The sequence below is a fragment of the Muntiacus reevesi genome, chromosome 3, assembly GCF_963930625.1.
Source record: "Muntiacus reevesi chromosome 3, mMunRee1.1, whole genome shotgun sequence".
In the NCBI taxonomy this organism is placed as follows: Eukaryota; Metazoa; Chordata; class Mammalia; order Artiodactyla; family Cervidae; genus Muntiacus; species Muntiacus reevesi.
In genome coordinates this window covers 94799916-94860863 of record NC_089251.1, presented here as the reverse complement: position 1 = coordinate 94860863, position 60948 = coordinate 94799916, and the positions used below count along the sequence as shown (strand labels likewise).

Below are 60948 nucleotides of genomic sequence, written 5' to 3'. Positions count from 1 at the left end.
AACCTGCATTGCTGCAGGCCCGTGCAGTCTGGCTTGGATGGCTGTGAGTCTGAGGCATTAGATTTTTTTTTTTTTTTTAATTTTTGGCCACAAGGCATGCAGGATCTTACTTTCCCAACCACGGACTGAGCTTGTCTTCCCCTGCAGTGGAAACCTGGAGTCACGTGGATTCTTTACCTTCTGAGCCACCAGGGAAGCCCCTTAACCACCAGACTGCCAGGGAGTTCCCTGAAGCATTAGTTTTTTAAAAGGACTATTCAAACAATTCTTGTGGCTTGAGGATCAAGGTTTCCCATAGAAAAAACTGAGGTTGTGTAAATTCCTCTTTATGGATCGTAAGATAAGCAGTTACCCTTCAACATGGCCAAAGGTGCATGGCGTGATTTCACTTCCTCTCTTGGGCGCTATTTACGTGGACTGCCCTGTCCTATTGAGTGACAAGGATCCCCAAGAGGCAGGTCAGCTGGACTCCTGTGTTTGGCTGACCACAGTCACAGTAAGGAGAGAATTCAGTGATCAACGTGCCTTCATCCTGGGATGCTGATGGTGTTTGCTGAGATTTACCTGCTGAGGTTTACCTGTGAACCCTCGGAACTGCTTTGGCTGGACCGCAAATTTATAGCATACTTTTTGATCTTACCATGTTAAAGTTATGGGACAGAAACAAGTATTCCCCCTTCAACTGGTCCTTGGAAAAAGATTAAACAGGGATAAAGTGTCACATTTACTCTTTGCCTAATAAGTTCTTTTGGTGGGTATTCCCAGCTCCCGGAGACCCAAGTTCGATTCTTGGGTTGGGAGGATCCCCTGGAGAAGGAAATGGCAACACTCCAACATTCTTGCCTGGGAAATCCCATGGACAGAGGAACCTGGCGGGCTACAGTCCATGGGGTCACAGAGTCAGACATGACTGAGCATGTCACACAGACAGCTTCCATAAGAACCTCATCATGAAGTTATACAAACACTAAGTTAATCCAGTAAGCTCACCTGTGTACCCCTGTATGCCTGGACCTCAGTTTGTTCTAAACTGGAGGGTGGATTTGACCATCTCTAAGTCTCCATCTTGCTCCAACATTGTGTTTTTCTCAGATTTTATTTACCCATCTGAGTTGAGACCCCCAAGAATTGCCTTCCTTGTTGTTGTCAGTCACTAAGTCATGTCCAACTCTTATGAGACCCCATGGACTGTAGCCTGTCAGACTCCTCTGTCCTTGGGACTTACCAAACAAGAATACTGGAGTGGGTTTCCATTTCCTTTTCCAGCAGAATCTTCCCAACCCAGGGATCAAACTCTCATCTCCCGCATTGTCAGGCAGATTCTTTACCACCGAGCCACCAGGGAAGCCCTACCTTCCTTGTCAGCAGAAGAATAAAACTAGGGTCAGTGGGAGCTTTTGACTCTGAAGCACTTGCTCTGGGTATGAAATTCCTAAGATTTCTCTACAAGGGTTTCTGTTTCTGCATTTTCACCTTTAAGAATATCAGTATCTGAATAAATCCGACAGAAAGTATCTGTTAGGATAGTAACAGGGATTTTTTAAAGACATTTGGAAATGTGTCCTTCCTTTCCATTCCATCAGCACCAGCCTGGGTCCAAGCTCATCCTCTCCCCGGGACTCCATCCTTTCTAGCTCCAGGGACTGCTCCTAAGGGGAGAGTGATTGCCATCTGTCTTGCACAGACATGAATTTCCGCCTCCAGGGTACAGATTACTCAGCCAAATTCCACAAACTCTGATAAATATTTGGAAAAAAACCACCTTCTTCCTTCACTAACATTTAAACATTACATAAGACTGGGGGCAGGGATTCTCCTACCCCCAGAAGGACTTCATGGGGGAAACAGCAACTCTGTCCCTGGTTAAAGTTCCAAAGTCCTCTTTTTCCTCTTGAACAGGACTGTGGCCGGGCAAAATACACATCCCTTTAAAAATCACCTCACAGCTGGAAGTATGCAAGTTTTAGCGAGTCACAAAAAATAGGGAAACTTACACAGAGTCCCCTTGGCCACTTCCCCATTTGAGTGATCACACACCCAGAGCTGCAGCTCTGACGGCGCTCTCAGTGAGAAGGGAAAAGGTGTGTTCACAGCCACCCAGTCAGGGGAGGGACGTGAGCCTGATTGGGAAATCCCTGGACAACGAGGATATAAATTCCTGCCCGACCGCTGAGCTTCCACTGAAGGTGAAAGGCCTGGCAGCCTTCCCAGAAGACAAGCTCCAGGTGAGCAATGCAGAGCTGCAGGTAAGGGGGGTGGGTTTGATCTGGGAGTCAGGGCATCTGGGCTCCATCATTTCTCCAGGGAACCTCAGAAAGCTTCCCTGATGTCTCTAGACTGCAGAGGCCTCCTCCAGGTGGCTCCCCTCTCTCTGTGACCTTCCCCACCCATGGGAAGGGGACCTGGACCTTTTGAGGTTTCAGTTTCTCTATCTGTCAAGAAAGGGGCTGGATCAGAGGGTTTCCAAGGACTTTCTATGATTGGAGGGAGTGAGTGAAAGTCGCTCAGCCCTGTCTGACTCTTTTGCAACCCCTTGGGCTGTAGCCTGCCAGGCTTCTCTGTCCATGGGATTCTCCAGGCAAGAATACTGGAGTGGGTAGCCATTCCCTTCTCCAGGAGCTCTTCCTGACCCAGGGATCGATCCTAGGTCTCCTGCATTGCAGGCAGATTCTTCACTGTCTCTGTGATTGGAGTGACAGGCAAAACTGCCATGCAATCAGGAAGGGGAGAGGAATGGCTGAGAGGGTCTGTCTCTGGCTCAGGGGAGGCTGTGCCTCTGGGACTTACAATGAGCTTAGAGGCTTTCCTCTTTGGAAGGATCACGGGATGCTTTCTTTTCTGAAGTATGAGTAACTTTTCTAACATCTGGGATCTTTGGGTTGGCTGAGCCCCAAACCTCCTGACCGCCTTGGAAGAGCAGCAGGCAGAGTGTGGTTAAGTGCCAGTCCCAGAGGCTGAAGGGCCCAGGTTCAAGTCTGGCTGTTCTTGTTATAACTGTGTGACATCATGTGTATGTTCCTCTGGTAACTGTCTTTTTTTTTTTCCTATTTATTTTTATTAGTTGGAGGCTAATTACTTTACAATATTGTAGTGGTTTTTGCCATACATTGACATGAATCAGCCATGGGGTAATTGTCTTTTATAAACCCTGTACTTGAGTGAATCAGGAGTACCATCAAAAGAGATGGTCCACCCAATGGCCAGCAGCTCCCAGTAATCCGCAGTCAAGAAACGTTAAGCTTACCTTTATCCCTTGCTTTATTCCTGTGATGTAACGATAAAACTGGGCATGATTTTCTAAAAAGTCATTTTTACCATCAATTATCATTAAGTAACCCACACGATTTATTTTTACCCTTCTGGCTCCTGCTTGTCCCCACCTGTAAATCGTAATGCTAGTGGTGAGGATGCGTGCATTCATGCTAGTTGCTTCAGTTGTGTCCGACTCTTTTGCAACTCTGAGGACTGTAGCCTGCCAGGCTTCCTCTGTCCATGGGATTCTCCAGGCAGGAATACTGGAGTGGGTTACCATTTCCTCCTTTAGGGGATCTTCCCAACCCAGGGATTAAACCTGCATCTCTAACATCTCCTGCATTGGCAGGTGGGTTCTTTACACTAGTGCCACCTGGGAAGCCCAGCAGAGTAAATGAATCCAACCCACATGGAGTTTTGGTGCAGTGCCAGGCACAGGGGGGCGCTATCTGAATGTTTTCTGTGTTAACTGTCCTCCTCAAATCCAAACTCCGCTTTGGAAGCCTGTCCTCTCCCTGGCTCCCAGCTCCCTTGGGAGCCCCTAGCCCCACTCTGCCTCTAATGCTGTGTGATCCCGGGTCAGGGCTTGTCATCCTTCTGAGTTTCTGGTAAACTGAGGCCATTGACTGACCTGCCCTTCGGAGTCTTGCTGTCTGCGGTGGGGTGATGGGGTGTCCCTCCACACCCCAGTTCTCCCTTCCCTGAGCACTGCCTTCCAAACAAGGCAGGGGTGGGGAGGGGGCTCCTCCCACACACATCATAGAAGGGGTATCTTCCTGCAAACCTCATGACAGCCTTGTCCATTTTAATTGTATTTCCCACTTTTAAACCTGTCTGGTTATCCTAATGGGCAGGGGGCTGTGAAGAAAGTCACTGCCCCATTTGTTCCCAGCTGGTCTGGGACCCCCCTTTCGCATGCTGCCAGCTGGCCTTCCCCCTCTCCCCCCAAAGTCTCTACTCCCGCCAGCCCCTCAAAGCCAGGCTGTTTGACAGTCAACACCTGCGTGGGCAGGAGTGCTCAGAGCTAGGATGGCAGAGGTGGCATCTAGTGATGGCACAGCTGAAGCAGTGCAAGCATGCAGTTCAGCTTCAGGTGGTCTTTTTAAGATTTACTATGTTTGTCTGTGCTGGATCTTGGTTGCCGCACGCAGGCTTTCTCTACCTGTGGTGGGTAGGGGCTACTTTTTGTTGCAGTATGAAGGCTTCTCGTTGCAGTGGCTTCTCGTTGTGGGGCACGGACTGTGCACACAGGCTTCAGCAGTTGCAACGTCCACGCTCTAGTGCACAGGCTCAGTGGTTTTGGCGCACGGGCTTAGTTGCTACACGGCATGTGCGATCTTCCCCGACCAGGGATTGAACCCTGTGTTGCAAGGCACATTCTTAGTCACTAGACTATCAAAGAAGCCCCAGGTGGTCTTTTTATGTGTCCAGCACCTGCTCTGTACATGGGGGATACTTGATCAGGACAGTGACTTTGACAAGAGGTTCTCAAACTTGAGCTTGCTTCAGCATCACCTGAAGGACGTTATTAAAATGATGGCGGAGCCCACTCAGGGCTTTGGATTCAGTAGGAGCAGGGGAGGGAGGGGGCTGAGCACCCGTGCTGCCCCTGAGTCAGCAGGTGGTGCTGGGGCGGCTGGTCTGGGGACCTGGAGAGCCACTTTCTTAGGAGGTTAAGAGATCTCATGCCCAGAGGCGAATCAGCTGGAACAAGTGAGTATATCAGTGGCTGAAACCAGACCTCCGTTTCCTCTCCATTTTGTTCCCCACTCATGAAGGCGTATTGCTTGAAGGAGGGAGAAAAAGGACAGCGAAAAGATGAAAGGGATACGGAAGTTTCCAGTTGATGGGGTCACAGGAAAAATAGTGATGAGGATGGTGTTGATCCTCTAGCGTCTCAGAATACCTGCTTCAGTGTTTTAGCTCTGGTTGAGCATTAAAATCACCTGGAGAGCTGTAAAAACTCTCTGTACCTGGGACCAACTACATCAGGAACTTTGAGGGGTGGGGTTCAGGCATCTTTGGTTTTTAAAGCATTCCAGGCAATTCTGATGTGTAGTCAAGGTTGATATCCACTGCTCTGTTCTACCTGGTGAGTTCCTCACTGCCACACTTTTATAAACTGTTTAGGGACTTCTTTTTCTTTAATATTTATTTATTTGACTGCATCAGGCCTTAGTTGTGGCATGTGAGCTCTTTAGCTGCAGCGTATGAACTCTTAGTTGTGACATGTTGGATCCCTGACCAGGGATCAAATCCAGACCCTCTGCACTGGGGGGCATGGAGTCTTACCCCCTGGCCCACTAGAGAAGTCCCAGAGGAGGTCTTCTTAATATGGGGTCCACTGAAGGGTCTTAGAATTCTGGGAGTCTGTGAACTGAGATGGGAAAAAATTACATTTCTTTTTTCAAAACCATCTAAGTCTCCCTTCAGCACCTGGGTTCTGAACCTGTTATGTATCTGATTGACTCTCATTAGATAAAAGGGCATTTGATTCACCAGAAGCATGAAGCGAGAGAAATCTGAGAATCTGTGTGGAACTCCATCGAAACATTTCTGGAGCATACTTGAGTTAAGAACCTCACATGAAACATAAATAATTTCCTAAACACAGGAGGTCTGTTATCATGGCACTTGATTGTGGGCCCAAAGAGCCCAGTTTACAACTGGGATATTATCTTGCTACGTGACTTGGACATATAACTATGTTTCTGGATGTTTCATTCATCTGATGAAATGGATGGATTAGAGAGCAGGGGTTCTTTTGTTATTTTAAAAATGTTTTTGGAAAGTACCCACTTCACTCGAATTTTTCATGACATGTCAAGAGGAAATTTAAGAGTGCTTGGGCTTAATTGGGGATTGCTAGCGTGAGTGTGTTCAGGGGCCAGGAAGCAAGTCAAGTCTGTGAGGTTGTGAATGACAGGGCCTGTGACCCACTGCAATGAGTCTGTCCCTTGGAAAGACATTTAATGTAAGACAGCGCCACCACTCTGACTGGAAGATACACACCCACATGTTGAACAGGCCTCTGACCCCCAGTCTGTGATTCCCAGTGTAGCTTTGACACCTGGTGACAATCAGATCACATCACCCTTAAGTTGAAGGGACGAGGACCAAATCCTGGGCCCACCACTTCTATTTGTATTTCCTTGGAGGTGTTATTTAACATCTGTAAGTCTCAATGTCTTTACCTCTAAAAGGAAAATAATAATATCTAGTTTGTAAAGTACTGAGAACATTAAAAGAAATCATACATGTCAAGACTTCGCCCAGTGCCTGGCACATGGTGGATGTTCAATAAAAAAAATGTTAGTTGTTATCACCATCCTCATTGTTAGATTATGAGGTACTGACCTCAAAATTTCAAAAACTACTCTGAGAGGGCTGGCATGATCAGAGGCACAGGGACTTAACATTATCTCTGCTCTTAATTCCTGTGGGTATCTGCCTACTTTATTTAAGGATAGAAAGAAGTGAAGTCGCTCAGTCGTGTCCGACTCTTTGTGACCCCATGGACTGTAGCCTCCAGGCAAGAGTACTGGAGTGGATTGCCATTTCCTTCTCCAGGGGATCTTATCAATTCAGGAAGCGAACCTGGGTCTCCCGTATTCCAGGCAGATGCTTTAACCTCTGAGCCACCACGGAAGCCCCTATTTAAGGGTAAGCCAGGCCTAAATATCAATGCTTCTCAAATCACATGAGAATCTTGGTAAAGCGCAGCCAATTCTGGTTCCCTAGGTCTGGGGTGGGGAGAGGTTTTGCATTTCTCATAAGTGATGCATGTCCATGATGCTGGTCCAGGGACCACACCTTGAGTAGGAAGGCTTTAGAATATTTGAGACAAAGTTTTCTTATCTGGGAGCAAGGAAGTTAACGTATGGCTTTGGATGTGCCCTAAATTTTCTAGAGCTAATAGTCATCAGAATGTTTTCTTAACTGTCTGTGGTTGGCAGAATTCTCAGACACCCCTCACTGATCATGCTTTGTGTAAGCCCCTCCCCTTGAATGAGAGTGGGTTATCCAAACATTATGGAACGGCTTTCCCACGATTAGGGGACCATATGCAGTGAAGGCGAGGGAATTTTGCAGGTGTATTTTAGGTCTACAGCCAGTTGACTTGAAATTAATCAAATGGAAGACCAGCCTGGCACAACCAGTTGGACTCTTTATTTATTTATTAGGATTTTATTTATTTATCATTTTTGGCTGTGCTGGGTTTTTGTTGCTGCAAATGGACGTTCTCTAGTTGCGGTGAGTGGGGGCCCTCTCCAGCTGAGGTGTGTGGGCTTCTGATTGCGGTGGCTCCTCCTGGTGCCGAGCATGGGCTCTATGGAGTGTGGGCTTAGGTAGCTGTGGTTCACGGATTTAGCTGCCCTGCAGCCTGTCGGTTCCTCCCAGACCAGGGATTGGACTCGTGTCCCCTGCACTGGTGGGTGAATTCTTGGCCACTGGACCACCTGGGAAGCCCTTAGTTCTTTAAAAGAAGATCTAGGGGTCAGAGTCCAGAGGTGAGAGAGATGTGAAGTAGAACTGAGATTGTCCTTTGGCCCTGAGGAAACAACTGTCCTGTTGAGGAGAGGGCCCCGGGGCAGGAAGCAGCAGCGGGCTCTAGTTGCTGAGAGTGGCCTGGTCTGACAGCCGGCAAGAAAGTGGGGACCCCAGCTGTACAGTTGCAAGGAACTGAATTCTGCCAACAGCCCCAGGCAAGTGGGCCGGGATCCCAAGCTTTGATATCAATCTGTGGGGCTTCCCTTGTGACTCAGCTGGTAAAGAATCCGCTTGTAATGTTGGAGACCTGGGTTTGATCCCTGGGTTGGGAAGATCCCCTGGAGAAGGGAAAGGTGACCCACTCCAGTATTCTGGCCTGAAGGATTCCATGGACTGTATAGTCCATGGGGTCGCAAAGAGTCGGGCATGGCTGAGCGGCTTTCATTTCACTCTGGGACCCTGGACAGAATCTATCTGAGCAGGCAGACCCACAGTGACGCTCAGCTCGTAATGGGGCCTGGTTTCACGGCAGTGAGTCTGTGGTCTTTTGCTCCAGGGCAATAGAAAGCAAATACAATGTCCTCATTCTTCTTTTGGATTGCTGTGCCTAAAGATAACTTTTGTAGACAACCAGTAGGCTTCATATTATCTCAACGCAAGTGCTGGGGTGGAAAATCGGTGTTTCTATTTGTTGTTGTTCAGTTGCCAAGTTGTGTCCAACTCTTTGCGTCCCAATGGACTGCAGCACACCAGGCTTCCCTGTCCTTCACTGTCTCCCTGAGTTTGCTCAAACTCATAGCCATTGAGTCAGTGATGCCATCCAAACATCTCATCCTCTGTCACCCCCTTCTCCTGCCCTCAATCTTTCCCAGCATCAGGGTCTTTTCCAATGAGTTGGCTCTTCACCTAGGTGGCCAAAGTATTGGAGCTTCAGCATCAGTCCTCCCAATGAATATTCAGGGTTTATTTACTTTAGGATTGACTGGTTTGATCTCCTTGCTGTCCAAAGGACTCTCAAGAGTCTTCTCTTGCACCACAACTTGAAAGCATCAATTCTTGGGCACTCAGCTCTTTTGATGGTCCAACTCTCACATCTTTACATGACCAAAGGGAAAACAGACAGGAACAAGGGGATGGACCCATGGATAGAAGTAAACCTCAGCCTCCTATCAGGGTGTCCTGGCTATCCTAGGGGGCCACCATCGAGCAGCAAGGGCTCAGGGTTCACAGTGGTAGAAGAGAGTGCTGGGGAGAGGGGCACCAGAAAGAAAACTCCTGGGGGTGACCCATGTCCTTCCCACTCCTTCTTATGATGACCAATTCTGTGATCATGCCTAACGTGAAGGGTACAGTGAAATGAAATTCCTTGTGCACCTCAAGGTAGCACTGGTCCAGATGTTGGGAACCCAAGTCTATCAACCCCTGTGTTGCCAGAGAGGAGGCAGGATTTCAGATAGCTCAGCTTCAGGATGCTCGGCTCACACCAGGGATGGATCTGGCTGCCCTGGCCGCCTGGGAGAAGCCAGAGGGAGCACGTGTGTGTAAAGGGAATGCCACCAAAATCTTGGCTTTCTCTGCCCGCCGAAGTGGGATAAAAAACCCAGAGAGTTTGGAGGAAATAGAAAGGCAGCTTCGATCCTCGGCCGGCAGAGGGGGAGAACACGGTAGGCTCTTGCCTCAAGAACTCTGCCCCCCTTCCATGAGGAATCTGGGGGCTTATATTAGATGAGGCCTCACAGTCAGGGCTAGGTGATGAGGAACGAAGGTGTAAGGATCCTGCATTCTTTCTCTTGCATTGTTTTAAAAACAGCATGGGCTGGCATCAGGTGGTCTGTTAGGGTGAGTCCGGCCGTCTGGTAGCCTGGTAGTTGGGTCTGTAGCCTTTTGAGTGTTGTCCTGGGCCTTCTTTCTGTTATGTAAAAAAGAGAAAAACTACAAGGGGGATCCGTGGGGAGAGGGCTGTGAAGGTGAGCGCCAGATACAGGATGATAGGTGCAAAATGTGAGTTGGGGGCAGGAGAGCAAACCTAGTTACAGACAACAGATTAGGAACAATTAGAGTAAAAACTCAGAGTGGCCAGGCCTGCTCTCTTTTCTCTTTATCTTCTTCGGTCTCAGGAAAGAAAAGAAAAACTCATTCCTCTTTTTTCCTTTTCCCTGCAACAGAAACTCTCCCTCTGGCCCCAGAGGAGAGCACAGAGTTTCTTGGTGGGACTTCCTGGGTTGGTGGAAAATCCATGTAGTTCTGGGCTGTCTTCAGGCTGATGACTGGGGATTCTTGTGCCAAGGACTTTCCCCACACCCAATAGACCAGAATCGTTTGCTTTTCCTAGCGTGATTGGTTTTTTTTGGCTTGATTTTCACCTGCTCTCTTGTCTGTGCTGGGCACAAGGCTGGAGAAAATTATGCCTTCTGTGACCCTTAGGGGACAAGCCATTCTGGGTGGGCATAGTTTCCAGTGAGTAAGAGATGATCTTTTGAAGCATAAAAAGAAAAATCTCCTCTGTTCTGACAGCTTAATAACTTGGGGAGGAAATATTTCTAAAATATATGTATGGTGGTAAATATTTGTACTCACTGCAAGCTGATGTCACAAAAATGAGCTTTTAATAACTTTTCTAATAAGAATCTCATTTGGCTCCTGAGGCTCCTGTCAACTTAAAAAATAGTCACAACCTAAAAGTTGAGAGCTATGTTTTATTTGATGGGAATTTTTTAGGACTTCAGGCCTGGGAGACAGCAACTCAAGTAACCCTAAGAGAATTACTCTGAGGAGGTGGTGGGGAGGAGTTAGGTTGTATAAGAGTTTGCAATGAAGGGTAGGTAGTCTGAACATCTAAAGTATTTTTGCGAATTATAGAAAACCAATCTCAAATTAAGGAATTTAGTGCCCACCTGTGTATGGGAAGATGCAAGAGTCTGGGCTCATTGAAATCATTCCTTTCATATGCATCTCAAAACACACACCCAGCATCCTGTGTTTTTTTCACATCCTGAGTTCTTCAGGGCTGACTGTAGAGAGTGACTGATCCCTGATGGTTGCCAGGGCATGAGGGTGTTCTTCTTTCTGAGTGCCCTGGAGGGCTGGGATCGCTGATGACTGTGACATCCTTGTTTACTGATATGGCAGGAAACCCTCCATTTCTCACTCCTATTAATGAGTAAAGGGGAATTTAAGCTGCCAGTTCATGTTATTCTGGTCTAGGTTGGCCCAACTCTGCCTCTCTGGGTTTTATTCAGTCTCTTTTGGGTATATGGCTCAGATGTCGTAGAATCTGCCTGCAGTACAGGAGACCCAGGTTCGATCTCTGGGTCGGAAAGATCCCCTGGAGAAGGAAATGGCAACCCCCTCCAGTATTCTTGCCCAGGAAACCCCATGGACAGAGGGGCCTGGTGGGCTGCAGTCCATGGGGCTGCAAGAAGTCAGACACGACTGAGCAACTAACGCTTTGGGTAGATGCTCAGTCTTAGAATTTCTGAACTTGCCACCTACTTCTCGCCAAGACCGGAGTCTGAGAACTGGGGAAGCTGTGTCCCCAGGATGTGATGGGGAGGGCAGCTGGTCCCCATCTGCTGGCCCGGGGGCTCCTCACTGGCTTCCATGAAGATGTTCCTGGGCCTGGCTGGTCACACAGTGTCCGCCTACATCTCCCGCTGAAGTTCGTGGCTGGGAAACCTGGGGTCTGGTCCTTCCTGGGAGTCAGAGCCAATGCACCGGCTGACATGGCCCCACTGTGCCCTTGGTGGCTCCATGGACTTCTGTGCCCCAGCCATGGGCTTGTTTTCCCCCTGGCTTAGACTGGCTAACTGTGCAGGGGATACCCGAAACATGTACCAACCAGCAGGGCAGGAGCACCGATCCGTCAGAGCGGGTGCTGCACTAGGCTTTGGACCATGAGGATCTCAGGGGAGCCTCCCTGGAAAGGCAGAGTGTGGAGAGCTCAGGGCTTAAGGACGTGGTTATTTCCTAACTGGTAAGGACATGTTTCTGGGTTTCCCAGGTGGCACTAGTGGTAAGAACCTGCCCGCCAATGCAGAAGACAGAAGAGTCATGGGTTCGATCCCTGAGTTGGGAAGATCCCTTGGAGGAGGGCATGGCAACCCACTCCAGTGTTCTTGCCAGTAGAGTCCTACAGACAGAGGAGCCTGGCAGGCTACAGTCCATGGGGTTGCGAAGAGTCAGACATGACTGAAGCAGGTTAGCACACATGTTCGCAAGGACATGTTTTCATAATCGGCCGTCCTGCTCGTTATGGACTGAGTGTCCCGCAGCCTCTAGGTCATCTTGTCCTTCATCACGGCAGCCCCATATCAGCTCAGATCTCAGCTTGCCCCAGTTTTCCACTGGAAGCACAGGGGGAGCTCTATTTCCTCTCCATCAGCAAAGAACTGAGACTCACAGGTAACTAACCCTGCCTCCCTCCACCTTAACATGCAATGTCTCCATCCTCCCTGGGTGCTGCCGTCGTGATCAGGGCTCCCTACTTTACCCTGGTGGGAATTCCTCGAGGGACCCCGTGGGAAAGCAGAGCTGTCCCTCTGCACTCAGATTTTGAGCCTGAAAGTAGGGGCAGAACCCATTTTCCCAACTTGGACACCCCCTATGTTATGTTCACTTCCTGCCCTCCTTACCAAGCAAGCCTTTGGTCTTCCCCTTTTTGGAGGGGCATAGTGGCTGAAGACTCAGAGGAAATGGGAAGGGAAATACACTGGAAGATAATTCGCTGTTATCCCCACCACATGCATAATGCACCTCCTAATCTTGAGAAAGAAGGTCCAGAGAAAATAGATTCATTTGTATCATTTCTTTTTAGATTCATCAATAAGGAGTCATATGAGATTTCTCCTTCTCTGCCTGACTTACCTCACTCAGTAAGACAATCTCTGGGTCCATCCATGTTGCTGCAAATGGCATTATATCATTCTTCTTAATGACTGAGAGCGAGATTTAAACTGTTCTTCATGATTCAGGGAAAATCATACAGACACCAGCTGTTTTGTGCTGGAACACCTGGACACTTTCAGGAAACATGGAGAGGTGGAGGGGGATGTTAGCATTCGCTCTCACGGGGCTCTGTTGTGCTGTTTGGTTCTTGCTCTCATCTTAGTAGTTTTTCTTCTCTGCTGTTGGGCAATCAGCTGCTGCATCTTTGTGGGTGTGTTTTCCTCTGTCAGCCCTCCCTCTTTTTCTGATTAGCTGCCTCTTCTCTAAATCTAGGCTATGACAAATCTAGATAGCATATTAAAAAGCAAAGACATTACTTTGCTGACAAAGGTCCATATAGTCAAAATTATGGTCTTTCCAGTAGTCATGTATGGATGTGAGAGTTGGATCATAAAGAAGGCTGAGCATAAAGAAGAACTGATGCTTTTGAAATGTGGTGCTGAAGAAGACTCTTGAGAGTCCCTTAGACTGCAAGGAGATCCAACCTGTCGATCCTAAAGGGAATCAACCCAGAGTATTCATTAGAAGGACTGATACTGAAGTTGAAGCTCCAATACTTTGGCTGCATGATGCAAAGAACCGCACTCATTGGAAAAGACCCTGATGCTGGGAAAGATTGAAGACAAAAGGAGAAGAGGGCAGCAGAGGATGAGATGGTTGGATGGCATCACCAATTCAGTGGATGTCAACTTGGGTGAACTCTGGGAGATGGTGAGGGTCAGGGAGGTCTGGCGTGCTGCAGTTCATGGGGGCGCAAAGAATTGGACACAGCTTAGCGAATGAACAACCTCTTCTCTACTTCTCTTTGAACCATCTAGTCACCTTTCCCTGACCCTCAAGGCTCTTGGAAGACACAGAAGGACTTCTGAGCTGCCCCCAGATTGGAATCTGGCCGTTGGGTGGAGCTTAGGGATAGGCAAGCCTGCATCCTGAAATGACAGATGTTTCTGATGATGAGTTCTTTCTGGAAGTGTCCGTCTTACAAGGTGCCAGCGTGGCCACCTGTGGAGGATGCTGTTTGGGAAGACTGTGTAGGTGGGCTGCTAAGTTTGGTGGCTCCTGGAACCCCCTCCAGCGCCAGGTGCTTCCACAGAGCTGAGATCCAGTCCCAGGGATGAGGACCGTGTAGATTCAGGTTTGCCTCCTGCTGCATCAGTCCATTAGCTCTCTGGCCTTGGGATACCTGCTCAGTGTACCTGAGTCTGTTTCCATTGTTAATGTTGACAGTGGGGATGACTCACTCTTACCAGACCCATGGGTTTTGCTCTGTGGAGTTGTTCAGAGTACCGAACCCCTTTTACACAAACCTTGGGCTGGGAGAATTTGAAGCCTGGTGGGTTTGTACTGTGGGTGCCAAGGGCCTCAGGGGCCCAGCTTCCATGTCTGTCCTGCTGGGTGACTACAGGTGACTATTCTGAGCTAGAGGAGGGCTTGTTGAGGGTTGGCCTGTGGGAGGGGCTGATGCGGGAGGAAGGAAGTGTCTTTGCTTGCTGGTCCAGAACCCCCAAGGGCCCTGAACGACTGCGGCTTGCTGGGAGTGAAACCCATGAGTGCAGTGTTTGAGTGGCAGGATGAGCTGGGCTCATTTGCTGAATCTCTTGGTTAATGGTTCCTGGGGCAGAAGTTGGTCAAAGTTCAAAAAGTTTGACAGGGGAAGAGTGATTTTATTTATTTTTTTATTTAACTTTTAAAATTTATTTTTGTTAAAAATTTTTTTATTGGAGTATAGTTGATTTATAATGCTGTGTTAGTTTCAGATGTACAGCACAGTGAATCAGTTATGTATGTACATATATTTGCTCCTTTTTGTTTTTTAGATTCTTTTCCCATATAGGTCATTACACAGTATTGAGTAGAGTTCCCTGCGCTGTACAGCAGGTCCTTGTTGGTTTTCTGTTTTATATGTAGTGGTGTGAATTTGTCAGTCCCAATTTCCAAACTTATCCCTCCACCCTTCTTTACCCCCTGGTGGCCATAAGTTTGTTTTCTCCAACTGTAACTCTCCTTCTGCTTTGTAGATAAATTCATTGGGAAAGGGTGATTTTAGAGCGAAAGGTACTTACTGGTAGACAGTAAAATAAAAGAGAGTGTGTAGCCCATGGTGGAGCTGAGTCTCAGCCTTACCGGGTTCTCCCCTTTGAGATTCCGCCCAATGTGGCCCAGCGGCTGGTTCTGCCAAAGATGGGTCTTCCTGTGCCCTGGCTTCCCGTTAGCGCATCTGTCCCCTTGACCCCATTAGGGTCAAGACTTGCCAGTGACGCAGCCACGCAGACCTGAAGCCATCCCACTGTCCTGCTCCGAATCCCTTCATTCCAGAAGGGAGGGAAATGCTAGCCTCTCTTTTCTACAGGACAAAAGTAGTGTGTGGACATCTCTCAAGGATTCTGCTCTGAACCAACACGTTTGTCTGCCTCAAACCTGTCTTTTATTTCTCTGTGTCTGAAGTTAGAGAATCTCAAATGCCTAACATTCTGTGCTTCCAAGAGACTTAGTTCCAAATACTTTTTATTTGGCTTCAACATTGAATTAATAATTGCTTTTCCAAGCTTAATTTTGATGTAAATATTTATTTCCCCATAGGTTTCAGGGGGTTTTGTGTCACATGCCTGAAACACCCTGTTTAGATTTTTAGGAATCTATTTTGCATACTGGATGTGACTCAGTGGGAGGTGTGAGGCTGGAGAGCTATTTGACTTCACTGATAGTCAAGATCTGTCACCTCATTTTTGTGTTTTGGATGACTGTACTTCCTGACTCATAGATGGAAGCCACTCATAGTGGCTTAAAACCTTCCGGGAACAAGGTAAAGGTAGAAATAAAGAAAAGTTTCATCTTCTAGATGAATTAAGAGAGATACTCAAATATACTAGAGAATAAAATGTTTGCTCCTTTTAAATGCCTGAAGATTTATCTCTGGAGCTGACGTTTGCTTATTTACTCTCAATAAACTTTCAGGTGTTCAGGGGAAATTGTGTGTATGTGTGTGTGTGTGTGTGTGTGGCCCAGGTGGGTCCAAACAGGGCTGAGGTTCCAGCCAGGGTGTTCAGGGGAAATTGTGTGTGTGTGTGTGTGTGGCCCAGGTGGGTTCAAACAGGGCTGGGGATCCAGCCAGGGTTTTGGGGCCCAGGCCCCACTTTTGAAAACTATGGGAAATTAATATTTACATCAAAATTAAGCTTGGAAATTTTTTCTAAATTAAAAGCTGAAGCAAAATGAAAAGTATTTGGATCTAAGTTTTTGAGCAGCACAGAGGTCATGAGCGGTCATGGGGGGCCCAGAAGGAGAGACAGACAGAAGACAAAGAGAGAAGATGAGAATAAACCAAAATTGGTGACTCTGGGTAAGATACATTGGGCCTCCCAGTGGCTCAGTGGTAAAGAACCACCCACCAACGCAGGAGACACAGGAGACACAGGTTCGATTCCTGGGTCAGGAAGATCCCCTGGAGAAGGCAGCGGCAACCCACTCCAGTATTCTTGCCTGGAGAAACCCATGGACGGATAAGCCTGGTGGGCTACAGTCTGTGGGCTTTCAAAGAGTCAGACAGGACTGAGCAACTAAACGATAATAACAAGGTAAGATACATACCAGTGTTATACTTTTTAGTACACATCATGTTCTGCAACTTGTTAGTCTGTTGGAATTGTTCAGAATTAAAGTAAAAGGTGAAGTGAACACCTGCACACGTGTAGGCTGCATGTCCATCCTTGAGCAGGAGTCAGGCCCAGGGTCACGGGTGGGGACAGTCACCTGGGCCTCAGGGGCCCGTGGTGGACGCTGCTCAGGCCTCCCCCTCCTTCCCGCCCCTTCCCCCGCCTGGGCACCCCTGGCTTAGGCTGAACCATCAGCAGTTTCCACCTTACTTCATTCATTTTCTTTTTTCAATTTTCCCCACATTTTTGGTCACTTTCTGAGCCTGGCCCTGCTTTGCCTCCTATTCCTCTCTACTTTTACACTGAGTTCAGCAAAACAGGTCATTTGACAGAAGAAAAAAAAAAATAAAGCTAGAATTGTAACTCAAATACTTGGAACAGAATGCCTTTATAATTTCTTTCTTCCAGTAAGAAGGTCATCTCAGATTCAAGCAGAAATGTCAAATTGCCTGTAATTTAAAGACACATTTAAAGAAAGTAGGACAGGAAAACAGCATTTTGCTGCAAAATGAATTCTTCTTCCTCGAGGCTGCCAAAAACTGATGTTTCCCACACCGCGGCAGCTCTGGTTCCAGCCTGCTTCTGAGGTTTAGATGATTGAAAATGATCACTGCTATGTGTTTGTGGCTTAATTGTCTGAAGCCACTTCCTGGAGAGGTCACAGGGCAGCTGCTGTTTTGCCAGAGTCCACAGAGAGGACTGGAGACAGCTGCCTTCGGCTGGGGGCCCAGGCGGGTCTGGGGGTCCAGGCCAGGGGTTGGGGAGCCTCGGTGGCGCTGGGGGCCCAGGAGGGGATCTGTGGCCCAGGTGGGGCTGGGGGTGCAGGCGGGGGTCTGGGGGTGGCACTAGGTGGATGGGCAGGGGCTGGTCTGGGAGGAGAGCAACAGTGTAGAATTTCGTTCCCCTGGAACAGGGTGTCCTTGTGTCAGCTCTGCTCCTCACCCCCACCAGATGTGGTTTTGAGAGGAGGGTTGTCTGTCTCACGTTCATCGCCTGAAAAGAAAGTGATGGCACTATATTTCTTGGATCCCCTCCCAGCTCCAAGGCTTCAGCAAGCAGCCACCCCAGAGTGGACGCAGCCTGACTGTTGGGGTCAGAGTGACTTTTAAATAGTTACAAACCTTCTCCCCATCAGAGGAGGCTAAGCCTGAGCCTTGGGGGTGCTTTCATCTGAGGAGAGTTGAGATGACTTCTTACAGTCAATGGGCAGAAACGTTTTAAGAGTCAGGTCTCAGATAGAAGAGCAGTGAGAATGTTAAGTGTGACAGATCCCTGTGGGGCTCCTTCCCTGAGCTCCTTGATATTAGGGGTTCAAGATAGGAGTGACAGGAAGCCTGAACAAAGAGGGCAGTCGGGGTCGGGGTGGGGGCAGCTCCATGAAGGCACCGAGGAGCAGACTCCTTCTGCACACGGTCTGCACGTGGCCCCATCCAGCCACTATATCCACACTGAGCTGGCAGCAAGGCTGACTTTGAAGCTGAGACTTTTAAGTTTTTCGGACACTTTTAAGTTGACGTCCGGGAGGAGCATACGTTTCCACTTATATTTCATTGGCCCAGATTTTATCATGTGGCTACTCCCTAGTTGCAAGAGAAGCTGGGAAATGTAGTCTTTGTGTGGGATGGGAGGTGCTCAGTTAAGAGTCAGGGGGCTTTCTGTTATTGGGGAAGCAGGCACCGGAGAAGGAAGTTAGCATCTGTCACAGAAACTTTGTTTCTGAAGACTAAGCGCTTTGGAATCACCTATGCTGGGTTTAAACATCAACCCCATGTACTAGCTGTGAGATATTGGCCAAGTTACTTCACCTCTTTAATCTCTTCTACTTTAGCGTCCATGGATTTGGCATGATGTTCACATCACAGGCGCAAAACAAAAGAATAAACACTCAGTATTTAGCACAGCAACTGTCTCCAGTCCCCTGGTCCCTGTGTCAATGTCTTTGACTTCATTCATTTATTCAGATGTGTGGTATTGATTGTTGTTGTTCAATCACGAAGTTGTATCTGACTCTTTGCCACCCCATGGACTGCAGCACACAAGGATCCCCTGTCCTTCACCATCTCCCGGAGTTTGCTCAAACTCATGTCCATTGAATCAATGATGCCATCCAACCATCTCATCCTGTCACCCTGTTCTCCTCATGCCCTCAATCTTTCCCAACATCAAGGTCTTTTCTAATGAGTCGGCTCTTCACATCAGGTGGCCAAACCATTGAAGCTTCAGTTTCAGCATCAGTTCTTTCAAAAAATATTTAGGGTTGCATTCCTTTAGGATTGACTGGTTTGATCTCCTTGCTGTCCAAGGGGATTCTCAAGAGTCTTCTCTAGCTCCACAGTTCAAAAGCATCAATTCTTCAGTGCTCAGCCTTCTTTATGGTCCAGCTCTCACGTCCATACATGACTACTGGTATTGATTGTATGTGTGTTTAACTCCTATTTCTTCCAGTCCTCACCAGAGATCTCATGAGTCTGGCTAGGACCAGTACACCTAGGATGTGATTAGCTGCGTGTGTTAGTCACTCAGCTGTGTCTGACTCTTTGTAACCCCTTCAGTGTAGCCTGCCAGGCTCCTCTCTCTATGGGATTTTCCAGGTAAGAATACTGGAGTGGGTTGCCATTTCCTTCTCCAGGGGATCTTCCTGACCCAGGGATCGAACCTGGGTCTCCCCCATTGCAGGCAGATTCCCTACCATCTGAACCACCAGGGAAGTCCCTGTCCAAAGAGGATAAAGCAACATGGTCAATGTTGGGGTGAGCTTTATGCTAAGTAAATGGCCTGGTGAACCTTGGGTGGGGTTAGAGGTGAAGTTACAGGAGTAGAAGCAGGAAGAGCTGAGGGTGAGACAGCCCAGAGTGGACACCCAGCTAAGGGGAAAGTTCAGGCCCTCCCTGTCACCACCTGTCACCAGTAGGGGTGCTCAGGACACAGCTCTGAGCCCCCATCTTCTGGTGGTTGCATGAGGTGGGGGAGGTTTCTAGAGTTCAAGGGTTACTTCCTCTGTCTGCCAACACTGCCCTGGCAAGTTAAGAGCCAGCTGGGTTTACTGCGAGCCGTTCTGAATGCCATCTGTGCCAGTAATGGGGAACAAGCCAAACTCCTTCAAGAATATGAAGGTGGGTGCTGGCAAGGATGTTTCTATCTGGATTCATTCATCACTCCCAGTTCCCTAGCAGACTTTCAGTTGGACACGTTCCCTGGTACTTTCTGGGAGTGGGCGCCGTGTAGTCCCTGAAAACTGAATAATGTGGAGCCTCTATCCTCGTGGGCTTCCCAGGCGGCCCCCTGGTAAAGAATCTGCCTGCCAGTGCAGGAGATGTGGGCTCGACCTTCCCCTGGGTTGGGAAGATCCCTTGAGGGAGGGCATGGCTACTCACTCCAGTTTTCTTGCCTGGAGAATCCCATGGACATAGGAGCCTGACGGGCTACAATCCAGAGGGTCGCAAAGAGTTGGACACTGAGCTGCTGAGTGTTATGTCCTCGTCTGTCCCACCCCTGGGATCCACAGGTGTGGTCCAAGGCCTGATGGCGCCCACTTCATTCCCTCCTGGGGTAACTCCTCCCTCTACAGGCGGGGGTGTTTACCTGCCCCACAGATGGCACGTCTGGCCACGTGTCTGGCTTTGGCCAAGGGAATGTGGGCCAACAAGAGTGAGCTAGCTCTGAGCAAGCAAGGCCTCGCGTGCTTTTGCCCACGTTGTTTATGTTTTGCCATCACATGAGAACATCACCTCCCAGAAAGTCACTGGTCCGAGGAGAGTGAGACATCCATGGAGCGGACTTGGGTCCCACCTGAAGCTCAGAGCCGAGCCTATCCCAGCCTAATCTAGGTCGGCCAACCTCGATCTCACCCACAGTCCTGTGAGCGAGAATGGAAGACTGGTGTTCTGTGGCATTGGTTTGGGGCTGCCTGCCTAGCAGCATTGTTGGGGCAGTGGCTAGTGATACAAGAGGCAACCATGATAGAGCGTGAGAGGGGCTGGGGCAGATGCAGATGGCCCGGGGGGGAAGTGTGGGGGTCACATGGGGGGGGTGCTGGGGGGCCGGAGGGAAGTACAGGGGGCATCTGATACTCCAGCTTTGGGGAGGTTGATGGGGAGGAACGCTTCGTGAATTTGTGTAAAATATTCAGTTTTTGGCCCTCATTTTGCTTTTTCCTCTGGGTTGCTCTAGACCACAGGTTATATAGAATTCCTCAGGTTATGTCAGAATTGTGTGTAAAATAAGAGTTAATCCATAGGGCCTATAGCAAAAGTTCTCCGACAAGTTAAATATGAGGGCCTTTTGACTTTGTGACTCATTCACTCATTCCCAACAGATAGGAATTAGGAAGCAGCTCTGAACAAAATGAATTAGCGTCCCGAGCACCTGCAGCTTACATGCAGGTGAGAAGAGACATAGTTGATGACAAATGTCAAGAGAGCAGGAGAGCTGGAAAGGAAAGATGGAGTGTTGGGGCAGAGGTGGGTGCAATTATACGGGAAGGCCAGGGAGGACCTCGTGAAGAGTGATGTTTGAGCCAAGACACTAGCAGTGGCCTTAGGTGAGGAAAGAACCTCTTGGGCCGAAGAGCAGGGAGTGCTAAGGCATGTTTCAGGAGACGGAGAGACTTAGGATACAAAACTCCTATTTCCAGCGAAAATTGCCAGAGAGGAAGAACAGATTCAAAAAATTTTGAGTTTTCTTGTTTAAAAAAAAAAATCTAGGCTAAAAGGTTTCTGTTGTCAGGTAAACGCTCCAGAAACCAGCCCAGGACCATCCTCATGGGGTCCTCCCTTTTGGTGTTGGTGGTGCCTGGTGACCGCCGCCCTGTCTGTCTCCTCCTCTAGGCCCAGCTGGGCAGGACTGGCAGTCTCCCCTCCCTGTGTCCTCCAGAAGCTTCTGGGAGCCATGTTCCTCTTGTCCGTATTGATAATGGGTGTGTTCACCTTCGCTGTGCAGTCTGAGGAGCGCATGGGTAAGTAGTGACTCTCAGCTGGAGGGGCTTGCCTGCAGCTTCTCTGGGGATGTTGTTGTTTAGTCATTAAGCTGACTCTTTGCAACCCCATAGACTGTAACCCACCAGGCTTCTCTGTCCATGGGATTTCCCAGACCAGAATACTGGAGTGGGTTGCCATTTCCTTCTCCAGGGGATCTTCTTGACCCAGGGATCAAACCCAGGTCTCCTGCATTGGCAGGCGTATTCTTTACCACTGAGCCACCTGGGGATAGGAGTTGCTTATCTAGGGAGATTTTGTTGTTATCGAGAAGCCAGGTGTGACCATCTGTGCTTTGGTAGGAGACAAGAGGTTTCTCTTGCCAGTCTCCTCTGGTGGATGAGTTTGCTGTGGGCGTCAGTCATTCCTGCCAAAGGAACAAACCAAAGAGACCATGCTTTTACACTTGATAAAAGGTGCTTTTGGATTTTTACCATACAATGTGTTGGAACTAAGCTGAACTCAATCAATATCGACCTTGAATGACCAGGTGTCATCAAGTCAAAAATAAGACCAAACTTGAGACTTCTGGTGGTCCAGTAAGGTTAAGACCTTGCCTTCCAATTCAAGGGCTGTGCGTTTGGTCCCTGGTCAGGGAGCTAAAATCCCACATGCCCCGCAGCCAAAAATCCAAAACATAAAGCAGAGACAGTATTGTAACAAATTCAGTAAAGACTTTAGAACTGGTCCACATTAAAAAAAAAAAAAATTCTTAAAAAAGACCAAAATTTTTTTGTTATCTTGTGAACCTAATTTAACTTTTCCCACAAAATGTGGATGGAACTTGTTAGCAGCCCTAATGGCATTATCTGGGAGCTTTGAGAGCGTTGTGAGCTCTCAGATTTGTTGGTGGGACCCCACATCGTCAGGGCACATGGTGTCCCCGGAGAGACCCCAAAACCTGACCGTGGATTTTCTGTCCTTCAGTGGCCGCAGGAAGCTGCCGATTTCATGGCAGGCACCCCAAAACAAGGTTCATGGTAGAAGGGGAGCCTTTGGTCATGAGGTGCCCCCAGGTGCTCCACTGGGAGTCCACCAGCGCCCATGTCAACGTGACGTGGCATAGAAATGACTCCGCTGTGGCGGTCCCAGGGGAAGAAGAGTCGCGCGTGTGGGTCCAAGACGGAGCTCTCTGGATCGTGCCAGCCTCCCAGGCAGACTCCGGCACCTACATCTGCACTGTCAGGTCAGCCCCTTGGGGACAAGAAGCGGGGAGGGGCGCTCTTCCACAGCGGATGCTTGCATGGCGTGTATAACAGCCTGGCCTTCCAAATGCAGCCCACAGGTGGGAACCTACTTTACGTCTGCCTCACTGTTCCCGCAATACCTCCTACCCAGGAGCCCGTCCCAGACATCCTCACGGCGCCCTGTCTCCCCTTGCTGGGGTCTTTAAGTGTCACCTCTTTGAAGAGGATGCCCCTGGTGACTTTGTCTAGAGCAGGATTCCTGTCCCTCTCTCTCCTGAACCTGAAGTTCTTTGTCTTCATCTGACACGCATGTACTGGTTTTATGTATTTAAGGATTCGTCTACTCCATTAGAACATACACTCCAGAGCATAGGAGCGTGGTTTATGTTGTTCGCTGCTGAATCCACAAGGACTTAGGGAGTACATGCAGAACCCCGAGTCGACCTGGAGACCTGGGAGAGACTTTAGGGAGAAGTTAACACAAATGCTTGTTGGGGCGGGGAGAGCCAAATCCATAAAGTTCTCCCGGGTGGCGGGTGTGGAGCTGAGGCTGGAACCCACAGCTCCTGGCATGGGACTTAGTTCCCCCTTTTTTGTCCTGCTACTTTTTTTCCTCTTTAATTGTGGTAACACAAGGATAATATTACATTTACCATTTTAACCTTTTTTTAAAAAAAGTTAATATTCAGCTGAATTTATTTTTATTTGTTTTTAAGTTTTAATTGGAGTGTAGTTGCTTTAGGGCTTCTCCGATGGCTCAGTGGGTAAAGCATCTGCCTGTAGTACAGGAGACACAGGAGATGCAGGTTCGATTCCTGGGTCGGGAAGATCCCCTGGAGGAGGAAATGGCAACCCACTCCAGTGTTCTTGCCTGAAGAACCCCATGGACAGGGGAGCCTGGCAGACTCTAGTTCAAAGGGTGGCGAAGAGTTGGCCATGAGAGCAACCAGCGCAGTTTGCAGAGTTGCGTCCGTTCCTGCTGCCCAGAAGAGTGAATCAGCTGTGCCTGCGCCATACCCACTCCCTTCTGGATTCTCCCCGTGCAGGCCACCGCATGGCATTGAGTAGGTTCCCGATGCTCTGCGGCGTGTTCCCATCAACTGTCTATTTTATACATAGTATCAACAGTCTATGTGTCCATTGAAACCTTCCAATTCTGTTTCTATTAATATCACCATTTGGCCTCTGCCTTTTCCTCAGTTCCACGGTCTTGATAGAAGGATGATATTGAGATTATTGTTAGACCAACCAAAAAAATAAAACCCAAACAAACTTACCAAGTTCATTTCCCCCATGCAGTATTGAAAAAAAGACTTCACAGATCTTATCCAAAGATCTTAAGTTTTCAGATATTTGATTTCAGTTGATACATGATTTCCAAGAGAAGTAAAGGGGATATTCTTCCTATGGAAACAGTGGCTCTTGGGAAACAGTCTCCATCTGGACAAGGTTTCCTGGGCTGGGAATTTGGAGCGTGTTGGGGCTGTGCTGAAGCACCCCAGAACCTGGGAGGGTGTAGACCCCTTCGAAGAGGGCTTGGAGTTTCTTGTGTACGCGTGCTAAGTCGCTTCAGTCGTGTCCGACTCTTGGCATCCCCATGGACTATAGCCCGCTGGGCTCCTCTGTCCACAGGATTCTCCAGGCAAGAATACTGGAGTGGGGTGCCATTTCCCTCTCCACTAGGAAACTGGAATTTCTTCTTAGTGACCTTAATGGCCTTGAAAGCAGGCTTGTGAAGGGTCCTTTGAGAAACATGCAGAATACATCACCATTCCTATCTGACAATTATGACATGGTACTTTTTTTGCCCCCCAAAGGTTCAAAAGGACTAGGGACAGAAATGCTACAATACTAATGAGAAAAGTACAGAATGAATTATTCACTGAGATTGGGGAAGTTATTCTTAATTTCATTTAGTTTTACTTTCATTTTGCCTTGCCATTTAGTATTCTTTTCTCCCCTTTTAAATCAGAAATGCCTCTTACTGTGACAAAATGTCCGTCGAGCTCAGGGTTTTCGAGAAGACAGAAGCCTCTGTGCCGCTCATCTTCTACCCCCAAATTATACCCTTGTCAGCCTCTGGGCTACTGGTTTGTCCTGATCTGAGCGAATTCATCGACAACAAAGCTGACGTGAAGATTCAGTGGTACAAGGTACATCTGTGAAAATTGCCATTTAATGAATGCATGTTTGAAGAGCCATAGAAAAGATATAAAATGCCTATTCTGAAGGCAATATGTTTACTTTTCTATTTCTGCTTTTTAACCTGTGATTTTTAAAAGGGTCATGATTAGTATATTCTATACATCTTTATAAGGCTTGAGGAGTAAGCATCCTTGGATAGTGATTTGGAAAGACAGAGTGTGAAATGAATGCAGAATAAATAAAAACTGAAGAAAATAGCTTTTTACTCTATGCTGGGTCTATAGAAATTTAGAAAGAACTGTTTAACAACTTTATACACGTGTTAATAGAGTTTTTATAAAAGCACATGAAAATTAACCTTTGGGTTAAAGGCGTAAATATTGGTGTAAACACAACTTCCTGTCTTGCTCGATAAACACTGTTGTCAGCTCCCTTGTGTAGACCAGGGGTGGGCAAAAGGCAGCTGTGGTCCAGTGAGCTGCCCCTCTGCTGTTTGTTTTTTAACTTTTTCTTTTGTATTGGAGTATATTTAATTAACGTTGTGATAGTTGCAGGCGGGCAGCCAAGGGACTCAGCCATATATGTACATCTATCCACTCTCCCCCAAACTCCCCGCCCACACAGGCCGCCACGTGACATCGAGCAGAGTTCCCTGCGCCCTGCAGTCGGTCCTTGTTATCATCCATTTTAAATATTAGCTGCTACTCAGTTTTGGATGTTAACTATCCAGTTAAGAATAGTTTTAACGTTTTTAAATGATTTAAAAAATTAAAAGAAGACTAATATTTCATGACCTGTGAAAATGATATAAAACTCACATCTCAGTGTCTATAAGTAATGTTTTGCTGAGGCATTCTCGTTTCTTTCTCTTTTTATGGGGCAGCAGCAGCTGAGTCGAATGGTTGGACAGAAGACATGTGGATCATAGGCCTAAAATATTTACTTTCTGGCTTTTTACAGAAAAAATTTTGCTGACCCCTGATATAGACTGGGAATTGATACTGAAAAGTATGGTTACTTGTTTAAAAATGGATAGAAATGAACACTTTAGTAAAAAAAAAAAAAAAAGGTTGACTACCGGACAAGCATTCTAACTACAAAATAGTGTAGTATGTCAAAAAAATTGTTAAAAATTCCAACATATGGAGGCTAAATAACACGCTTCTGAATAACCAACAAATCATAGAAGAAATCAAAAAAAGAAATCAAAGTATGTATAGAAATAAATGAAAATGAAAACACAACAACCCAAAACCTATGGGACACTGTAAAAGCAGTGCTAAGGGGAAGGTTCATAGCATTACAGGCGCACATCAAGAAACAAGAAAAAAGCCAAATAAATAACCTAACTCTACACCTAAAGCAATTAGAGAAGGAAGAAATGAAGAACCCCAGGGTTAGCAGAAGGAAAGAAATCTTAAAAATTAGGGCAGAAATAAATGCAAAAGAAACTAAAGAGACCATAGCAAAAATCAACAAAGCTAAAAGCTGGTTTTTTGAAAAAATAAACAAAATTGACAAACCATTAGCAAGACTCATTAAGAAACAAAGAGAGAAGAACCAAATTAACAAAATAAGAAATGAAAAGGGTGAGATCACAACAGACAACACTGAAATACAAAGGATCATAAGAGACTACTACCAGCAGCTCTATGCCAATAAAATGGACAACTTGGATGAAATGGACAAATTCTTAGAAAAGTATAACTTTCCAAAACTGAACCAGGAAGAAATAGAAGATCTTAACAGAGCCATCACAAGCAAGGAAATCGAAACTGTAATCAGAAATCTTCCAGCAAACAAAAGCCCAGGACCAGATGGCTTCACAGCTGAATTCTACCAAAAATTTAGAGAAGAGCTAACACCTATCTTACTTAATATTGGAAACTTTTAAATGATTTTCAGAGAAAATATTGAGTTGGCCAAAAAGTCCGTTCAGTTTTTTTTTTTTTTGTATAGGATGGCATGGCAAAAGCTGAATGACCTTTTTAGTGAACCCAGTAAGTAACCAGTTCTTATGAATTAGTCCGCCCATTAGAGGATCTCTTAAGAGATACCTTAGAGGTTTCATAAGAGCATAAAAGCAAAAAGATCTCTTAGAGGTTTCGTAAGAGCATAAAAAGGTCAAGTGAGAGAGTTTACTATAGAGGAGAGAGCACAGGTTCTGGGGGGTGGCCAGTCTGCTGTCTGGCCTGGGTCAGCTTTTTCCCTCTTGAACCTGTTTTCTCTGCAAGGCGGCACTTCATCCCTCCCACACCTGGGACTGTTTCCAGTTGGAATGGAGCACAGGGCGTGAAAGATCTTGGGCAGTGCTGGTGTGTGAATACGGGTGGACAGGGGCAGCCTGGTAGCACTTAATGGTATCAGTTCCTGTCCTAAGCGTGTTGGCCGTCACCGAGCATGTACTGTGTCCAAGTCTGTTCTAAGCTCCCCGACACGACCCAGTGCTGCAGGGGCTGTTAATATCTCCATTTTACGGATTAGGAAAGGGAGACGCCTAGATGTGAGCATCGTGCCCAAGGTCACTCAGCTGGCAGAGGATGAAGTCAGACCTCTGACCGTGGAGGCAGAACGCGCACATCCCTGCCACACGGGCAACCCTGGAGACTTGCAGACCCTGGAAGAAGCATGCGGCTCTGCCCTGTTTTAACTTTTTAAACCTAATCGACACACTAGAGACTGTTCACATTTGAAGGACACTAATCAGGAACCCACACTGTGTGTGTGTGGGAGTCGCTTAGTCGTGTCCAGCTCTTTGGGACCCCATGGACTGTAGCCCGCCAGGCTCCTCTGTCCATGGGATTCTCCAGATAAGAATACTGGAATGGGTGCCAGTTCCTCCTCGAGGGGATCTTCCTGACCCAGGGATCAAACCCGGGTCTCCCACATTGCAGGCAGGTTCTTTACCATCTCAGCCCTGTTAGGGTTTGTTCACATTTGATCACATGTGTTGGGAATGATGAAATCTCTGTTTTTAATTAAGTATATTGTTCAATTAGACTTAATGAGTCATGTGGCTGACAAACTCTTCCAGTTATACCCATGTTCTCATTCAGATAAGTCTGTGAAATGACTCAGGGTTATATTCGATGATTGCAGTCGTCCTGGTTTTGAAAGAGATGTTCCTGAGAACATTTTGTGCTCATGAGGTGTTTCCTCTGCTCTGCCCTGCAGTACCTTTGTCCATATGAGAAGTGCGGGTTCATGTCTCAAACTCGGTTTTCTCTTACAAAATTTTCTCCATTTCTCCTGACTCTTTAACTCGAAATGATTCTTAACATGACTACTGCAACATCAACTCTTGTGGGAATTCACCATAACTACATCATAGCACTCCTTTCTGGATGTTTCCCAGGGCCTATAGGCAGCAGTTAGGCCATAAGTATATTTATATTTTAATGGCCTACTTTGTCAAAGAAGATAGTTTCTTTTTTTCCCGTTTTGCCAAAGCAAACGTGCTTTAAACCTTGTAGTTAAACAGACCCAGCCATTTATTACAAACTTTTTATTTTGCATTGGGGTATAGCCAATTCACAATGTTGTGATAGTTTCAGGTGAAGCGAAGGGACTCAGCCATACATAACATGCATCCATTCTCCCCCAAACTCCCCTCCCATCCAGGTTGTCACATGACACTGAGCAGAGTTCCTTGTGTTATATAGTAGGTCCTTGCTGGTTATCCATTTTAAATTTATCTGTGTGCACATGTCCATCCCAAACTCCCTAACTATCCTTCCCCCCAGCACTATAAGTTTGTTTTCTATGTCTGTGAGTCTATATCTTTTTTGAAATAAGTTCATTTGTATCATTTCTTTTTAGAATCCCCATATAACCAATGTCATATGGTATTTCTCCTCTGTCTGAATTACTTCACTCAGTGTGACAATCTCTAGCCCCATCCATGTTGCTGCAAATGGCATCATTTCATTCTTTTCAATCTAGTCATTTTATTTTACATGCTAACAAACTCCCTCTCCTAAAAATACAGTTAAAACCATGTCTCAAAGGACAATATTTGCAAAGTAAATACCAAGGTGATTCTTGGGTTGCAAATTCAATAGTGATGCATAATACTGATGTTGTTCATAGCTTTTGAGATACCAATTAGAATATAGTTTAACTTTTTAAAAAACTTTTAATTTTGTATTGGGGTATAGCCGATGAAGCTGTGATAGCTTCAGGTAGACAATGAAGGGATTCAGCCATACATATACAAGGATACAGTGTAACTTTGAAAAACGTTTTCCCTTAAGGATTCTGTCCCTTTGGATCAAGACAGCAAGAAGTTTCTCAGTGTGAGGGGCACTCGCTTACTCGTAAACAACGTGTCCATGGAGGATGCGGGCTACTATACCTGTGCCATGACGTTTGCCCACAAAGGCAGGCAATACAACATCACCAGGAATATCAAGCTCCAAGTCAAGAGTGAGTACTTGGCATCAAGAAACCTCTGTACCCTGGTTCAGCAACAAGCATGCAAGGGGAAAATTAGGGCTCACATGAAACTCTTTTTCCCCAGGTTGTTATCTCTTGATTGAATTTTTTTTATTTTAATTGAGGGAAAATTGCTTTACAATATTGGTTTAATTTCACGTAGAATTCTTTGAGTGTCTTTGGCATGTGAGGAAAACAGATATGGCAAATCTCTCAGCACCAGTCTTGTAAGACGCGTGTGACACTTGGAAGGATAGAAAGCTGGGTGATTTTATGAACAGCGAATCCTTGGGTAGTTGATAAGGTTCTAAGTCTGAAGTTAAGATATCCACCACTAGAGGGAGCCAAACAGTAGTTCACGTGGAAGGTCCCTCTGCAAGGTCCGTTTGGAAGACTTGCCCATAGAGGGCCAGTCATGAGAACACAGTTGCTGTAACTTTGCATCGAATTCTAGGATGTGCATGCGTGCTCAGTTGGAGGGTTGTGTCCGACTCTTTGTGATGCCATGGATTGTGGCCCACCAGGCTCCTCTGTCCATGGGATTTCCCAAGCAAGAATACTGGAGTGGGTTGCCATTTCCTTCTCCTAATTCTAGGATGCTAGGATTTTTTTGGAGTTCTCAAGGAGAAGTCTACACATTGGCATAGCTGGTGAAAAATCTCTCTCTTTTTTGATCTTCCCCAAGCATGTCTAGCCTGAAAGTTCAGATGGTAAACAATCTTCCTGCAGTCCAGGAGACCCAGGTTCAATCTCTGGGTTGTGGAAATCCCCTGGATTTGGAAATGGCTAGCCACTCCAGCATTATTGCCTGGAGAACTCCATGGACAGAGGAGCCTGGTGGGCTACAGCCCAGGGTGTCGCAAAGAGTCGGGCACGACTGAGAAAACTGAGTGACTAACACACAAGTGTGTCTCGTGACGCTTGAAACCAGAATTTGAAACAGCAAGGGCTCTCATGGGTTTAAATGACTTCTACCTGAAAATAATGTGTGAACAGTACCAATTAACATGTCAAGCTTGTTCACTGTTTCTTCCACGCCCCCTATGTGCTGGGCATCAAGCTTGGTGCGCGAGGCACACAAGTGGTGAAGTCCTGGCCCCTGCTCTGGACAGTATGGTGCTTCTCTTAATTTTATACACTGAATAACTACACAATCGGGGTCTTTTAAAGGCTTCCCAGGTGGCACTAGTGGTAAAGAATCCGCCTGCCAGTGTAGGAGATGCACGTGATGAGGGTTAGATCCCTGGGTCAGGAAGATCCCTTGGAGGAGGGACTGGCAACTTACTACAGTGTTCTTGCCCGGAGAATCCCATGGACAGAGGAGCCTGGCGGGCTGCAGTCCATGGGGTTGCAGAGTTGGGCATGACTGAGCAAGTGAGCAGACACACACACACGGACATTTCAGAGAGCTTTGAAACTATGTCCAGGTATATAATTAGTCTACGAAGGGAAAAGACTTTCTTCTCCCAGAGAATACAGAGATTCGGTCTTATTACAGGGAAAATCGAATCTTCCATGAATGGAAATCTCTGTGTCTGGTGAGGATTCAATCACTTCAGCCCCTTGCTCCCCGGCAGAGGGGATCCCCTAGAATCCCGCCCCCCTCCACCATTATCCTGTTCCTGTGATACTGCGCAGGAACACGAGGGGGCGCCAACCTACCTATTATCCTGTGTCCCGACTACACTGTGTCTCAGCTGGTTTCAAGGGTGGTTCTCCGCCAGCTGCAGCATCACTTGGGTACTCATCAGACACGCAGACTCTCAGACCTCCTCCCAGACGTACTGAATAAGAAACAATCTGCAGCCCATGTTTAATAAGCTCCCAGGTGATCCTGACATGCCCTGGAGTTTCAACCCATGGATGTATCTCGTCCTTGGGGCATCTTTTCCCCTTCTCTGCCTCCCTGAAGCAGCCCTGTGACCTTGGAGGGAGGTGCAGGCTCCTGGTCATGATCACGGTCACAGTGGAGAAGCCGGCTGCTCTCTGGGCTCACCTGGAATGCTGCCTAAAGCTTATCCCATTAGGGTTTCAGATGCTCTTTAGTGGAAGACATGAGGAAGGAGCCGTGGTGGACGTGGGCAGCCCTTCATCCACCCTTCACTGTCCTTTCTGCCCCAGTTCAGATGCCCAGTTTCTTCAAGCTGCTGGGAGAACTGCCTCTTGGGGAGCTGGGCTCTGATTCCTCCACAGAGAGTCAGTTTCCTCAATTACAAGCCAAGGTGGCCAAGCTGGGTTTCCCTGTTTCTCTCTCAGTGTGGGGTTAGCAGGCTTCCCAGGCGGCCATTCCCAGTGGCACCCGCCTGCCAATCCAGGAGTCGCAGGTTTGACCCCAGGGTCTGGAAGAGCCCCTGAAGGAGGGCATGGCAACCCACTCCAGGATTCTTGCCTGGAAAATTCCACGGACAGAGGAGCCTGGCGCACTACAGTCTATAGAGTTGCGCAGAGTCTGACACAACTGAAGTGACTTAGCTTCACACACATGGGGTCAGCATCACAAACAGGTGGTTCTGGATGTCCTGTGACTTCTTTATTTTTCAGAAGTGACTCCAGGATCCTATGGCAGGTGTGGAGGGGGCTACTTTAGGGTGAGGAGCCTTTGGAATAACACTCGCCCCGTGGACATGGAGAACATTCCTGTTAAGGGTTCATTCAGGAAGCCGGGGAGTGGAATGGTTAATTGTTATCGCAGAGCATAGAACATCTGCGAGAGGAATGTGTGTATAACTGCGGCTTCTTCCAGTAATCTCTCTTCTGGGAAAAGCATTGGCCAAAGAGCCTCAATTTCGTGGCTAGCCAGTTTCCTTTGCCAGACAAAAGCTGAGTCTCACAATGTCTGGCTCTGCTGCAAAAGAGAATTTAGCTAATTAGCTAAACAATAGATCCTGACCCTCAGCTCGCAATGAAGCACTTCCTCATTGAATCTCCTTTCCTCCTGTCTTTCTCAGAAAGAGATGAGGAGACCATTCCTGTGATCATCTCTCCCCACCAGACCATCTCAGCATCCCTGGGTAAGGACCGTGTGACCCATGGGGGTGGTTGCAATCCCAAACCTGGGGCCCTGGGACCCCTGCAGGTCTCTGGTGGAGACCCTCCCTGCAAGAAATAACAATGTTGTTACCCCAGTGAGAATTAACAAGTGTGAGGGAACATTTCTCTTTGTCAAATGTTCTTAGAAATGGCATTGTTGGGAAGCATGCATATTTTACTTCTTGAAAACTCTACCTACAAAAAAACTCAATGCAAAAAATCAGAACATTCCAGTGACCATTGTTAACTACATGAAAGGAAGAATGGATGGCATGATGTCCCAGGCAGCACCTGAGGTGTATTTAAAATATTAATAATTCACTTCACCAACATGTGGTTAATGCTAGCATTATGCCCAAGGCTCAGACTGCCCTGCCGGCTGCCGGGAGACAGTTCCTTGTCACTTAATATCAGGTCAGTGGGTCAAGGGAGGTACTGCTTGTCAGACGTTTTCGTTCTTCACCCTTTCACTGTTCCAGCCAGCACACACTTTCTTATCAAACACTGTTAAGTCTAATAAGATGTCTTTCATTGCCAACATCAACCCTGTGGAATGGTCTTTTTTCTCCCATTTTCCAGAAGAAAAGATGCCTGGGGTGAGAGTGGTGGGGGTCATTGGCTCAGTGTCTGTCAAAAAGTCACAGCTGAGTCTGGCTGGGGTTCAGACCCAGGCCTGTGTGTCTGTGAGGCCTGCACCTCTTGTGTCTGTTTGTTTTTCTATAATCGTTTTTTAGGTCTTACACTCATTTATTAAACCCTGGCTGCAGAGCTCTGTCTATCTATCTATCCATCTATCAGTCACATGTCTATTGATCCATCAATCATTTATGTATCCATCCATCCATCCATCTATCTGTCTACCTACCTATCCCTTCTGTTTGGTCTTGGGCTTGTATTTCAAGGGCTTTCCAGGTGGCTCAGATGGTAAACAATCTGCCTGCAACGCAGGAGACCTGGGTTTGATCCCTGGGTTTGGAAGATGCCCTGGAGAAGGGAATACCCACTCCAGTGCTCTTGAGGCTTCCTTGGTGGCTCAGATGGTATTCTCCAGTGTTCTTGCCTAGAGAAGCCCCTGAATGGAAGAGCCTGGTGGGCTACAGTCTGTGGGGTTGCAGAGTCGGACACAACTGAGCAACTAGCCCTTATATGTTAAACTCTAATTGGTGACCATGGAGCCTAGGGGGCTCTTGCAGATGCTGGGGTTGCGGCCTGACACCTGAGTTGCAGCTCCCGAGGCTATCTCGGCTCTCAGAAGACCCTCCTGGGAGCCTGGGGAGGTGGGGACCCAGGTCAGTGCTGACCCTGGCTCCTCCATGTTCCCCAGCCCAGAAAACTGCACCTCCCACCCTGTTGCTTTGCACGCATGGATGTGCCTGGCAGAGTCACTTGTGGCTGGATTGAATGGGCTGCTGCTGCCTGAGAAATCTTTTAAGGTCAGAGGAGTGTGCAGGAAGAACAAGAGCAGGCTTTCTGAGCCTGAAGTGGGGCCAAGGGGGTTAAAGGCCAGGTCCCAGGGAGGCCCGTCATGCGTGAGGAAGACACGCATGCGAAGGATTTCTTCTTTTGTTCCCCACTTTGGTGACTAAAAAAAAACTTACAGTGATTGAGGCAAGGGACTCAGGACTGTCACATCACACAACTGTAGAAGGTATCTTTCACCCTTCATGTAAAACACAGTGGCTTTTTCTTTTGAAAGAAGTTTTTATTTTGTATTGGGGTATAGTCAATTAACAATGTTGTGATGGTTTCAGGTGGACAGCCAAGGGACTCAGCCATACATACACGGGTATCCATTCTCTCCCAAACTCCCCTCCCATCCAGGCTGCCACGTGACATTGAGCAGAGTTTTCTGTGCTGTACAGTGGGTCCTTGTCTGATCCATTTTAAATATTGCAGTGTGAACATGTCCATCCCGAACTCCTTAACTATCCCTTCCCCCCATTCTTCCCTGCAGGCAACTGTAAGTTCAGTCTCTAAGTCTGTGAGCCTGTTTGTGTTCTGTAAGTTCATTTGTATCATTTCTTTTTAGATTCCACATATAAGGGATGTCATATAATATTTCTCCTTCTCTGTCTGACTTACTTCACTCAGCATGACAATTTCTAGCTCTCTCCACGTTGCTGCAAATGGCATTATTTTGTTCTTTTATACGGCTTAGTAATAGTCCATTGTGTATATGTGCCGCATCTTCTTTGGGCTTCCCTGGTGGCTCGGATGGCAAAGAGTCTGCCTGCAATGCAGATTCAATCCCTGGGTCAGGAAGACTACCCTGGAGAAGGGAATGGAAACCCACTCTAGTGTTCTTGCCTAGAGAGTCCCATGAACAGAGGAGCCTGGCGCACTGCAGTCCATAGGGTCGCAAAGAGTCAGACACAACTGAGCGACTAACACACATACACACACATACACAATGTTCCATTGTGTATATGTACCACATCTTCTTTATCCATTCCTCTGTGGACATTTCGGTTGCTCCCATGTCCTAGCTATTGTAAACAGTGCTGTAATGAGCACTGAGGTGCATGTATCCTTTTGGACCATGAATGTAAAACACAGTGACTTTTGAAAGGGTTAATCCTAAATTAACATGACTTGGGTGGAGAGTTCCCTGGGCAGACAGGAGTGCTGAGGCCAGCAGCGGGCAGAGAATCCACGCACACACCCGGAATTTTGGAGGCAGTGAGAATGAATTGTGGAGGAAGGTGACCTGGGACTTCAGAATGCTCTGTAGGATCCCAGTGGCCTTGGGAAGCTGTTTGCCTTTGGCTTTCCATCTGCCATGAGGAAGGAGTTGGAGACGCTTAGTAAATACTGATGCTCTAGGTGAAAGCTTAAGGGAGCTAAGATTCCTTCTAAGAAAAAACAGTAGTGTGGTAAGGGTGTCTGAGAAGAAGTGGAAAGGCCCACTGCTCAGATCCCCTGACCTGACCCCTGTCCGCCAGCTGGGATCTGACGTCTGATGCACTACGTCTTGCTATTACAGGGTCAAGACTGACAATCCCGTGTAAGGTGTTTCTGGGAGCCGGCATACACACAACCACTCTGCTGTGGTGGACGGCCAACAACACCCTCATAGACGATGCCTACCACGGGGGCCGTGTGACCGAGGGGGAACGCCAGTAAGTGATGGGGGGATCTTCCTTGTCCCCCGGGCAGGGTTGTTGTGACCCTCTGCAGGCGTCACTTCTTGTACAGACAGTGTCCTAGCCAACCCATCCTATATGACGCACACACACGTACACAGTATAAACCTATGTATATCTTTTTATTCTAATCCGTTGGATTTTTAGCATCTTCGACATTGAGTTTTGCTAAGAATCATCAACTGCTCTTGAGAATCAAGGCTTGTAATGCTATGAGTTGAATAGCAGCCTAATACTTGGTTGGTGTTGCCTCTTCTAGTTGTTTAATTAAACCTTTTTCCCTTGAGTATTAAAGTTTTCAAACAAATACTTTGAGCTAAGATGTGTCCATTTCTGACTTTGTGACCTGAGAGTCCAACATTTTCACAGCCCTTAAAGAGACCTTGAGATATAGTGCAGGATCTGAGCCCCCCCTATTTCTCAGGAAGCCGTGGGCTACCACAGTCTCTAAGCAAGGATGCTATGAAAGAAAGCAAGAATTCTGTTCTCAAAAGCCTTTATCTCTTTAAAATGTTTTCTCACTCTGAACGCAGAACAGTCAGGCCTCATAAATGGGAACCATTTTTGTGTGAGGAAGGCAGACCCTTCCATGTTCCAAATTATAAAGGATTTTTAAAACTGTAGTGTCAGTACTCTGAATTTGCCTGAATTTTTGCTTGCCAAATTCTTGTCTTTTTGGAAAGATCTATCCAACAAGAACTTTCTGGATGCAGTTTAGTGGATAGAAATTAGGCGTGGTTAGCACAGCCCTTTGCCTGTGGATCCTCGTTGCAAGAAGTTTGGGCAGAACTCACATGCCACATGTCAGCTTGCTCATACTATCCATTTACTTAAAGGAGCCTATTTTTTCCCCTGTAGATGAAAAAAAAAAGTCACAGTGGATCCACAGCCACGATATTTTTATTTGTACTATTAAGTAATGTGAAGCATCTTTGGATTCCTGGAACATTACAAATGGCAGTGATGTTGACTAGAGCCCTCCCCCGCGTCGGCCGCCCTTGGTTCTGAACATGAACTTCCAGAGTGAGAGCTGGCAGTGAATGTTGATGAGAGCAGACACCGAGGAGGATGGGATTCCTGGAAACTCCCTCCCTCCCTTCAATATGCAAATGATTTGTTGGTCATACAGTCCAATTTCCCCAGACTAGACATTTCTGTTCCCACCAATGGTTCACAGTTCATCAAGAGCCTTAAAAAGTGACCCCCCCCACCCACCGCCCCCACCTATTTATCCAAAGAAGCTGGTTTCTGTAAGTTCTCATTGTCACAAGCATCCTATCACAGTGACCAGCATCTTAAGAGTTATTCTCACCTTCAGGAATAGGCTTAGAAATTCTCCCAAATAAATAACAACTGTAATGACAAGTGGCCCTCACTTGGTAAACCGAGCCATCAGTTGGAGTACGGCGGAGCTCTGAGAGCGTGTAGGTGTCTGTATTGAAAAGACAAGCGGGCGTTTGACAGTGGGTGTTGAGCTCACTCTTTTCTTACTCAGGGCATACTCAGAAAACAATGAGAACTACCTTGAAGTGCCACTGATTTTTGATCCCGTCAGAAGAGAGGATTTGCACACGGATTTTAAATGTGTTGTCCGTAATACGATGAGTTTCCAGACGCTTCGTACCACGGTCAAAGAAGGTATGGATTTTGGGGGGGTAGGTTGTGAAAGGGAAAGACAAGTGTTGGGTGCTCTGTGGATGGGAAACAAAGGTCCTGATTCAGCAGGTGGTTACTTAGTCTGTGAGTTTTCTGGTAGTGGAGCTCAGAAAACACATCTCTTCGTTTTTGTGAATGTTTTTGGTAGCCTGGAGGCTGGCTTTGGGAGATTATACTCAAAGGAAGATTTAAAGAGGAAGCTGACTTTTTGGAAAAAAGACAAAATGGTTCTGTGATAGGGTTAAAAAACAAAACAAAACCAAACCAAACCCCGTGTCTCCTGTGGTTCTGCCGGATCAGCAGGGCCAGTGTGCTTCCCTGACCCCTCGAGGCGGGTGGGAGGTTTTTCATCCTGAGGTTGAGAAACTTCATCCTCCCAGGGCTGGGAATTGGGAGGTACCCAGAGCTCAGGTGGCTTTAGGGTTCAAGCCATCAGTCACCAGGAGATAGGGCTTCTCTGGTTGCTCAGTGGTAAAGAAGCTGCCTGTGATGCAGGAGAAGCGGGTTTGATCCTTGGGTTAGGCAGATCCCCTGGAGAAGGGAATGGCAACCCACTCCAGTATTCTTGCCTGGAAGATCCCATGCACAGAGGAGCCTGGTGGGCTATAGTCCCTGGGGTCACAAGGAATCGGACACAACTGATCAACTAAATAATAGCAACGTCAGGAAATAAAGTGCAAGGCTGTAGCTGGATTAGCTCACTGCTCAGGGAAGAACATTGAAACAAGGAGAAAACAAAAACCTGATTTATCCTTTTGACGTGGCTCAGCTGGTAAAGAATCCTCCCGGAGTGTGGGAGACCTGGGTTTGATCCCTGGGTTGGGAAGATCCCCTGGAGAAGGGAAAGGCTAACACTCTAGTATTCTGGCCTGGAGAATTCCATGGACTCTATAGTCCATGGGGTTGCAAAGAGTCGGACACGACTGTGCAACTTTCAAAATAAAAAAAATCATTTTGACAGATTGATTTCTTCTCGGTGATTGAGTGCTGAGCAGGCAAGGGAGGTGTGAATGATATAGTCTGTCAACTGCTCAAAGGGCAAGAAGGGAAGGGACAAAGTGACTCCCACTGGGGACCTTACCCTGACTTCTGGGCCTCAGCATAATCAGTAAACACAGCTGCCTACATTTGGGTATTTGCAGAGGAGGCAGCTGCAGACAAGTTTGTTTTTTTTTTTAAGTTGAGAGTTATTTCTAGAAGGCACCCAGGAAGAACAATACCTATGGTCCGGGCCCCCACCAGGCTGCACCCACTTCCTACAGTGACCACGGAGGAGCTGGGGGTGGGCTGGGGGAGGATGTATAGGAAAGGATCGATTTTAGTTAGCCCAGACTCTTGCATCTTCCCATACATAGAAAAGTGCTAAATTCCTTAACTTGAAACATCAGGCAAGCTTTTAGTGGAATTTTGAGGATCTGGATAAGTCTCAGGGCAGGAATGACCATGCAATACAACTTCTCTGCAGCTGTGATCTGTACACCACCATCCCGCACTTGAGCCACTGGTTGACAATGCAGATTCCTGGGTCACCCCCAGACCTACCCAGTGAAATTCTCTGGGGTGGGGGGGAGGCCAAAGACTGACACTTAGCAAGCTCCGTTCATGATGTATTTTGAGAACCGTTGTCGGAGCACAGAAGCAAGGGCTGACATCTCAGATCATTTCTCCGTGAATGAGCTGGTGGTGGTACAGACTTAAAAATGGAGGATCCACTGCCAGGCTGCAGAGCAGTAACCCAGAGGAAGCCACGGCGTGTCTGGTCCTGAGGCTAGGAACCTGCTCACATTTCTAGGACGTGAGCCCTGACCTTGCATGTCCTTCACTGGGTTGGCTGTGACTGATCATAGAGCTCACAGCCGAAAGCTTTCACCAGGGCTCAGAGGTGCCTCCCAAGAGTTGCTCCAAAAATGAAAACTTCACTTGGTTTGTGGAATTTTAAGATGCAAGAATCATCTGGAGAAGTTGCCTGAGATTGTGTTTTTTTCCCCCAAATCTGCACAGAGTAGGATAAATAGTAGCTTAGAAATGTAGAATTCTGGCCTCCTCATCCATGTGTGATCAATAATCAGAGCCTCTTTTGTGACTATAACAAGTAATACACTTGTTAACCTTTTCATCAGTTTTTATTGGAGCGTAGCTGCTTTACAATGTATTAATTTCTGCTCACAGCAAAGTAAATCAGCTCTATGTTTGCATTTATCTCCTCTTCTTTGGATTTTCTTCCCGTTTAGGTAACCACGGAACACTGAGTTTCCTGTGCCGTACAGTAGATTCTCATCAATCATCTATTTTTACACACAGTATCACTAGTGTATATATGTCAGTCCCAACTTCCCAGTTCATCCCTCTTCCCTACTGTTAGCTCTCGGTATACATTCGTTTGTTCTCTGCATCTGAACTACACCCTCTCTAATTCCATCTTTACTCTTTTCTTATGCTTTTATATTTATTCTATTGAGCTATTATTCACATACCATAACAGTCACCATTTTATTTTTTTTTCTTTTTCTTTTATTTATTTATTTATTTGTTTTTCATTTATTTTTATTAGTTGGAGGCTAATTACTTTACAATATTGTAGTGGGTTTTGTCATACATTGACATGAATCAGCCATGGATTTACATGTGTTCCCCATCCCGATCCCCCCTCCCACCTCCCTCTCCACGAGGTCTTCCCTCTGGGTCCCTCTGGGTCTTTGTGCAAACAAAGACCCAGATCCCTCTGGGTCTTCCCAGTGCACCAGGCCCGAGCACTTGTCTCATGCATCGAACCTGGGCTGGTCATCTGTTTCACTATAGATAATATACATGTTTCGATGCTGTTCTCTCGAAACATCCCACCCTCGCCTTCTCCCACAGAGTCCAAAAGTCTGTTCTGTACATCTGTGTCTCTTTTTCTGTTTTGCATATAGGGTTATCATTACCATCTTTCTAGATTCCATATATATGCATTAGTATACTGTATTGGTCTTATTCTTTCTGGCTTACTTCACTCTGTATAATGGGCTCCAGTCACCGTTTTAAAGTGTTAAAATATACTTGTTAGCTTTCTAAAATTTAATTGTTATTATATTCTGGAGTATAGTTGGTTTACGACGTTGTGTTGGTTTCAGGTGCAGAGCTAAGTGGTTCAGTTATACACAGACAGGCATCCATTCTTTTTTGGATTCTTTCCCATGTGGGTTATTACAGAGTATTGAGTAGAGTTCCCTGTGCTATATGGTATGTCCTTGTTAGTTGTCTATTTTATATTGTGTATATATGCCAGTTCCAACCTCCCAACTTACCCCTCTCCTGAACCACTTGTTAACCATTAATCAACACTTGTTTCCTTTATTTTCATAACACAGAGCTGCAAAGGAGCAGAACTTAAAATAACTGGATCCAGGCAATAATTTTGACACCTAAAGCTCCTTTATTCCAAAGTTTTCTTTTCCTTTGTTACTTTACTGACTCCTCCTGACACCAAGACTCCCTGGAAAAGGACATATTATACCCTGGCCACATCACAGTTGGCCAGCAAAGACCTTGATAGACACCTTATTGCATACAGTCCAGCAGGTGGAACAAAATTAGACCTTGACACATGCCCCGCCCCACCGCCAAAATCCACACTGCTTCTCTCTGATGGATATTTGTTATACTTGATTTTGTTATTGTTGTTATTTGTTTCTTTACCCATTGTGGAGCACATGGGATCTTCCCCAACCAGGGATCAAACCCGTGCCCCCTACACTGGAAGCTTGGAGTCTTAACCACTGGTTGTTCAGTCACTAAGTCATGTCTGACTCTTTGTGACCTCATGGACTGCAGCACACCAGGCTTCCCTGTCCTCTACCATCTCCCAGAGTTTGCACAAATTCATGTCCATTGAATCGGTGATGCCATCCAACCATCTCATCGTCTGCCATCCCCTTTTCCTCTTGCCTTCAGTTTCTCCCAGCTTCCGGGGCTTTTCTAGTGAACCACTGGACTGCCAGGAGATTCCTGTTTTACCCTCCTTGTTTCCATAATGCCACCAATATCATTCTCAGGTACCCTTGATCCGGGCATAGGGGACATACTTTCTGAAAATCAGTGCATACATGTTAGAAGAAACGAAGGCCGTTTCCTTCCCTGTAGAGTGCACGGCAGTGTCCTATTTGGCCACAGGAGCTTGTTCACCTCTCATGTGTCTCTGTTCTTCCTACAGCCGCCACGTTCTCCTGGGAGATCATGCTTGCCCCCCTGTTCCTCATCGTCTTGGTTCTGGGGGGCATATGGATGCACAGACGGTATAAATGCAGAACTGGAAAAGACTATGGTTTGATGGAGTTAAAGACTGGTCATCCAGACTCGCAATCCTATCCGAGTAAAATAAAGGAAATAAAATAGCTCACACCAAGCCAAGTCCTTTCCAACGGAAGCGGCTCAGCTTTGTGAAGGATGCTCTTCTTGTCCTCGGTTGTTTACCAAAGCTACTGTGTTTATGGTGGGTTTGTAGTGAGAGACTGAAATGTCCACATAATGTTTATTGTGAAACCAGATCACGGGAACCAGTGTGCATGTGGGTGGGTATGAAGTGCCCTTTGAATAAGAGTTGGAAACATCGAAATGAGTTTTGAAATTCATTTATTCATTTTATAAAAATGTGTTAAAAGTTCTATGTTGGCTATGCTCTGTGGCAGATGTTCTAGATATAAAAATAGTGAAGGCATGGTTTTCCTTTGTTAAAAGTGGAATTTTGTCTCGAAACTGGAAAGGATGATTTAGAAATACTAAAGAGGTAGAATCCTCAAAAATTGGTAAATGCTTTTTAAAAGGATGATCCAGAAAATGGTAGTGTCAAATAGATGGTCTGAAAAATACATAACGTACTAGTAAATGGAGAAATGGATTCAGCTTTCATAATTAAACTTCTGAAAATAAAAAGAAAGGAAGAGTGTTGAGATGATTGCATACACATTGTGGAAAAAAAAATCATAGCCTCTTTTATACAATATACCAAAAATAAATTCCTGCTAAGTTAATGAGTTAAATTTAAAAATCGAGTTGCAGGAAAATTGGCATGACTCACTCCTTCACCTATTCAAGTCTTGGTTCAAATGTGATCTTCCCACAGGCCCTAATAAGAGACCCTCTCTTTCCATCCCTCTCTGTCCCCCAACCCACTACGCTTTGTGTCATTTTAACTCTTACCCCCACCAGATCTTCCATTATGTATTTGCTTGTTTATTTTCTGTCTGTTTTCCCCACCAGCATGGGAGCTTCTTGAGGGCAGAGATGTTATTTTGAGCACAACTGTATACTCCCTGTACCTAAAATCAAGCCTGCTGTTCCCTGGGCATTTAATAATTATTTGTAGATTAGAAGAAAATAGGATGAATTCTCTTTATAGCAATAAAAGAACCACCAGAGTAAAGATGGGCAGGATTCATTATGTTACAATTTCTGCATAATAGAATAATAAAAGCAAAATGTCAAAGAAATTGGGTCAAGCAAGATCAAGGCATTAATAACTATAATCTGCAGAGTGATTCAGGGTTCTAAGAAAGGTGTCAGAACTGAACAGATGAAGGAACATGAATGAAGAATTGCAGAAGAGACATGCACCAGGGAACCGTGGTCTCAGTGATAACCAGAGATGAATCAAATCAGCGCTCACACACTTTCGTTGTTCAGTTGCTAAGTCCTGTTTGACTCTTTATGACCCCACGGACTGCAGCATGCCAGGCTTCCCTGTCCTTCACCATCTCCTGGAGTTTGCTCCAATTCATGTCCATTGAGTTGGTGATGCCATCCAGTCATCTCATCTTCTGCTATCCAGTGTTAAAAGGTGATACCAAGATGACTACAAAACAGTCACGCTCACACCCTGTGATGCCATGTAAACATTGGCACTGGGAGGTGACAAGGAGTGCATGTGATGCCAGGGGCGTGCTGGGAGCAGCATCCAGTCCTGTGCGTGTGGGCTCTGTCGCGGCTCTCTAAATAAGTACATGTGCGTATATTAACATCCAACTTATATCTGAACACATGTGATAAGACTATTTTAACTGTATGTGAATGTATCTGTATTTAAAGAGCACATATGTGATTTGAAGGGTTTAAAATGACTTGTACTTTTAAGAAAGCAGGCTTCCCTGGTGGCTCAGGTGGAAAAGAATCCGCCTGCAATGTGGGAGACCCAGGTTTGATCCCCGGGTTGGGAAAATCCCCTGGAGAAGGGAAGAGCGACCTGCTCCAGTATTCTGGCCTGGAGAATCCCATGGACAGAGGAGCCTGGCGGGTTACAGTCCATGGGGTTGCACAGAGTTGGACACGGCTGAGCGACTAACACTTGAGAAAGTGGGAGAATGAGAAATGTAAGTTTCAGGATAGTGACGTCATCAGGTGACAGGTAGGACCAGGGTGAGATGTGGAGGGTTATGTAAGTTTCCTCAAGTGCTGGCTGTCACACTCTTGTTTAGTCACTAAGGCAGGTACAACTGTTTGCAGCCCCATGGACTGTAGCCCACCAGGCTCCTCTGTCCGTGGGATTTCCCAGGCAAGAATAATGGAGTGGGTTGCCATTTCCTTCTCCAGAGGCTCTTTGCAATCCAGGGATCAAACCCATGTCCCTGCATTGCAAGTGTATTCTTTACCACTGAGCCACCAAGAATGACCTGGCTCTTATATTGGGTGGTGGATTTTTATTTTTATCAAATAGATCAAGTAACAGGCCACTTAAGTGTATATGCCCTGAACCAAAGATTCTGATTAATCTAATTCTGAGCACCTGAATCCAAATTAAACAAAAAGAAACAAGATGGTTCTTAATGTGGCTGATCTCATCCGTTTTACTTTGATTCCATTGGTTTCACTTTCTTAAGGTGAATTTTTTTCATCTCCTCCTACAAAATGGGTGCAGGGGGAGATAGCATCTGACCGCCTTGCACTTCTCTGCTGCCCATAGGAAAAACAAGCCTGAGGTCATCACATCCCACCAGCCCAAGGACTGCCTGAGGATGACAGGTAGCAACGATAATTTATGCGTGAGAAACGAAATTTGATGTCTCAAGCATTTCATATGCTCCGGGAGCAGATAGGTGCTTCTCGGAGAAGGTGGGGTTGTCTTTCTACTGTGACAGCCCCCCGGGGCAGGGGTGTTCTTGCTCACTGATGTATCCCCAGCACCCACAGGCCCTGAGGAAGTGTCTGCTGGGGGGATGGATAAGTTGTGTGTGACCTGAGTTCTCCGGGGACTTACGAGCCTGTGTGAACAAACGGGATGGCCTCAGTGAGACCCTCGATTTCCCCTTTTCCTGACCCTGCTCCCAAACTCTCTCTGTTCGATTCCATGGCTCTCACCGTGGTCACTCCGACATGAAACGGGTCTTGTGCTCTTGTGGTTCTGACCTGTTCTTGTCCCGCCCTCCACCCCCACTGGTATCTGTCACTCATGCCGTCTTGTCGGGGCCCCGTGTTACAGCTGCTGGCCTCTGAGAGCGCTGTCACCCTATAGAGTGTTCTGGGGTGACCCGGCTGGGGAGCAAGTGGCCCAGCTGCACCGCCTCCCTGGGCTGCAGCCTCTGTCGGCTATGGTGTCAGGAGCCGCCTCGTACTGTCCTAGGGACCCCCGTTCCAGGCATCACAGTGGTGATGCTGGTGACCTGACAGCCTCTCTCCCACAGGCCTGGCCACAGAGCCACGCTCCTCCTCCCTGGCCGCCTGCCGAAACCACTTCCTCGTTCCTTGGCAGACAGAGAAAAACCAGATCAACCCTCCTGCAGAGAGACTCCCAGGGGTGCTGACCACTGCTTCTTCAGAAACGGCACAGCTGCCGAGCCCTGAGGGAGGCCCAGAACTCGGGCTCCGCGGGGCCAGGAGTTGCTCGGCCAGAGGCAGGGACTCAGGGAGAAAAGCTGTTGATGTGGGAGAGGAAAAAAGAAAAAGCAAGAATGGACAAGAGGAAACAGGCATTTAAGCATCTGTAAATGTGCAAGATTTTCTGTTGTAACTAATTTAATCCTCAAAAAAAAAAAAATGTGCAAGGTGGATACTATAACTCATGTTTGAGAGATGAGGAAACCGAGGAGTTTAAATATTATTTCCCAGAGAAGGTGGTTTAGATGTGCAGCCACAAAGGGTTGCCTAAGACTGGATTCCAGAACTCTGCATAGCTGAGAACAGCTGGTCCAGGCTGGGGGCAAGTTCTTTTCAAGAACGTGGGAGGAAGGGGCAGGGCAAATATATGTCTTTTGGGATGGGGGCGGGGGCAGAGCTCAGCCTGACTGTCCAGAAGCACTGAGCCACATGAGTCCAGCTCCTCTCCCAACTCATCTAGAATCCGTGAGGGAACAGGAGTGACCCATGGGGGTCCTTCCACATGGAAGGAAGCACCAAATGCCAGAAATGAGACCCAAGTGGTCCTGTCACCTTTGTTGGGGCTTGTTCTCCTGGCTCTTGGGACTCCAGCCAGGGCCCTGCTTACCCCACGGGGATGGAGGTGAGCAGCCCACCAATACAGTCCCACTCAGTCCAGGAAATACAGGTGCACTTTCTGGATCATTCTGAGACTGCTGTCGGACAACATGCATTTAGCCTCCAGAAGGCTCCGAAATGATTCAGAACATGATGGGAATGAGATTAGCAGCAAAACCACGCTCTACTCAGAGCTGGAAACTCACCTGACTGTATTTCCTGTCCCCAGTAACCACATGAAAATGTAGGTTTTATTATTTTTCAGGGCTGGCGAGGCCAGCAGATCAGGAGATGAGTGTCGATGGAAAGATGGCATGTTACTCACAGATCCCAAGAGAAGGGGCGTGCCGAACCTCGTAGGGTCACACGGGGAAGTGCCAGTGTGGGTCGGGGGGCTGAGGAGAGAGCCCTTATTGTGGTTCCTGTAGAAGGAATGGGTGAGGCAGGGGAAGCGGGCTTAGTGGCAGCTCGTCTGAATCATTTCAGTGAGCTCTGGGGCATGGGGCTGTCCCTGGTGGTCTGGGGTGTGGGTTGGGGCAGGTGAAGAGTGGCCCAGAATGTGAGCGCTGATAAAGGAGATGTTTGGGGTGTGGACTCTATTCGAAACACATGCTCTGGGGATTGGCTAGCCTGGGGAGGGGAAGTCCCCGCAGAGCCAGCGAAGCCTGGATATCAAAGCCTCAGAAACAAGTGTTTAATACATTTATGCCCAGTTAGTCTGACACAGTGATGAGCAAGGAAATCAGACGGCCAAAAGAAAAGTGCCAGCCAAACAGAGAGGCTCCCAGTTTTATTCTTTTCAAGGAGATGATCAAATAGCTTTTCAGTTTTAATTTTTAAATTAAGCTGATTTTTATAATGTTTGTGTTAATTTCTGCTGTATAGCAAAGTGATTTAGTTATACATATATATACATTCTTTTAAAAATGTTCTTTTCCATTATGACTTATCATAGGGTTCGATATCTGGGTCGGGAAGATCCCCTGGAGAAGGAAATGGCAACCCACTCCAGTACTCTTGCCTGGAAAATCTCATGGACAGAGCCCGGTAGGCTACAGTCCATGGGGTCACAAAGAGTTGGACATGACTGAGTGACTTCGCTTTCTTTCACTTTTATCATAAGGATAGTGAATATAGTCTGCGGTGCAGAAGGACCTTGTATAGTAGGTTGCCTATGCTAATCCCAAACTCCCACTCCACCCTTCCCCCAACGCCCTCCCACTCGGCAACCACAAGCCTGTTCTCTATGTCTGTGATTCTGTTTCTTTCATATGTGTGTTCATTCGTATCACATTTTAGGTTCTGCATATAAGGATGTCATGAAATTTGTGCTCTTTCAGACTTACTTCACTTGTATGATAATCTCTGGTTGTATCCGTGTTGCAAACGGCATTATTTTGTTCTTTTCTTGGCTGAGTGATGTTACATCGTGTCCATGTACCGAGTCTTTTTTACCCAGTCATCTGCTGATGCTCATTTAGGTGGTTTCCATGCCTTGGCTGTTGTGAAAAGTGCTGCTGTGAACATAGGGAGACACGTGTTTTTTTTAAATTATAATTTTGTCTGGATATATGCCCCGGAGTGGGACTGCTGGATCACATGGCTGAAACATCCTTTATTAAGCACCAGGAAAACAGTCACCATAAACCTGGCAAGCATTAGCAGTTGAGAGTTTGTGTGGCACATGAAGTGGAGCCTCTCGTCTGTGGCTTTGACAGTATCCAAAACAAACACAAAAAGTATTATTTTGTACTCCCAAGTTTGATTTTCAGTCTTTTCCCATTGTCTAGTTCCTGAGAAGACATTAAAGTCCAAAGATTAAGTTACTTTGCCCTTGTAAATTGAAGTACAATGAAACCAAACCTCACAAATGTTGAATTTAAGGTCTGTGTTTCCCCCTCATCAGTTTCTTCCTGCTTAGTTCCAGCAGGGAGACTGCTCTGTCTGGGAATGGGGCCACAGTCCAGGCCGCCTTGTCTTCTGCAGGGAAGGGTGCGGCTCCTTGGGCCTCCGTCATCAACTTGACATCCCACACACCCCTTTATTTGAAAAAAACAACTAAAAACCTTTTTCTGTTTAAGTATAGCCGGTTAACAATGTTATGATAGTTTCAGGTGAACAGCCAAGGGACTCAGCCAGACATACACATGTATCCTTTCTCCCCAAACCCCTCTCCCATCCAGGCTGCCATATGACACTGAACAGAGTTCCCTGTGCTGTACAGTGGGTCCTTGTTGGTTATTCACTTTAAATACAGCAGTGTGTGCATGTCCATCCCAAACTCCCTAACTATCCCTGCCCTCCGCAACCCCCCCAGCCACCATAAGTTCATTCTCTAAGTCTGTGAGTCGTTTCTGTTTTGTAATTTCATTTCTATAATTTTTTTTTTTAAATTCCACATAAGGGATGTCATATGATATTTCTCCTTCTCTATCTGACTTATTTCACTCTGAATGCATGCTAAGTTGTTTCAGTCATGTCCAACTCTGTGAGATCTTATGGACTGCAGCTTGCCAGGCTCCTCTGTCCATGGGATTCTCCAGGCAAGAATACCAGAGTAGGTTGCCATTTCCTCCTCCAGGGACCTTCCCCAACCAGGAATAGAACCCAAGTCTCTTGCATCTAACCTGCATTGGCAGGTGAATTCTTTACCACTAGTGCCACCTCCACCTTCACTTTACCCATCTCTTAAAAAATGACCCTGATGTTAGCACAAGATTATCATATCTCTGGGCCCAATTACATGAATTTGTAGTGATACCAAGGGAACATTTCATGCAAAGATGGGCACCATAAAGGACAGAAACGGTATGGACCTAACAAGTAGAAGATATTAAGAAGAGGTGGCAAGAATACACAAAAGAACTGTACAAAAAAGATCTTCATGACCCAGATAACCACGATGGTGTGATCACTCACCTAGAGCCAGACATCCTGGAATGTGAAGTCAAGTGGGTCTTAGAAAGCATCACTACAACAAAGCTAGCGGAGGTGATGGAGTTTCAGTTAAACTATTTCAAATCCTTAAAGATGATGCTGTGAAAGTGCTGCACTCAATATGTCAGCAAATTTGGAAAACTCAGCAGGGCCACAGAACTGGAAAAGGTCAGTTTTCATTCCAATCCCAAAGAAAGGCAATGCCAAGGAATGTTCAAACTACCACAAAATTGCACTCATTTCACATGCTAGCAAAGAAATTCCAAAATTCTCCAAGTGAGGCTTCAACAGTATGTGAACTGTGAAATTCAAGATGTTCAAGCTGGATTTAGAAAAGGCTGAGGAACCAGAGATCAAATTGCCAACATCCATTGGATCATTGAAAAAGCAAGAGAATTCCAGAAAAAAAAATCTATATCTGCTTTATTGACTAAGCTAAATCCTTTGTGTGGATCACAACAAACTGTGGGAAACTCTTAAAGAGATGAGAATACTAGAACACCTTACCTGCCTCTTGAGAAACCTGTATGCAGGTCAAGAAGCAATAGTTAGAACCAGACATGGAACAATGGCCTGGTTCCAAATTGGGAAAGGAGTCCATCAAGGCTGTAATTGTCACCCTGCTTATTTAACTTATATGCAGAGTACATCATTTGAAATGCTTGGACTGGATGAAGCATAAGCTGGAATCAAGATTGCCAGGAGAAATGTCAATAACCTCAGATATGCAGATGACACCACCCTTATGGCAGAAAGCGAAGAAGAACAAAAGAGCCTCTTGATGAAAGTGAAAGAGGAGAGTGAAAAGTTGGTTTAAAACTCAACATTCAGAAAAGTAAGGTCATGGCATCTGGTCCCATCACTTCATGGGAAATAGATGGGGAGACAGTGGAAACATTGAGAGACTTTATTTTGGGGGACTCCAAAATCACTGCAGCTGGTGGCTGCAGCCATGAAATTAAAGGACACTTGCTCCTTGGAAGAAAAGCTATGATCAACCTAGACAGCATATTAAAAAGCAGAGACATTACTTTGCTGACAAAGGTCCATATAAGTCAAAACTGTAGTTTTTCCAGTAGTCATGTATGGATATTAGAGTTGAACAATAAGGAATGCTGAGTGCTGAAGAATTGATGCTTTTGAACTGTGGTGTTGGAGAAGACTCTTGAGTGTCCCTTGGATTTCAAGGAGATCAAACCAGTCAATCCTAAAGGAAGTCAACTCTGAATATTCATTGGAAGGACTAATGTTGAAGCTGAAGCCTTAATACTTTGGCCATCTGATGCGAAGAACTGACTCATCAGAAAAGATTGAAGGCAGGAGGACAGAGAATAAGATGGTTGGATGGCATCACCAACTCCATGAACATGAATTTGAGCAAACTCTGGGAGTTGGTGATGGATTGGGCAGCCTGGCATGTTGCAGTCCATGAGATCGCAAAGAGTCAGACATGACTGAGCAATTGAATTGAACTGAACTGATCTCTGGGGCAAATTTCCCAGGCAATTGCTGCTCCCAGAACCAGGTGCTGAGTGTCAGCAGAGTCTCAGGGGTATCTGGAGGAGGAAGGGAAGACAGATGCCAGCACAGAGCATGGACCCCAGACCAGTAGCATCAGCATCCCAGGGAAGTCACCGGAAGTGACAGGGCCGCTGATGGGCTGGGCCCAGGACCCATTGCTCACAGGCCCTCTAAAGTAGTCTGGTCCTCGCTCAAGTTCGGAGCCCTGCTGTGTTCTGTCTAGAACCCATGGCCTGGGAATGTGAGGTCTGTTGGGCCAGTTCCTCCAAGAGGCGTGAGCTACAGCACCACGGTGATCATATCTGCGAAATCCAACTTGTGCGTTGTAGCTCAGCCTCTGGTCCTGATGCTTTCATGGGTAATGCAGGCATTTCCAGGGGGTAGTCTTTCCCTCCACCCTCATCTCCCAGGCTCTGGGCCATGTCACGGCCTTTCTTCCCCACCCAGCATGTTCAGAACTTCTTACTGGGTCTTTTACCCTAATTCATGTGTTTTGGGCCCTTTCTGGTGACAGACTGTCCCCAGGACTGTTATCATCAGGCACAGACAATCCTGGGCCAGAACCCTGAGGACCACGGCCTCCTGAGCAAAACTTTCTTTTTTTTCTTCCTTTTTATTTTCATGATTTACCTTCAGTGGAACATCACCAATTTTTAAAAAATACTTAATTTCTTTGGTTTTGGCTGCCCTGTGTCTTGATTGCTTTGCGCGGGCTTTCTCTAGCTGCGGGGGCGGGGTGGGGTGGGGAGGCCGTCTACTCCGGTCCAGTGCTCGGGCTTTTGGCTGAAGTGGCTGCTCTTGTTTCTGAGCACAGGCTCTAGGGCACTGGCTTCAGCAGCTGCAGCACGTGGGCCCTTAGAGCACAGGCTTCAGCAGCTGTGGGGCGTGAGCTTAGATTCTCTGAGGCACATGGGGTCTTCCTGGATCAGGGATTGAACCCGTGTCTCCTGCACTGGCAGGAGGATTCTTTACCACTGAGCCACCAGGGAAGCCTGTGAGTGGAATCTTCTAGGCCTTCCCAAGGGAAGCACTCTCTCCCTGCCCCACTTCAGCTACAGAACCACCCTCAGAAGATCAGTGGCCTCCCCCAAGCCCTCAGGCCTGTGAGGATGACCCTCTGAGGATGTTCTCTTGATGTTTGAACGGTCAGGACCACATGAAACCTTGCTCCCTCATGCACATGGTTCTGATGTGGAGGGCCTGCTTCAAGCCTGTGTGGCCCAGGTGAACGGGAGGTTCCAGCCTTGGCTGCTCACAGGGACCGTCTGGAGAGAGGAAGGCGGTGCTCTGCCCTCTGAGCTCACCACGTGGGCCCTGCTGCTGATGGTGGGGGCTCCTGGGGCCTCAGGCGAGTCTAATGAGGGTCCAACTGGAGCCCTGGTTTCAGCTCTTTAATTTTCTAAGTCAGATGCCACATCCTTAGCCACTGAACTTGCCTTTCCCCAGGCCCGTCAGTGGTCTGTGTCTGTGCTTTCTAACGGATCCTAGGCTCCCTGAGGATAGGGTCTTTACCTTCTACACCTTGGCTTTGCCCTGGTGACTCAGGCTTAGCATGCATTAAACACCCACTAGACACTAGGTGATCGAATGAGTGAAAGAATAAATGAAGGACACTGCGAGGGTTCTGGGCATGTGAAGCACAGCCCCTGTTCCCCACCTCCGTGTCGGTCTAGGAAGCTCACCATGCTTCCCGGAGTGTCCAAGAATCAGCTCTTCCTTAAGGGCCTATTTATCTCTGTTCCTGTGTGTAGCTCAATGCTCTAAATGAATCCATTCTCATCAATGTTACTTAGAAATCAGAGGTCCGCAGATTTCTCAGAGTCAAAGACATCAAATGAATGGATGAACGGACTATGCTGGCTGCTGCGTGTTCATGGGAGTTGGTCTGTTCTGAGGGCTAAGGAGGATGTTTCTCTCTGTGATGGAAAGAGAAGATTAGAACCTGATTCCAGGAATCACTCCCTCCTGCACTCAGAGGTCAGAGAGGCTCTTTCTCTCTTTTTTTAAAAATTATTTTAAACTCTATTGAATATAGCTGATTAACAAACAATGCTGTGATGGTTTCAGGCGAACAGCCAAGGACTCAGCCATGCATATACTCGCATCCCTTCTCCCCCAAACTCCCCTCCCAGCCAGGCTGCCACATAACATGGCGCAGAGTTCCCTGTGCTCCATTAGGTCCTTGTTGGTTACTCATTTTAAGCACAGCAGTGTGTAGATGTCCATCCCAAACTCCCTAACTGTCGCTTTCCCCCATCCGTCTCTCTGGCAACCATAAACAGAGAGGCTGTTTCTTGAAGAGGTAATTCTGCCACGCTCTGTCTCTTCAGCCTGAGCCCACTGTGAAAAGAATCCTCAAATCCCCCCTTTGGTTTTAGGTGTAAAATACCTTCCGTGTGAGGGTGGAGGATGACTTTCAGAGTCCCTGGCAGGGTTCCGAATGTTTTCTGTACCATGGACTTAGAGCTTCCTGTTTTAAAGTCTGGGAGGATATCATAACAGGGTGCTCTGACTAATAGAAGCCTATGATTAAATTATTTTAGACTCTAATAAAAATATTTTTAGAGTAAAGTCCTTTGGGAATTATGCTGAGTGCTGAGCACACAGTTTTTGGTAAATACTTGGACCTGACAGGTCTTTTTCAGAAGCTTTTGCTCAGCGGGCACATCCTGAGGAAATTTAGGAGACTTATCTTCAGACTCAGAAGCTGGGGTTGATTTCAGGAACCTCCTGGAGAGAAAGGGTCCTGATAAGCTATCTGACGGGCAGTGCTTTAGGGTTTTTTTAAATGTTCTTTCAACTCTCTTTAAATACAAATTTCCTGAAGCACACTTGAAATGACAGTCTTTCAGGGGAGAAGATTGATCACGACACCACCCTCAGCCTCCCATTCTCTGCCACACCACCCCTGCACGCAGAGCATTGGGTGGCCAAGGTGGGGGTGAGAGGAAGGGAGTCGGGGGGCTGTGAGCCGCTTGACCTCCCCATGCTCACTGACCCCAGCATTTCTTTCCTTACAAATTTTCTCCCCTAGCCCAGAGCAGATTCCCTCTTTCTTCCTGCTTGTGTTCTAAGTCACTTCAGTCGTGTCTGACTCATTGTGACCCTATGGACTGTAGCCCACCAGGCTCTGCTGTCCATGGGACTCTCTGACTCTGTGTGACCCCATAGATGGAAGTCCACCAGGCTCCCCCATCCCTGGGATTCTCCAGGCAAGAACACTGGAGTGGGTTGTCATTTCTTTCTCCAATGCATGAAAGTGAAAGTGAAGTCGCTCAGTCGTGTCCGACTCTTAGCGACCCCATGGACTGGAGCCTACCAGGCTCCTCCGTCCATGGGATTTTCCAGGCAAGAGCAATGGAGTGGGGTGCCATTGCCTTCTCTGTCTTTACCTGCTTAGAAGCAATTTATTTACAAAAAACTGTTAAACACCCACCATGAATAAATGCTGTCCTACGTGAGAGTTTGAGGGGAAACTCATCAGTAGTGATCCAGCATGTCCTTGCCCACCTGGAGCTTGTGGAGCAAGAGCAGGCATGACATTTTCATAGTTTGTACCTGCTCCTGCAGACCACATAAGCCCTGGGAGCCACTGGTGCAAGGGGACACATGAATGGCAACTAAAAATCTTCTATAGCTCTAGGTTGGTATCGGTTAGGGATGCCTTTGCTTGCAAGTAACAGAAAAAACAATAGAGAGTAGTTTATACAAAAACTGATGTTTATTTTTTCTCATATTGCTAGAAGTATAGAGATTGGGTAGTTCAATGAGGTCAGGGTCAGTGGCTCTTGAATTTTTGACTTTTCCTCATGGTCACAAAAGGACTGCTGGAGCGCCAGACATAGTGCCTACATTCTAGGCAAGGAGAAGGGAAGGGAAACCTCAGTTCTGTATTTACCTTCATCTGGAAACACTTTGTGGAGCTCCCTGCAGGCTTCCACTGGGTCTCATTGATCAAAATGGCTCCATGGACTTCCCTGGCCCCAGGGGAGACTGGAATGCCATGTCCCAGCCTTACACACTCAGTTTGCTACTATACAATAGTAAAACCCTGCCAGCAGCCTTTCTTTTTTTCACCTATTACAGCCCAGTTTCCTAAGACACTGGTTCAGTGTTTCTGTGGGCTGGGTTGGCAGAAGGCTGGTGTGCAGAGCCAAAGAGGACGAGGTGTCCCATACACCAGAGTGTGGCAGACTTGTGTTAGGACAGCTAGCGGAGAGAACACAGAGGCGCAATGACTTCCAGGGTGGTTGCATGTTGGTTGGTGGGAGGCTGACAGTGCATGAGTCATAGAAGAAAGAACATTTAGTCCACGCTTTCATTTATTCATTCATTCAATAGATCTTAGCTTTTCCTTCCTTAGCCAGACTTGTCTCCTGACCTGTGGGCGCTTAAGCCTCATGAAGAAGACAAACATCACACAATGAATGTGATAAAATGTGAAATTGTGCTACGTATAAGATAGGAGAATAGATGAGGGACTCTAGTTAGGAGTGTCACCCACTCAGGAGGTCAGAGAAGAATGTTCAAGGGCAAGTGAGATTTCAGCAAGGGGAGGAAGTGGGGAGGTGCCCCATTAGAGGGACAGACTGGTCATGAGCAGGGCTGGGGGAAGCTGGGTGGCCTGGACCCCAAAGACGGCCGAGAGTGAGCAGGGGCTGGGGCAGTGGATACCAGGCTCTTGGCCAGATGTTTTTCATGTTCTGAACTAGGTAGAGTTTATGCTTAGAACAACCCTCTAAGGTGTGAGTCCCTTTAGTTTTGGCTTTAGTGAACATAAATTCTGAGACACAGTGGATGCTGGTAGTTGAGGAGGAAGGGGATTCCAGAGCACAGGAGTGAGGGAAAGAGGCACACGAATTAAAAAAACCACATGAAGGGTGGTTTATGAGGGTCACCTGCTGTGGCCAGGGGGGCTCTTATCCACCAGGGATGCCTGAGAGGTGTATGAAAGGTCTCCCACAGTCTTTTTTTTTTCGCTTGAGAGAATGACACAGATCAGTAACGACGGTCCTGGAGATATCTGCTCCAGGTGTTATATGCATTTTAAAGTTAAGGATCAGAAAATACTAGCCTTTTGCCCAAATTTTCACAGCAAGTAAATGATAGAGCAGGGATTTGAACCATGGTGGGCGGGGACTGCCAAGTTCATACCTTTACCACCATCTTCTTCACTGTATATTAAAGGCACACAATTGTCAAGAATACAGTGAGTTAAGATGGATATGGAGGTCAGCGTTGGTGTGATTTTTTTATTTATTTTTAAGTTGAAGTATAGTTGATTTACTGGGTTTGATCCTTGGGTGGGGAAGGTCGCTTGGAGGAGGTCATGGGCAACCCACTCCAGTATTCTAACCTGGAGAATCCCATGGACAGAGGGGCCTGGTGGGCTACAATCGACAGGATTACAAAGAGTCAGACATGACAAGTGACTTAGCTTGCACACATAGCTGATTTACAATGTTGTGTTAATTTCTGCTGTACAGTAAGGTGATTCCTATACACACACACACACACACACACACACACACACACACACATTCTTTTTTAAATGTTCTTTTCCATTTTGGTTTGTCACAGGATAATGATACAGTTCCCTGTGGGTATGATCTTTTTCTCACAGCCACTATCTCCCCAGGCCTAGAGGTGATGCTGAACCTCTGGTGATTCTAGAGTACCTGCGGGAGAGGTACCACCTCCTTGGGTGATAGTAAAGAATGATGTCACCTGATCTACAGAGCAAACTAACTGACCCGTGAGGATTCACCCAAGTGTACAATAGTGAAAGGGGTGTCAATATGGTCTCTAGTAGATTTAAGAGGACTTCCTGAGTGCACAGTGGTAAAGAATCCACCTGCCAAGGCAGGAGACACAAGAGACGTGGGTTTGATCCCTGGGTTGGGAAGATCCCCTGGAGGAGGAAATGGCAACCCACTCCAGTATTCTTGCCTGGAAAATTCCATGGACAGAGGAACCTGGCGAGCTGCAGTCTAGAGGGTCGCAAAGAGACATGACTGAGCAACTGAGCACCATAGTAGATCAAAAATGGTCAGAAATTCTTTGAGAAATAGCAAAGAACAAGGGGAGAAATTGAAGTCTCCTCCCCACACCTGGTCTGGTCTCAGTGACTGGTTCAACCAGTCAAATGGGCAGAAGTGACCTTCTGGGACCCCAAAGGTTTGCTCACAGGGGTCCCTGCCACTTTCAGCTGAGGTGCTTGAATGGGACACTTGCTCTTGGAGTCCTGAGCCGCCATATGAGCTGTCTAGCTGCCCCGAGGCCACCATGCTGGAGAGGCCCCAGGTGAGTGGTCCAGGTGAGATGGACAGGCTCTAGGTGAGTGGTCCAAGTGAGACAGGTTCTAGATGAGAGGTCCATGTGAGAGTTTCAGATGAATCCAGCCATCCATTGTCTCTGCCCAGGTGCCAGACGTGGTAGAGACCCACCAGACCAGCCACCTTCAGCTGGTACCACCAAGTAAGCTCTATTGATGCACATGGAACAGATGAATCATCCAGCTGCTCATACTCCTGACCTACAAAACTGAAATGAAATAACATCCTTGATAGTTTAATTTTTTTGTTGCTCAGCTGAAGATAACTGGAACATAAACTCTACTTTCTATTTCCTGTAGGTACTGCAATCTTACTCTTGGTAGAAGAATTTTATGTTATATTAGTTAGTTGTGTCCGACTCTGCAACCCCATGGACTGTAGCCCGTCAGGTTCCTCTGTCCATAGGATTTCCCAGACAAAAATACTGGAGAGGGTTGCCATTTCCTTCTCCAGGAGACTTTCACCACCTAGGGGTTGAACTCAGGTCTCTTACATTGCAGGCAGGTTCTTTACCATCTGAGCCACCAGGGAAACCTATATCGTAGAAGGATATGAACCATCATTAAATTTAGTCCCACATGGCAGGTTGGAATTCAGCTATGTGGACCAAGTTCTATATACATTTAGAGGTCAATGGGGAATTTGGGCACCTCTCTATTTCTTTCTGTGATTCACGGGTGGAATTTTGGATCAAGCATCTGAGGGATTTGCCCCAAGCAGTGAAAGCACGTTCCGTTCTCAGCTCTGAAATCTAAGTGGTGGATGGAAGTCCAGGAGCCAGTCTGTAAACATAAGCTTGCAAAGCAGTAGGGACTCCACACAGTGTGAGGTGGTTTCCCTGAGCACATAGCATCGTAAGCAAAGCAATGATTATCGTTGTGCTTCTGAGAGAAAGTAATCCAGAAAGTGCAGGAAAAATGTAGGGGGATGCCCGTAGTCAAAGCAACCAGGAGTCAGAGGAGACCTGGCTGGGAGATGGTTTGCAGAGTTCAGCTCAGGACAGAGGAGGATGCCAGCAGGAAGCACCGGCGTCCATGCCGCTGGGAGGCCCAGGAGGCTGGGCTTCAGAGCTCTCCTCTCAGCTCCTTGTGACCTCAGCCCTCAGTATATATCTTAGGGGGGAAAGGCATCTTCTTTCACCAGTTGTGTAACTGATTCAGTGAGGTGTCCCACCTCTTGGAGGAGCCAAGGCTTGACATGGTATTACTTATTTTTTTCAATCGCCACAGCTGTGTTCTGCCAGCTCCTTTCCCACTGGCTGGGGATCCCCCAGTGACTGCTGTCCGTCACCATAGCTCCCCAGTAATGGTGGGTTTTGGGGACTGTCTGGTTCTGATTTCCAAGACTTTGTCTGGTTTGCATAAACATTTAATCTTATGGTGCGTTTCTTTTACCCACTCTTGTGACTGATGTTTGTATAAGTGTGTGTTGTGTACGTGTGTGTAAGTATGTGTATAGGTGTGTTGTGTATGTATTGTCTGTATGTCATATATGTGTATATGTGAGTGTGTTGTTTATGTGTATATATGCGTATGATTGTGTTGTGTGCACATATATGTGTATGTGTGTGCTGTGCATGTGTACATATGCATGAGTGTGTATAGGTTGTGTACATGTGTGTTGTATACTTGTGTGTATGTATGGGAATGAGTGTGTTCTGTATATATGTGTGTATGAGTGTGTTGTATATGTGAGTATATGTTTATGAGTGTGTGTGTTGTATACGTGTGTGTATGTATTATGTGTATGGTATTTGTGTGCATGAGTGTGTATTGTATGTATGTGAATGAGTGTGTGTTGCATATGTGAATGTGTGTGTAGTATGTGTTGTGTTTGTGTTTATGTGTATATGTGTGTTGTGCATAGACGTATATATATGTGAATGCGTGTGTTTTATACGTGTGTGTCTATGCTTGTGTACGAGTGTCTTGTGTGCTCGTGTGTACGGCCGAGTCTATCGCCTCACCCCTGGCTGGTCTCCCCTGAACTCGCCCCTCGGGGCCGCTGGGGCTGGCCAGAGGGAGGGGTGAGCCCTGCAGGGCTCCAAGGTGGCCGCTGAGGCCAGGCTGCTGTCCTTTTCCTACTGGCGGGCACCACTTTTCATCTTGGGACACTGTGTGAACTCTGGGGTCCTTTGGGTGCTTGCCACCAAGTGCTGGCTCTCTGGAGGAGGGAGAGGGAGGGCCCTGGGGGAGAAGGTCTCATCCTATAACCTCCCCTGGTTTTCGTGACCATATCCCCCACACCTTCACCTTTTCTGGCTGAAGATGCTACCACTCTGGACCACCTTCCCATGGCCTGCCTCCTGCTAAAAGGAGAGTAAGTCTTTTCCTGAGCCCTGGGCGGGCTCCAGCCACCCCGAATGCTGAGTGCTGGAAGTGTCCACTCTTTTCTGAATGCTCCTAATCAGATCCTCTTGACTGGGCAGGGATCAGAGGCTCAGAGGGGGCAAGGCTGCGCTGGGCAGACCATGGTCAGTGTCCTGTTGGGGTTTCATCCCAGGCCTGTTGTCTGCTCCAGTGTTGGTCACACAATGTACACATCTCCACAATCCGTCATTTGTGCTTCTGAGAACTTCCCTGAGTCTCAATCTGTCTTTTAAAAGATGTGGTAACCCAGAGTTCACCTAATTCCCTAAATACAGCTGAAATTCAGCTTTTTATCAACTCAGGATGGCAGTTCCTTTTGACACAGTGGTTTCATTGTCCTTTGACTCTGGTGGGACAATGAGTAGATGTTATCAAGAAGTGGTCAGTGTCACATCTCTTCTTGTAGTTGCAATGGATTGGTTGGGCGTGTGTCTTATAAAGATAGTAGAGGCGACTTTTTGGAAGTCATTTGAGGGAAAAGTGTCATCATGAAATACTCGCAGAGAACTACAGCTATCGTTTCCTGCCAACTAGTCATTACTTTGTTGGGTTTCTTGGAAGTTTTTCAGCTTGCTGTTTGATGATCTGGAGGAGTTCAGAGTCATCAGCAAAATTGGAGATTTCCCTCCTTTAAGACCACGTAGAAGTATTCATTTATGTTTAAGGTTTGTTTTGGCTCCCCCCCTCCCATATTTCCTGTCTAGACTTGCTAAATGCTGACTTTTCTACTGACTGTATTTTGAAGTCATCAGTTTAGATCTAGGGCAGGTCTGAAGTCAGATCAGAGGCCATGGTGAGTGATGACTCCCAGGTAGTTTATTAAAACCTGGAATTTCCATTCGAGTCAGAAGTGGGCATAATAAGCATATAAAATCAGATTAACCCAACATTCTAGAACATTCTAGAGGGTGTCTGTCACCTGACGTTTGACAGGGACAAAGACGATGAAATAGAGATTTAAACATCATTAAGGAAACTTCTGGGGGCCATTTAAAAAAGTGTGTACGTGTGTGCTCAGCTGCGTCTGACTCTGTGATCCCTGTAGCCCACCAGGTTCCTCTGTCCGTGAGATTTTCCCAGGCAAGAGTACTGGAGTGGCTTGCCATTTCTTCCTCCAGGGAATCTTCTTGGCCCAGGGATTGAACCTACATCAGCAGGCAGACCCTTTATCACCGAGCCACCTGGACACCCTCAGGAAGATGTGGTACCTCCTAAAGTACCAAAGTTTCAAGTAGGCTTTTCTCAACAGTAAATACACGTCTATAGGATAATTTGGGGGGGGGGAGTGGTACGTTAATTTTTAATAATTTGAAATTTATGTATGCTGTAAACTGTGGCAAGCTACAGTCTTAAATAAACCAAACTTTCCTGTGGGGATTAAACATTTGAGAGTAAAACCAAATCCTGGGAGCCCACAGCCTGTACAAGATAATATTTAATGGTATGAATGATGTTTCTTTGTTTCACTATACTGAAAACTGTTTAACCTATCTCTATTGGAGGGCATTAGGTTTTTTTCTATTTAAAGATTTTTAAAAATTGGAGTATAGTTGCTTTACAAGGTTGTGTTCGTTTCTGCCAGACAGCAAAGTGAGTCAGCTGTAAGTATGGAAACATCCCTGTTTTCTGGATTCCCTTGCCGTGTCAGTCACCACAGAGTAGGGTTCCCTGTGCTGCACGGGAGCTCCTCATTAATTATCTATTTTATGCACAGTATCAGTAATAGATGTATGTCAACCCCAAGCTCCTAGGTTATCCCACCCTCCTTTCCCCTCCTGTTGGCCATACCTTTGTTCTCACCACGTGTCTCCATCTCTGCTTTGCAAATAGGTTCATCTGTACTGTGTTTCTTGTTAATATACAGTATTAGTTTTTCTTATTCTGACGTACTTCCCCCTGTATGACAGTCTCCAGGTTTCCATTTTTTAATTAATATAAAAAAATGCCACAATAAAACATTCGTGTCCTGCCCCGTTCTACACATCCTTGATGTTGCTAAGAAGATAGTTTTCTTCTAAAGAAATCCAAGGTCAGGAGCCACGAAGCCCAGGGAGTGGAATTCACTCAGTAAGTGCTTTTCAGAATGCACATCTTGGGAAAAGACATGAATAGCACCATTTTTTCCCAATTTCTGGTGTTTGCTTTCTCACATCAAACACAGATGGACACAGATGGACTATGACCATTGTTTGGAACCAGCTATTGAACATCTGTGGTTGTGATGGCATTTGAGGCTGCCAAGCTCCAAGGAACCCTCAGCTTCTGAGTTTAGAAATGGGGTCTGCTTGACTGAGGGGAGCCTTGGAGCAGGCTCCAAGGGTATACAGCCCCATGTTCTGTGACACTTGCCTGCCCAGGGTGGACAGTATTTGGGAAGGCAGGTCCTTCCCGAGTCAATGTTTCAGGTTCTTAGCCACAAAGAAACAGCTAACAACA

General features: G+C 46.8%; 1 protein-coding gene across 3 annotated transcripts; it reads left to right on the top strand.

The window, feature by feature from the left end:
• The first annotated feature begins 2047 nt into the window (after window positions 1-2047).
• IL1R2 (interleukin 1 receptor type 2) lies at window positions 2048-42455 on the top strand. Of its 3 annotated transcripts, none has more exons than XM_065929702.1 (9): window positions 2048-2246; window positions 21167-21294; window positions 22241-22499; window positions 24473-24653; window positions 28899-29070; window positions 32028-32090; window positions 35093-35228; window positions 36748-36890; window positions 41101-42455. In XM_065929702.1, the coding sequence occupies exons 1-9, from the start codon at window positions 2233-2235 to the stop codon at window positions 41280-41282; spliced, it is 1278 nt and encodes a 425-aa protein (XP_065785774.1). In that variant the 5' UTR covers window positions 2048-2232; the 3' UTR covers window positions 41283-42455. The 3 variants fall into 3 exon arrangements, with proteins under 3 accessions (XP_065785774.1, XP_065785775.1, XP_065785773.1); XM_065929703.1 differs by having other exon boundaries at window positions 2050-2225; window positions 41101-42450; XM_065929701.1 differs by lacking the exon at window positions 2048-2246 and adding an exon at window positions 11788-12144 and having other exon boundaries at window positions 41101-42451.
• Window positions 42456-60948: the final 18493 nt, after the last annotated feature.

Bases quoted from the DNA above. Each gene is read 5' to 3' on its own strand.
- IL1R2 (XM_065929701.1), top strand. From the start codon at position 11,951: ATGTTCGCAAGGACATGTTTTCATAATCGGCCGTCCTGCTCGTTATGG. The intron at 29,071-32,027 runs GTGAGTACTTGG...TGTCTTTCTCAG, and splicing joins TATCAAGCTCCAAGTCAAGA to AAAGAGATGAGGAGACCATT. The intron at 32,091-35,092 runs GTAAGGACCGTG...TTGCTATTACAG, and splicing joins GACCATCTCAGCATCCCTGG to GGTCAAGACTGACAATCCCG.